Source organism: Coptis chinensis, chromosome 2, assembly GCF_015680905.1.
Source record: "Coptis chinensis isolate HL-2020 chromosome 2, ASM1568090v1, whole genome shotgun sequence".
NCBI classification, from domain to species: Eukaryota; Viridiplantae; Streptophyta; class Magnoliopsida; order Ranunculales; family Ranunculaceae; genus Coptis; species Coptis chinensis.
In genome coordinates, this window is record NC_141457.1 from 62263286 (window position 1) to 62324233 (window position 60948).

Below are 60948 nucleotides of genomic sequence, written 5' to 3' on the forward strand. Positions count from 1 at the left end.
TATGTTTGGAACAAACAATTACAGACTTGGACATACATGAGACAATAAGGCCGGAAGATTAGCTATTGGTAGAATGTATTTTGCCAGTCCGAATTCCGGTGAGCAATTTTACTTGCGCTTACTTCTAATGGTTGTAAAAGGACTTTAATCATTTGATGATCTGAAGAGGATTGGAAATGGTCCCCCACTTCCAACTTTCAAAGATGCCTGTGTTGCAGGCGAACTTCTGGAGGATGACAATGAATGGATGCAATGTCTACAGGAGGCTGCAGTTAGGGCAGGGAATTAGGTCGGGTTTGACCCGAATCCAACCCGACCCAAATTCGAATAGTTCGGGTTGATTTTTATATTCGTTTATGCATTCGCGTCGAGTTCGAATTTAGGTATGTCGGATTCGGGTTTGGGTTCGGATATAATCTTTGGGTTTTTTTTGAATTTTTAGTGTTATCCGATCGGTTCAGGTTCGGGTCGAATTCAGGTCAAAGATTTCGGTTTGATTCGGATTTGGGTTCGAGTTTGGATATTGTCAAACTATTCGGGTTCGGGTTTGGATTTGGATATAGCCATATCCGACCCATTACCTGCCCTAGCTGCAGTCATGCAAACTAGATATCATCTTCGCCGACTATTTTGTGTTTATTATCGCAGAGTGGAATCCTTTGCAACCCCATACACTATGGAATGATTTATTGCAAACTATATGTGATGACCTTTCACATAAGCTTCGCACAATGTTCAACATTCAAGAACCTACCCCTGTTGAAGTGCAAGATTACGATTTATTTCTCTTAAATGAGATTCTTATAGAGTCAGGTAAATCACTAGCTAATTTCCCTCCGACGTCGATGCCCCAACAGGGTACTCCTTAATGCAGAGCAAGACTTTTCATATATAGCAGTGATAGATTCGATTTCCCGAAATGAAGGGAAGCTATTCTTTTTGAATGGAGTAGCAGGAACAGGCAAAACTTTTGTCTACAACACAATCGCTGCTACGTGTCGTGCTGAGGGGCATATTGTTATTATGGTAGTTTCATTACTATTGGCAGGCGATCGTACTGCTCACTTAACTTTTCGCATCCCAATAGATATTCTTGATATCTCTGTTTGTTTAATAAGAATTCAATGCATGCCAAATTATTCAGGGAAGCTAAACTTATTATTTGGGACGAAGTCCTAATGCAAAACAAGTTTTGTGTGGAAGCAGTTGATCCGACACTCCAGGATACTCGCGACAATAATAAACCTTTCGGTGGAATAACAGTGGTGCTTGGTAGTGATTTCCATTAATGCCTTCCAGTTATACCCAAAGGGGTTCGGGAACAGATTGTGCGTGCTTCCATGCAGTCTTCCTTCCTCTTGAATCACATTCCTATTCTAACTCTTGCCCAAAACATGCGATTGGAAAATGGAAACTCTGCAAATATTACGTTTGCAAATTTCTTAATGGAGGTACCAAACTTTGCATTTTCCCTTCTACTGTTGTCCTTCATTATAATATTCATTTGCATCCTTCTTTGCACTATTTTTATTCGTACTAATATCATTACTATTTTCTCCTTGCCACGCTTAGATAGGAAGTGACCCAAGCGAGACAGTTGAACTACCATCAACAATTCGACGGTGTGCAAATCTTCTGGATCTTATTTCTACTACATATCCTCAGCTGAATCAAGCTACCACTGTTACACCCGAATATTTAACTGAGCGCACAATTTTATCAGCACACAATGATGATGTCAATGACATTAATGCATCAACTTTAAATATATATATTCCCAGGGGAAAATACTATCTTTCTAGTTGTAGACAAGATGGCAAACGAGGATGCAACCAATCGAGCAAATATTAATCAATACCCAAATGAGTACCTAAACTCACTTGATCCAGCCGGCCTGCCACCGTTTCCTCTCAACCTAAACGTTGGCTGCCCTATAATGTTGTTGCAAAATATTGCTCCCGGCCCAAAGATGGATTATGCAATGGAACCCGCTTGATGGTGGTCCAATGTCAGCCACATGTTCTTTTTGCAAGATTTTTAACTGGTGAAAAGGTAGGTAATCATGCAATTATTCCAAGGATATCTTTGTCGACGTCGTCTTCTGATTTTCCTTTTCATATGACGAGAAGACAATTTTTTGTACTTGTTGCTTATTCAATGACTATAAATAAGTCACAAGGACAATGAGTGAAGTATGTGGGAATTGACCTTCGCACTGAAGTTTTCAGTCATGGTCAGTTATATGTAGCTCTATCAAGGTGCACTTCTTCAGATAGAATCAGTATTCTCCTCCCTCCAAAATCGGGAAATCATACCCCAAATTTTGTATACCCATAAGTCTTAATATAATTCATAAGTTTTTACTTTGAGTAGTTTTTCATTGACTTCATAGTCATCAAATTTATACATGCAATGTGTATTGGCTCTGACTTGGTTAATGTGCTTCATTCTATTTATGTAGGTTTTGCGAGTTGGAGTGTATTACCATTTTGTCCGTTTTTGCAGTGGAGACTTAGTTACGCACCTTGGTCAGTGAATTTTTCACTAATTTGTTTTTTTAACCTTACATCAGCTGAATTATTTGCTCTATACAAATCTATTTTCAGTTCCTACTTACTGGTGATGTTTGTTTATGCTCTTTCAAACTTAAAGATCTATGCTGAACGAAAAAACTTCAATTCTCATATATATGATTATCAGGTATGTTCCTTCCCTTTTCTTAGTATGGCATTGTAAAATATTCATATGGTTGCAGTACATGATTACAGAACTCCAACTTTCTTAACTTCAGAACTTCTGCTTCGCTTCGGTATATCTCCCTTATATGTCCCTTAATAGTTTCTACAACATGAGTGCCTGCTGGATAGTGGTGTCTTATAGATAGAATTTCGCTTTTTTGGTGTTGCTTTTTGCTCAACCTAAAAGATGGCATATCTCTCAAATGAAGAAGTTATTACCTTTACATTTGATCTATGTTGCACCGACGCGGATGCGGACACAGACGCGGCGACTCGGTTATATCTCAAAAATGTAGGACGCGGACGCAGCAAAGGACGCAGAAATTAATTAATATTTATAATTTTATTTTATATAAATTGAACATTAAAAACTAAATTAAATGTATCAACATTTATAAATTCAAAACTATTAAAGATAAATAGCCACAAAATTAAGTTTAATATTTCCTAATCAAATTTTAAAAACATGTCATAAGTCTTAATAAAACAAAAAATGAAAAAATTGAGTTTTTTAATATTATTTTGATTTATTTTTTATTTTTTTGGGTCAAAATCTGCGTCGTGACCATGTTGACCCGCGTCTTGACTGCGTCTTGACCCGCATCCAGTTTAGTTGACCGCGTCTTGACCGTGTTGACCGCGTCCGACGCGCATCCATACCGTGTCCGTGTCCGCGTCCGACGCATGTCCGATGCGGACACAACCCATGGGTTAGTGCGTCCGTGCTTTAGAGCATTTTATAGTACTACATATTGGGATCGAGAGGGGTTGATTTCTCTTACGCAGAGTTTTGATTTTCTTCCATGCTTTAATCTTATCAGGTTTATGTTAGGTTCAACAATAGTGAAATGTCTAAAAAGTCTGTTTTTGTAAGGCTTGGTCTTCATGGTGCTCAGAGGTTATTTCTGCATGTGAAGTTCAAGTATTAGTAAGTTTTATCAAATAATAAAGTTCTTATTATATAGGAAAATGTCGTTTCAAGTGTATAGTAACTTTTTTGCTTCAGTTTCAGTTTGTTAAATATCTATATTTATGAAAGGTGCTTAGACTTGATGCCATTAGAATTGTACTTGAATTTATTGTGAAAGTATTCTCAATTCAATTTTTCCTAATGATGGATAAGCAAATAGGTGAATGGGGGAAATGGGTCGACTGATGTTTCACATAATTTTGTTTCCTTCTTTGATATATGTTTGTGCTCTCACTGATCACTAATTAATTAATTCTATGCTAATTTGTGTTTTCTTTTGACACTTTTTTCTATTGAAAGAAGACACTGCCGATTTGGCATTCTAGGTAGCGCCGAAGGCGTGTCAAGTTCATCAGTGTCGTACGACACAAGCATACCCTAGTCTTTAAAAAACTGCAAATACAAGAATGTTGGAGAATGTAAATTAGAGCAAAGTGTAATTGAAAAGTAAGTGACATTTTTGACGAGTAAGAAGTGTTACAAAGTGATGTGATTTAGGGTTCATTATTATTATTTAGGACTAGTTTTTGGACCCGGGCATATGCCCGGGATCTTTTAGATTTTTAACGTTATGAAAATGTCTTCAACCATTTCTATTACAAAAAATACTTTGATATAAAAGTTGTTATATTACTACTTCATATCATTTCTCTATTACGCTGAGCAGCAGCGTTACTCTTCGACCGGTGGTTGAAAACTAATAATGTAGCCCCAAAACATGGGTCAATTTCATTAAAAGTACGTAAATCATCAGACTTATAGTAACACCTCTGAGTTGGCTTGATAAAAAATTCGCTGCCTAAGAACTAAAAAGCAGTTTGCTATCATCATTCCAATTTGTCTTTCTTCAATGTTGATCTACTGTCAAAATTGAAAATTCTCATAAGCTTCACGCTCCTTGTATTGAACGTAACTAATTTAATATATATCAAATCACTGTTTCACATCTTTTTCACATGGTAACTAAGGCCAGTCTGTTCAGTATAAGAAGAATGAATACTTGATAACAAAGATAGGCAAACCTAGTTTAGGTGATCCAACACAATCTAGGGCGACACAAGCATGTATGTTAATAACCGAAATATGAATGGTGCTTAAGGATGTTCGGTTGTAACTTTTTTTTCATTTTTTGGTTAGACTGTACACAAAATAAAATAAAATAAAAAATCTCAAACAATTCATTTACCAATAAGGTCAATACAATACAAAATATTTAAACACAAATCTCAATTATTGCAAAAGAAATTCAAGGAAATTTTTACAGAGAAATAATACCCATTAACTAAAAAAAAATGTCATCTTCAGAATTTGATATTACAATAGGCCAAAAAAAAAGAGTATAAAGAATTCAAAAGGCAAAGAAAAAGGATTGCAATTTGCAAATAATACAAAATTTTATTAAGGAAGAACCGCTCATTTGAAAATTTTGATGCATTTAGAGAAATCCAACAAAATAACTTGTGCATCTCTCAAAAAGATTCTAAGGAGAGAAATAAATGGAAGAAAATAGGTAAGATAGGGTGTGGGAGAGAAGAGAGAGTGAGTAGGAAGTTTCCATGGAGTTTAAGCACAAGTCAAATGATGGTGGGATGTTTGAAACTAGAAAGAGACGAGCAGATTACAATGCAAATAAAGTCTTTTTCAATTTTTTCTCTCTCCTGTATTTATCTATTGTATATCGTTATCTCTCCTAAACCAAGAGATACTACTGTACAGTTTTGTTCACTTTTGTGGTTTGGCAATTTAGCCGGTTCACAGCTTACTCATTAGTTGTGGCCCCTATTCATAAAATTGACCGGACCAAACACCAACACATGCTATCAAGGGCCTTATTGTTTCTATAGTCCATGCTGCCAAACAGGACCCATAGATACTTTTAAGGGTTAATATTCTACACACACTTACAACTATTGAAAAGATCATTAATATGTAAATAACACACTAATAAAAAAAGCAGGACTCCTCCATTACATGGTAAATCAGTATCACATATTTATCACACTATGTTGCAATAAGGGGATTAGATTTTTTCGGTAACTTCTTTGATAGCATCATTGCCCTTCTAAATGTACCATGTGTATAACTTGCCCAATCACACTGAAATTGGTAGTTGTCTTTATAATAGCTTTTGGGAGATTCAACATAAGTGTCATGACTGATGATGTCTAGCGTTAGTGCTAGTAACTGCCCACGTCTTCTCATACACATAAGATTGCCTCTAATTGCACCACAACATACACTTGATGCTATCCTGCCCTTGGAAAATACTACTATACATAATACAACATATAATTAGCAAATCATAACAAAACATATTTAGAAAATATGTCTTTTAACGCTGAATCCAGTAAGCAGTAAAACCATCTGTCTTAGACAAAAGAAATAAAATCTCCAAACAACTTCAATACTACACCCTATGAGCACTAACATCATCTCTCTTAGTTAAATAGATGATATAGCTGAAAAAACAATGACCAAACAACTCCTCAAGGGGAAGCAGCCATCACGAGTTACTATTGATTTCCAAAACCTATCATCATATCAGAGAGCTTAAAGAAAACACTTGCATATATACTGGAGTTGCAAAAAAAAAGTGTACATTCAAAGCATGGTATGTAAAAGCTCATGGTTGATGTGTATAGTCCAGTCAGGTTTTCAAGAACATTATAGAGTGAGTCCTTAACACGACATTTTAATTAAACAAAAGATGAAGTAGTGTAAGTTTAAAAAGCAAAACAGAATCGGCTCTACGGAGTGTACGTTTGACATTTCCAACTAATTTAGGCAACAATGCAAACAATATGTCTCTCTCCAATAACTAACCAAGTTAAAAGTATTAATTTTTAAATGTAAAGTATTGGTATCTCCTATATTTGGCAAAAATATTCGGTTAATGGTTCACTTCTAATCATGGTTCGCTTCTAATCACTCTAAAAATATTCGGGCGCTAAAAATATTATGTCGAGTTGATTATGAACACCTTGCCAACAATCTACTTGATCGATCTGGTCATGTCATTTGGACAAAATCACTTACTTGAATTGGAGAAAAATCACTTGCCGTCTGACGTATATGGAGTTTCCTAGAACGAACCTTCCACGCCGTGTATAAGTTTTCTCGAAATGATTCAACGAACCTTCCACACAATGATCACAAATGGGTAGCGCTCAACTCTGTGTTGTGTTGCATCAATCTTTGGTATTGTGAGAGAGAATGTAGAGGACTTCAGTCAGTGATGCAAACCGATATACTAACCACTACACAATTCATACGCCTATGTGACAAAGTATACAACCACCAACACCAAGAAATCATAAATAACTTTTTTATTAGCAGGAATTGTTGTTTTTCCAACGTTGTAAACAATAAGTTCGTTACAAAAACCATACAATCAAACCAATCACAAACAAACTCATTCAATATTGACAATATATTTATAAAAAAAGAAAAAGAAAAAAGAAACAATAAATAATTGATTAGATACAATAGTAGTGGATAACGTCAATATTAATTGTAGAAAAACAAATTTCGGTGTAACAAATCAAATCGGACGTAATAGAGGTGTAGAAAGTTTACTCACAAAATTTGGTGCCTAATGTCCACAATGTAATCCGGATAATGACACTTCAATACTATATTGTCATGTGAGCATGTTCAGTACACATCTTAAAAATATGGAATGTGAACCATCTCTTTAACATCAATAACGGATAGCAAGTTTGCTCAAACTACTTTGCCTTATCAACCAAACAAAGATTGCAGATAATCGAGTCCATACAACAACCTGGTACATACCAATATATGGACCAAGTTTATAAAGCAAACCTTATAACAGGGGCATGTCTAGAACTTACATTGAGTGGGGAAGACAACTAAGAACATTCTTTATGGAAAATGGGACTAAAACTGCAAAAAATCTTGGCTACTGTCATCTCTTAGTTCAACCCTGCATGAGGTTATTCAATTGAAGTTTATTTATCACCAAGTAATTCAAATCAACACATATGTTGATTGGAATTATAAGGCAAGAGTAGAGAAGATATTTTAATAACTGGAATACATTACTTCTCAAGACACATTAGATGCATGGTTTCCAATTGGTGCAATCAAACAATATGTAGCACATGAAAAAAAAATATAAAATTTAATTTACCGATAATAACTTAGTACAATCTAGTAAACATTTCCAAGTTAGTGTGAACCTATTTATGCTGACCTCTGACAAAGTACATACACTTAAGTTGAATTTCTATCATGAAGCTATTATCTTTAGAAACACAAGGTGAAAATTATGACATTACCAACATCATGCTTAACTCTGAATTTGCAAGCTACTCCTTTAAATAAAATTAATTTTTTTTTATTCTTTATTATATTATCAATTTTGGTTTAATGGTCTTTCTTAAGCAAACAAATGGGTCTCCAAGCCCCAAATTGTCACCAACACCGCTTATATGCCTATTTCTAGATTTATAAATCAAATATTAATAAAACAATTGGATTCCATCAATATATTAACACAAAGAACAAAATATTATTAAAGAAATTACCGGAGAGAATTGAATGACTCGAGTGAGATTCGGGGAAGAAATATTTTGCAACGGAGAGTGATTCCAATCTTCAATCTCATCACTTATTTAGATGGATCTTCCCAGACCATATCGTTCACATATTACAATATAATAAATAAGTGATTAATGTGAATTTTTGTGTTGTGACAAAGTATACAACCACTAGCACCAAGAAATCATAAATAGCTTTTCTATTAATTAGCAGGAATCGTTGGCTATCCAACGTTGTAAATTGTAAGTTATAGAAACCATATAATCAAACCAATCACAAAACAAACTCAACATATTACGGTAGACTTCCTAGAAATATCAATTGTGGTTAGTATTTTCAATGGGTTATAAAAGCAACTGCAATCAGGTAGACAGAGAGAAGGTTAAGAATTGAATCAGAAACTTACTTAAGCAATAGAGATCAAGAGACTTACTTCTCCACGTGGGATGCAATTTTGCCTTTCTAGGGGTTGCAGACGAGTTTCTTTTCCGTGGGAAGAGTTTCTTTTTCAACGAGAACAATGGGAGAAGTGTGCTTGCGTGGAACTCCAAAGGGCTTGAGAAGTGGCGAAGGGTTAAGAAACATACATCCATGTGGCTTCACTCTCTCATGTGAGAGTACCACAGCCAGGATAGAGATTGTCCACGTCGGATGTACTCTGCTTTAATATAGAGAGAGCTGATACTTTCTCTTTGGGATATTTATAATTATGCATTTAGGTATTATTGTTAGTTTCTTTTTCCATTGGTTTCTAAATTGTTAGTCTCTGAAAGATATAAATACTCGTGTAGGCCTTTGGCCAAGTTAGTTTTTGAGATCAAATTGAATTGGTTTTATTGAGAATTCGTAGAATTCGTTTAATTGCAATTGCAATTGCATCACAAAGTGATTCAAATTTTCTAGCTGTATACATATATTTATTTACTTGACAAAATAACAAACATTATCCAGTAAAGTTGATAAAATATTTTTACTTATTTGAAAGAATGATGGATCAATTGGTGATAAATATTTTTTAAGATAATAAATATATAAAATAAAATAAACTACAAAAGTTTGATTGATAAATATAAATATATTTAAAGTTGCGAAGAAAGATGTATGGTCTATTGGTCTTCATTTGGGATAGGGCAAACCTATAAGAAATACAATATTTATTTGATGTAGAAATTATTCAAAAAATATATAACTGAGATACATTTTTAAAACTTGTAAGATAAATTTTCAATTCAATTATAAATTCTTTGTTGAGAAACATCATTTAATCTCTCCTTCGAGTAAAAAAAAAATCTCAAACAACATTTGTTCAAGTACGAGATATTAGCGAAAAATGAAGTAGGACCTTACATGATTATTTCTCGGTCAACACTACCTAGTCTTACGATTTAACCATAAAGGGCATGAACAATACAACTATCCATTGTTGTTGTTTTTATTTACCTTATGGTCATTCTGAAAGTTGGTTATGTATGCATCTCGAGCATTGGGGAATCATATCCAGAATGCATCTTTACCTGCTTTGGGAAAGACACTCAAAAGATCACTCAAAGTAATGAAGTTTTCATTCATTTTATTATTTATTTATTTATGATGATTATGAAATAATCACCCAATCTCAGAGTATGTTATATGTTATAATAGTTTCTATCACCAACTTTGATTTCAGTTTGTTTTATTTCGTTTTGTTTCATTTCATCTTAATTTCATTTAGTTTGCATATTAATTTTATTTACTATTAGTATTGACATTTCACTTGCTCATAATTCCTACTTAAGGTATTTGAATCAGAATGGATTCCCTGCGTACGTCAACTACGCCAAGAGGTGCAATTTCCATCCCATCCAATCAACAAGGCACTGGTAAGTTTTGTTTTAAAAAGTTTTATATTGGTTTGGGTAATAATCATATCATTCACTAATTCAAACTTTGAGAAAGTAATCTATTTGTCCGACCAACAACATTATCCAAACATATTATAAAGCTGTCACAATTAGACTTCAAAATTCTAATCACAATACAAGAGAAATGAACAATCTTGCAGATGTCTCCGTCTTCTATATATAAAACGAATATTTTGATTTATTGTATACATTTTAGTTATATATATATATATATATATTCATTTATAAACTTATTTCTACATTTTCTGTGACTAGTTATGCCAGCCGCAGGCAATAATTAAAATCCAGCAGAAGGAGGAAATAATAAAATACCAATGCTACTTTATTTCTTAAATTATCTAATTTCTCTTTCAAACTTACGTAACTTTTTTTGTTCGCAAACTTTTGATGTCTCACTCTCCTTGAATAGAAATTTGATTTGGGGACTGGACTAAGTTTGGGATTGATTGGAAATAAAAACAATATGATGAACATAAATTGTTTTTGCCGAGAGTTTCATATAATTATTTTATTGAACATCTCGCAAAAGTTGTTTAATATTATATTATAAGAAAATTTAAAAGTCGCAAATAATTATATGTTTATAAAAGTTCAGGATATGCTTGGATATATATCAGAATATATTGTTAATTTGTTATGGGAGGGGTTCTAGGGACATATCTTATAAAAACATGTAAACAAACTCAAAATCGTTAGGACATTTATAAGTTTTAGATTAGGTTTATATATATATATATATATATATATATATATGATCTCCTAACTATTCTAAACATTGTCACAAATAATAATAAAAAATAAAAAATTTATAAACTTGTCAAATATAGTATAAAAAATGGTGAAAATTAACGGTCCACAATTAGCCAAATTTTGTAATTTGTTGACTATATTTGGCAAGTTTAGAAATTTTTGATTTTTTGGATAATTTGTGACAATGTTTAGAATAGTTAGGAGATCATATCTATAAAAAAATTAGCCAAATCTAAAACTTATAAATGCCCTAACGGTTTTGAGTTTGTTTACGTGTTTTTATAAAATATGTCCCTAAAACCCTCCCATTTGTTATTTATCCAAAATATCATCAATATTTATAGAAAAATATTATCGGTGAAAACAAAGGCCCATAATTTGCTTTGCATATCTTTTAGCCTACCACCTAAAGTAGATTTATAAGATGAATTGAGGGTTGATTTTTGGTGAAGATAGTTTTCTCATAATAGAGAATTTTCTTACAAAAAATCAGTTCAAACAAAAATGTTTAACATTATCAAAAGTTGTTTTGAAATTTGAAAATTTTGGACCGTTAGATAATTTTATAACATTGTAAGTAAATTTTGATGCGCCTAGACATCTTCTAATATGTTGATTTTTTTTCTAAGGATAATCTATATTGTGGGGAGAACATCTCCACTAAAAGTTTTTTTGGAGTTGATATAAGTGATATAAGTGAAGATCATATATCTCGGTCGGGATATATCATCAACAAACTCCAATTTCGTATTCAACTTTCAACATCGCGTCTTCGCCATATAAACTCCAATTCTGTGTTCCACTTTCAAGTTTCAACATTGTCAACTGTGGGCCTGTACTAGAGTATAAAAGACGGGTCAAAAAACCAAACCCGGCCCAATTAAAAACCATTGCTTTTAACGTTTCCACACATCTCATTTTCTCTTATTTCTAGCTCCTTCCTCATTACCGTGTTTTACTTTATTTGTCTGCAATGGACGCGATTGATTCAGTTTTCGATCCCTTAAGAGAATTCGCAAAGGACAGTGTTCGTCTCGTCAAGAGATGTCACAAGCCAGATCGGAAAGGTAAAATAAATTTGTTAGTTTTTTAACTGTGATCTGTTATTATATATGTTTGTTTTTATTAATTGTTTGGATTTTCTTATGATGCAGAGTTTCAAAAGGTTGCGTTTAGGACTGCGATTGGATTTGTCGTGATGGGGTTTGTTGGGTTTTTTGTTAAACTCATTTTCATTCCGATTAATAATATTATTGTCGGATCTGGTTAGGTAATAATAATAATAATAATAATATATTGTTTTACGATTATTTGATGTTTCGGTTATTTGTTTTGTTTGGTTAACAATTGATCTATTGGTATATTAGCTTTTTAGAGATTGACCATCTATCAATTGGAAAAGCAAAAAAATCAGCTATCAATGGAAGTATGATCGATACTTGAAACAAACTCTATAATATTGATTGCATAATGTTGTTTTCACCAGGAAATCTCCTTTTACTGTATAAATCTTCATGAGATAGGAAGCATATACATTAAGGCATGGGAAACCATAGAGGACTTTTATGAATTTATTTTACATTATTGACCGATTCTTCATTTTCTTCCTCTCCTACTCTCCCCAAAATCCCACAAACTCTATCTTACTCTTTCTCTCCTATCGCTACCACCACCACCATCATCTTCTCCTCCTCCTCCTCCTCCTCCTTACTTTACTCGAATCTAACGTCGGTCTACACTGTATTGCGGTTTTCTTGTTATTATTAATAATTTTATTAACATTATCATTTATTATTTGGGGGATGGGTTCAGGGTTTGTGTGAATGCTAGCCTATGATATTCTGAGTTTAAGGGGTGATGTAATTGTCGTACAAGACGTTGTTTGAAGTTTTGAGCTAACATGAAGTTGGTAGTAGGATTCTCATTTTTTAAGTTTTTTTTTTTGAAAGACATTCTCATTTCGTTTGTGTTTGGATTTATTAGTTTTTGTACTAGACTTCTTAATCTGGTTGATGGATATAATTCTTGTTCCTACTCGACTCGTTCCCTTGAAGCAAGATACAAAGCTCAACTTGTTCTTTCCAGTTTTCAGCAGTGAATTATTGTTTCTAATTCATTACTGATTTGGAACAGTAGAGTAAATGCCAAAGCATTCGTTTAGTTGTTTATTTTGTTACAAAAGCTTCCTTTACTGGTTTCTGGGACTTATTTAATCTCCCATTGACTCGTTCCCTGGAAGCGATACTCATGTTTTGTTTTTCAGTTGTGTCTCTTCTTTGCAGTTTTTACCCTTTGAAGAAGACTAGAACAAATACATTTTTTTTTTAAGTATAACAAATTAATAATTCTTTTTATTGATGAATTAGTGTCGATGATGACTCCATAGACCTGTAATGAATGCGGACATGACCGCAAAATATAACATCTAAGGGGCTGAGACTTTGTTAATTAATTTTGTTTCTTTTTATTGATTATTAATTTGTTTTAAGAGAAAACATTGTTGGCTTTATTTTTCTTGAATCTTTATACAAGATTGGCTGATTGAGGAGTTGATCTTAATTGGCAATGTGTGAAAGGGAAGCCAGATTAATGTTCCCCTTGCTATCCACTGCAGTATTTTCCGTGTTGTATTTGGACGTTGGGGAATAACAATTTGTTTGTTTAATTGCATTTTTTACCAATAAAAAAAAAAAAAAAAAAGTCTTCTGATTCTTGTTGAATATTGGTTAAGCAACTGGAAATTTACTATCTTGTTATGTCTTCCTGTGTCTTTAGATGGTTCTAGGTTTGATACCATAACCAGGAGGAGGCTAGGCAAGAACAACAAAAATAAGTGTCCTTTTGGTAATAAAACACTTCATGGACCAGCCTAAGTTAGGGTTTCTCCGCAGTCCTCTTTAGCTCATGATTTTCTTGAATGACGTCTCGTCGTGATTGAGGCAAAGATATAAGTTCGCAGCTTGAAAAGCACTTTTGTACAATGCGTAGACCGATCTGGCTGGTAAAATAATCTATTTGCATTTTTTTTTTCTAAATGAGTTCTGTAGTATGAAGGCAACAGTAACTAGTTCTAATAAAGAGATGATAGGTTAGTTGGATTATAATTTTGAAGTGGGTTGCTAGAAGCCTAGCACGTGAATAGTATGGAATGGAAATACAAGATAACTTTTATACATACACAATAGTGCCATTAAAGGGAAGAGGGATGCAAAGAATGTAGGTGTGTGCAGTCTTTTAACTGTATGAATGAAAATGCAAGTAATGTTTTTCTTGTTGATTTTTTCTTTTATTTTTCTTGTCTGATATAAATAAATTAATCCTAGCGGATTCAGCTGCTGCCAAATTCTTAAAAACAACTGCATTTTTCAGTAAGGTACTTTTTTCAAGCCACAAAATGCACCTGAAGACCATGCAGCAACATGCTTTGCTCATCAGTTATTTGCCTTGCTGGATCCTCTATTAGTTATTGTTTTGATGTTCAGTGTCAGTGTGGAAGTTGTTGTCTGGGGATCTTTATCCGTTAGTTTGTTTGACATTTGATTCACCATATATATTTTCATGCAAATTGCAGGCTTGATAGCGTTGTCACGTGTGGACTTAGAGATGCACAAGACTACAAGGCATTTGTTATGTCAACGAAAGTTCTAGTCACTCTTCTTTTCTGTCTGGGTGTGAACAATTTTGAGCAGTCTTTAGACTATAATGTGAACTCGTTTGTTGTCTGAATCATAATGTTTGATGATGGATAGCTAGCTTTTTTTCGCTAATCTGACTTTGCATTTACTATATAGCCTTAATCTCACAGTCGTTTCTTTATTTAAGTTTGAATTGTATGGGAGAGGATGGGCAGATGGGCATGTTTTTTCAGTGCTAATCTGTTGTTCTCTACGAAGTCGATAAGTAATCGATTTCTTGTGAGCTATTTGTTTGAGAAATAATCTGAATTCTCATCATTTTGCAGTGTGGGCTGTGCTTGTTTACCTGTAAACGTTCCATGTAATTTTGATGTGAACAAGGGATAGGTTAGTGATGCTGTATATAGGTGTTTCTACCTTTAATTCCTTCCAAAGAAGATGCAAAATTGCAAATACTGGTAGAATTTTGCGGTTTTAAAATGTCAACAAAATTTCCACTGAATTTGCATGCTTTATGGTGGAAACATCTACCAACTACTGAAACAGATTGATTTAAATCAAAACAAGCTGCAAAATTACATGGGTAAACATGTCCAGCCGTCCGCAAGTGAGCTGTAATTTGATTCTTAGGATAAATGAACAGGGAAATTTGATTATTAGGATAAGTAAAAAGCAAAAGTGATTGGTATCTAAGGCTTATCACTTTGACTTTATCCTATATGGCATTTCTATTCTCCAAAATCCCAAGTAATCCACAGAAATGAACCCGCACCAGCTAGAGGAGTGCGAATTTGTTGCACACGGGCAGCTTATACTTTCTAGTGGAGGGCCTGTGCAACAAATTCACATTCCTACCAGCTGACTCTTTTATGATATTTAGACAGTAGATTTGCAGAAATGCGATTTCATACAATGTCAGCAAACAAACTGACCGCTTGTCTGAGCATAATCAAGTCAGCGTTTTGTTTGCCGCATGTTAGCAGCAAATAGACTGACGCTTCTCCTCAGTTTTGTTTACCCCATTGGTTCTGTTCTACGTTGACAGTGGGAGCATTATGGCAAGATAAAAAGGGCGCGTAAAGTTAGAGTGTGCTAATAAGGCGGCACATAGATTAATTAGTTAACACTGAGGGGCACTAAATACCAAATTCAGCTCTTTTTCCCAAACTGACAGGCAATGCAGGTCATAGCTCGATGGACATACTGAAATGAAATGGTTTGGCTATACGTACTAAATTTTTAATCGATCGTACATTTCTCTGAGAGATATTCACATTCTTGCATTCTGAGACATTATCAAAAGTATCCGCTACATTTTCGTTGGGGGCAATAAAATTGCTCTTCCAAGCCATTCCTCCCATCTACTCACGACAGAAGGGACTGCTTGAAATGGCAGCAGCAATTCAGTGATAAACAAAGATTAAGGTGAGGCAACAGTAGTTGTGGTTAATTACCGTGCACAAATCAAGACGCCAGAATTATTTCTATAGCATAGTAGCATACTAAGGTCAAACTGATAATATTGAAAATTTTCTCTCCAACTAATTACATTCCTCTTCAATTTATATAGACTCGACATTCAAGGTATGTTTTATATAAGCTTTGAAAGATGTGTTGCTGCATTCTGGAGATAAAAAACCACAACCATATTAAATTCCAAGGCAACCACAGTCTAACCCTGCCATATCAGCAATATGTCACTTGTTTGAATACTTCATTCTTTGGTCATTATTGCTGTCAAAATTTGAAAATAAACAGAAAATGGTTAAAGACCTCTGCAAACTTTTAAAACAATAGAAAACTGTTACATTGTACACTACTGAGCCATCCAATGTCAAAAACTTGACGCCATTGAGGTTCTGAGTCCATTCCTAAGTAGACTTTGGAAGAATCTCTTCAGAAGGTACCTCAAGTGTTGCTCCTGCGTGCTCTTGACTGGGTTTCACAGCTGCAGCACAGAACTATGGTGGTTAGTGCAACCAAACTATGAAGACAAATTAAATATCAATAATTACATGCATTTGACTGGTATAAACTATAAAGATTATTACAACACAACAGCGCCAATAGTGTAAAAGTGTGTGTTTGTTATCTATTAGGGTGGTAAATCACCAGAAGACACATATCTTTACACGTCAGACAGAAAAATACATGCAGAGACTTATAATAAGGGTAAAATCCCTATACTTCATTGTTGGGCTTCCTTAAACTTCACCCTCTGTGTGGAATGCAACTTTCTTCTTGTCAATAATGAAAATATTTGCTAATAGAGTTGATGCGAGACAGGTTTCAGTAGGATATGCAACTCAAGGACATGCTCTTTTCAGCTTTTATATCATGTGATTGCTTACCATAATTAAGTAGATGCTTCATTCACTGAACAGCGTTTTTATGGGTTTCCACCCACAAGTCCACAACGATCTTTTCAAGCTTTAGTTTTCCTCTATTCAATGCGAAATCCTTACTAAATCTTCCAAAAACTCACATCATTCCCCTCGACAAGACTGTAACTATGTAAAGGCCTAGTGGCCTACTGGTCAAGCCTTGGAGGTTGGGCCCCAAGGTCTTGGGTTCAATGCCCTCCTTCACCGCCAAAAAGGGTCATCCACTTCAAAACCCTCATCTCCAGTGACTCACTCTTCTGGGTCTTATTATTCCATTTACAATAAGGAAGTGTGTCTTTAGCTATAGCCATCGCAGACACAATCAGGCACATCTTCAGTAGCTTAACTGTCTCTTTATGGATAAACTCAAACCGCCATAGAATTTCATCCCTCTCTATTTTTATTTTTTTTTATTGGCAAGCCTGTTTTAAATGAGATCAGTAACTCTTTGATGCTGGCGGGGTTCGAGCCCCAGACCTCTGGTATCATCACCCAAAGGTTTTACCGACTTTGCTAATCGGCACCTGCTTCATCCCTCTCTATGGCTCTATGTGCTGTTCATTTTCTCCCTCTTAAACCAACACTTTTTAGTTTTTACCTATTTTACCCTAACATCACAAGAATTTGATCAGAGCATTCAACCAAATTTAGAAAGTTGAACTCAACCCTCATGTATGTTTTGGATTTTAATAACTGATAAAATCATCAACTTCAACTGAAAATAATAAGGTACAGAATTTATTGAGTTGAAGACACCTACTTAACCAAGACAATGCTAACAAATAACAATACTCCTCGTGATTAAAAAAAAATAAACACCTGAAAAAGTAAAAAAAATGACTCCTCAAATACTCTTATTACTCCAGATGAAGCAAACAACAATCCTTCCACATATTGATAAAAGAAACATTTCAAAAATGTTTTTGATTCAGTGATATGCAAACTACCACAGAATACCAAATTATTCTTGTTTCCTCCAAGCCAAATGGTAGATATTGTTTCTTGGGATTGATAAATTGATATGGAATCCCCCTCCATCTAGATGACATAATTAAGGCATTTTGATGGTTAATAGGACCTGCTAAGGGCGTGGCATTACCGCATACGACACACTACACAAAAAATCAACTATGGAAAGATGCGACTTGTGGGTAGATCAAAGGAAGATAGAGTAACCTGATAAATAGGTCGCATTTTCTTATCCAAAATCTTGATTCTTGCACTGGTGCAAGAGAGGTAAAGGTAAGGACTGTTACCATGCTGACAAAAGAAAAAGTTAACATAAAATGGACTCTCCATTCCTACCAATAGCAGGCGCCCTCTTAAACTTACATCCCACCCCCCATCAGTCCATGTAGGCGCTCTTAGCAAAAGGCTTCGACTTTTTGTTCATTGTTCAGGAGTCAGGACTATGAAATTTGGTGTGCTTCATTTCACGGACAGCTCTCAAGGATGGGAAGATCCACTAAGGTTCTCCAACAGACTACCAGCAAGTATCTTCTCATATATCCACTAAGGTTTAGCATGTTATTCCTGACCACTTTGAATGCCAAAATATCGTTAAATCTTCCAAAAACTTGCACATACACTGCCAAACAAAATAACTATAATGATTACTAAGGTGCTATGCCAAAAGCATGCCTATCTAGGCTAACCCCTAGCGCTTAGAGCTCACCTGCCTAAGGCTGCATACACTTACCAACCGGCGTCAGTGCCTGTAACAGCATAGGTAAATTTTTTACGAACAACACCAAACTAAAATCTATCATCACTTTAAATTCTAATTCCTCCCCAAAATCCGTCAGCCTCAACCAAAATCTCTACATATTAAGTATTGAATTCTCTGATCCCACCATTGTTTCATTCTATCCTCACCTTACTGTCGTCAACTAGGTCATTCTCTACCTAGATCCTCACATTTCTCACAAAGCAGTAATCTAATTACTATGACAAATCACTATTTGAAGCTTATAAATAAGTAAAACTTAGAAAAGGGATGCATTCCAGAATGGGGAATAGCTGCTTCTAATCTGATTTTGAATGGTTTCAACTGGGGCTTCATCTAGTGATTCTAACAAAGTTGCTTAAAAACTAAACTTTTTACTCAGTGATATGCAAACTTCACTAAAAAACCAACTATTACTTGTTTCCTGCAAGCCAAATGCAGATACCCTTGCATGTGAATGGTATGGAAGTCCCCCTCCCTTTAAATGATTAAATTAACACATTTTGATGGTTAATAAGACTGCCTAAGGGTGTATCATCACCTAACCTAGGGCAGATTCACGGAAGAAAAAAGGAGTTCCAAACATGAGACAAAAAAATTGACAAATTACAAGATGGTCATACACATCCTAGACTGAGACTCATAAATGGTAAGGATGCAAATGAGGCATGCCACAAAGAAAACTAACTACTTAGAGATGCAACTTGTAGGTAAGAGAGAAAGAGGAAGAATAAAATAGAGAAATTTAATAAAGATCACGTGACCTAGTGGAGAGGCCAACTTTTCCTTACCCACAATCGAGATTCTTGCACTGGTGCAAGAGAGGTCAAGGTAAAGGACTGTCATGCTGTCACCATGATCACAAAGGAAGAAGTAATATAAATGGAGTATCCATTATTACCTAAAGCAGAGCTAAGGGTTCCACTTCCCAATCATTAAACCTCCATCCCACCCCCACCAGCCCATGCGGGCACCCTGCAGAAGCGTAAGTCTGACATTTTTTGTCCACTGTTCATAAATATGAATTTGGCTGTGTTTCATTCACAGACAGCATGCAAGGATGCGAAGAAGCACTAAGTATTCTCACCAGACCACCCATAACTATCTACTCAAACTTTAGCATGTTCTCCATAACCACTTCAAATTCAAAATCCTTACTAAATCTTCCAAAAACTTGCACCATGCTCCCCAAACAAACATAACTATAAAGATCACTAAGTTTCTTTTCAAAAAGCACGCATAGGCTCTAGACTCACCTCTAGGCTCTAGCGCCTCGAGGCTAACTGCCTAAGGCATCCAGCCCTAAACTACCTAGGTACTAATCATCCAAACCAACATTTATCATGTATTAACGTTCTAACTCATTTCCATAACCTCTCAACCTCAATCAAAAGCTCCACACTTGAACAACTATTCAATTTTTCACTAACCCCACGGCACTCAAGTAGGTCATACTTAAGAAGCTCCACACAGTTACCATATAGAAATAATCCAATCAATATGACAAACCACTACATGAAGCTGCTTATAATCTGATTTTCAAAGTATTCTGTTGGGTCAGCATTTGAGGTCATACTAATTCTACCCCATTTTCAATAACCCAAAAAATTTAGCCACACCCAAATAAACCCTCATTCTAAGCTAAATAACAAACAACTATTCAAAAACAAATAAAAATGCAAACTTTGAATCTAATATATATAAACAAAAACAAAAAATTACCATAACCACCAGAAGAATTGAGTTTAGCTTGAACAATCATATTAGTAATGAAATGAGAAGCTTCACGTGCATCTTCAAGTAGTTTCTCTATCTCCTTATCACATGTAACGTTTCGATTCTCCTCAAATTTACTCCTCACTTCCACAGCCGATTCTTTAAGCATTAATGTATCGCCCCGAAATGAATTACGTGTCGCTCGTAACAGTGTCCGATATGCTCTCACTGCTCCTCCCATTTCTCTTCTCTTCCTCTTTTCCTCTTCTGTTTTTCTTGTTTACTAATTTATTAAACCGTGGGCCTTAGCCCAATCAAGTGTCTAGCCCATATGTAAATCCAACCCAATATAACTCAAGCCCGGCCCATATTCACTGTTATGAATGTGGTTTCATGCATCAACAAATGCAAATGAATTATTGTTTCAATAGTTTTTTTCGCTAAAGAAGCATATCTTGTTATCAGGAACAAGTTTGAGCAACAAAATCACAAAACAAGAAATATTAGATAAGCACTCCGGTGGCACATCAAATCACCTGTTTACAAAGTTGCAACTAGCACTTCTAGCTTCACAATATTCAAACACAGTAATACATTCACCCAAAAGTTTCTTATAACTTAGAATAACATTAACCAGATTCTTAAGGCCGTCAGGGAGGAGCCACTTCATTTATTCAAGTATCCAATCTCTATTAGTAAAATACACCATAATTAATCTGGCCTTTTAAATTAGACCAGCCTTTTTTCTACCACCTAATACCCCTGATTAAATACAAAAAAATATTATTCAATGTCTTAAAAAAGGACTATTTCGTCATTTAATTTTTGATTTCTATTTATACCCTTCAATTACAACATACAGACAAAGGAGTTTTATGTAAATTCAGGACAAAAACCCAAATCCACGCCTATATTGACATGTACGCGGTGTTACCTTGCCATTAATACCCACTTAAATACCATTAATATCCACTTAACTACCATTAATACTGAGTTCTTTCAACTTCCCCTCCTTTCTTCATGAACTCTTTCCAGTACTGGTTTTTGCTTTATGCTTCCAATTCCGGTTATTGTAACTAGATCTGGCAGTGAAGGTTATCAAATTTTCATTGAGTTCTGAAATTTTATGATTCTATATTGTATAGCTGACATATTTATGTTCCCTGCTTTTGCTCATCCTCACCAAAACAAGATACATCGGGCTTAATATCTTCTTGAAATCGGTAATTGTTTGTTAAGAAGCGGGATGTTTCTCCATATGAATGTCAAGGAAATTTGTAGTAAAGGTGGATGGATATTTCATGAAAACAAAATTTTAACCGATGGTTGGTAATCCTTTGCCATGTTTATTTTTCAAGGAGAAGAAGTTGGAATGGGGCAAAGGTTTGGCTCAAAAGCGGGAAGAAGTCGAAGCCGAGAGCACCTAATTAGAACTTGAGAGGGAGAGACCATTTGCCAGGACCAAGTAAGCTTACACCATCTTAATCATGGTCAATTTGCAGTCCTTCACCTTATCTTATGTAGGTAGCTTACACGCATAAATCAGTTGGGAGAAATTAATGATATTTTTAGTATATGCTTATCAGCTTATGGTTTTTGAGTTAACATGCACCTCATCGTCATTTTTTAGTAGGCTTTAGAGCGTTACTTAAATATACACAGTAAATTGCTGGGATGGTTCCTTAAGTCTGTACCTATCACGGGCATAAATACTATCCTAATTGTATGTAGACATTGACCACATAAATGATCTTTATTGCAGAGATGATCCGGAACTTGACAAAATGTTGAAGGAAAGGGTTAGATGGGGAGATCCAATGGCTCACTTGGTAAAGGTAATAAAATAAGTTTTTCTTTTAAGTAATAACAAGTTAGCAACACACGGTAGTTTAAAAAAAAACTGTGTCATCCATGTATACAAGATACTGGCATATTGAAAGGTTATATACCTGAAGTTTTGGTATTTCACCATGTAGGATACTGTTAGACAGCTTTGTAAAGTTCACTTTGGTTTTTTTCTATTGATGATTTAACATGGTTACCAATGTTCATGTTCTTTTTATCTTTTTGCAGAGGAAGCATTCTGACCTGATTTTGGAAGATTTGGGCGACAATGAAAAGATTAAAGAATCTGGATTTATTATTCCTCAAAAGGTTCCTAATCATAGCTGGATAGTAAGAAGAATAGATGCTGCACCAAACCGTCATGGCATAAAACCTGGGAGGCATTGGGATGGGGTTGATCGTAGCAATGGTGTGTTCCCATCTACCTTCAGTTTAGAGTCTGCTTTATTTTAGTGATGAGTATATACACTTTCCTGTTAATCATTGTTGTGGTACATATAAAGGAGTGGGAGCTTGATTATGTTTGCATATTCTTTCTCTTACAAGTAAGAATATGATCGTCATATCTGAAGTTGCTGTCTTTTTCATGTGATATATTTTCTTCTTTCTAGGGAAAGATTTGTCATGGTAATGTGCACATAAAGTTGCCATGGTTATGATCTGTGAACTGTAAATCAGAAGAATCATTAAATAATCCCGATAGATCTTTTTAAAGGGGTTCAAAAGATTCCAGTTGTCTATTATCTGCTTTAGGTTGTAGTTTGAAATCTTTGAATCATAAGTATTTTCTGGTGATAATGTCTTTGAGTTTTTGTCTATAGGTCACTACCCCTATTCATTTAAGTAATTTCAAGAAATGAATACATGTGGACATGTGTTGTTGTGCGTATGTATTGTTGTGCAAAGATATCTAAGTATCTCTAATCCTTCTCTTAAAATTGTACTTTTATTTTGGTCCATCGACAAATGACCGGAAGAGAAAGCAATACCAAAAAGCCGTACCCCCACTAAGTTTGAGTTTAAGGGGATACTTAGGACCTTAACCTATAGTTGTCGGGTGTGATATTATTCCGGAGAAAAAATATCGACCGCCGAAAGGAAGACTAAAATAGTGTTTTGAAAATAAATAAAAGACAAGGATATAAATTCTCAGTAGCCTTAATATAATGAATCATACCTTTTGCGTTTCCTTTCGACTTTTTTAGTAAAATCACATCTTAAAGCCCGCTGAATTCAAGATTACGATGAGTATGATGCAATTCTATGAAATATGGCTCTCAGATGGAGTTTTTACATTTAGAGTTGCAATAATGAAGTAATATGTTCTTCTGTCTTGGTGCAGGATATGAAAAGGAATACTTCAAAAGAACAAACGAAAAACAAGCTACTGAAAGAGAAGCGTATCTTTGGTCGGTCTCCGATATGTAATTGAAGGATACCGTATCAAATTTTGCTTCCATTGTATGAAACAGTTGATTGACATATTTGTAATCACCGCCACCGCCTTTGGTAAATTTCTCTGAAACTCCGTAGAAGCTACAGGTGTATACAAGTTGTTTCCTATAAGTTACATTAATGTGTATTGTCTTCTCTCAAGATTGTTGACTCTTATATATTTTTGTGCATAAGATAACCACCGACACTAAGTTCACCGGGCTTAGGGGAAAGGATGGGAAAGCACCCGATCCATACGTGTAGATAAAGAATACAACTAAGGCGATCCTAGCTCTCCTATGAAGAAGCCCCTACTGAATTCAAGTAGCAGCACAATATTTGGCGATAGACATCATTCAATGGGTAAGATCGTTTGTGTACTTTCACTATTGGCTATATTTGTGCTGTAATTGAGTCATGAGTTCTAACTAATATATAGCAGTTATCCAATATATGTGTTGTGTGGGTACTTCAAAATGGAAGTCGTACCCGTGTCGGACACTCCATATTTTAACTGGAAATGCCATGTCTCTGGAGTGTCTTTGCTGTGTCTCAGCCATACCCGTGCAACATAGTCCAATATCAAATATTCATTTCACCGATTATTTTTAAAAGGCTGCTCATCGGCTTATTGTGCAAGCTGGAGATATTAGATGCAAGTTCAAAACGTAGATGAAATTGGGAGTAGGATGTAACCCGTGGCAGACTACTGGCAGCTACTTTTGGTCACTGTTTTGACATTATACGCTGGCTAAACAGTAGATAAAAATGCAATAGGTAAGTGTCTTTAACTTTGATAATTAATTTTTTGAACCACTTACACTGTACGAAAGTTCATTATTAAAGAGTTGCGTGTTTTGTGATTCAAATAGCTGTACAGATGGGTGATAATAAAGTCTTCAGAGAGTCATCCTGTAAAAGGAGTTTGACGCCGATATTTCTCGCTATAGTTAGTGTATTTTATTTGTAAGGTTAGATAAGAGTTTGACCACCATAGGTTGTATTTTTTTTTATGGTAATAGGTTGTATTCCATCTAAAAGTTCCATTGCTAAGTTCTAATAGAATTTGTGTAACATGTCATAATGATTATAATACTTTTGAGTAAACAATTAGCGTGCTATCGAGTTTCAATCGACAAAGTATCCCAATTGACGTCTGATTACAAACTATGCTATATTTCAGCTCAATTCATATTCAAATTTGAATTGCCCACATGGGTGTATCAAATTTGGCAAGCATGGCGTATTGGCTTATGTTGTTTTTGTTCTTTGTCGGTCTGAGAGTCTAAGCTTCAATTTAGGTTGTTATTGATGTATTACATTTTGATTTGGCTAAGCATGGAAATAACTTAAAGGATCCTAATTATGCTACTACGGCTTGAGTCGTCTATATGTGGCATTGCCGTTATGACCTGCATGTGTTTTTCCTATCGATCCGTTAAGTGGTACTTTCTCATGATTTCAATTTACTTTTATGACTTCATCCAACTGAAATTTGTGCTGCACTATCGTGCTGATTTTTCAAGTACTTGCATGGGAAACTTTACGAGATACTTCTACGCTTTTGACTTCAACTGCCAGATGGTTGCCATTTCCAGGAAACACCATCTATAATGCACGCAAAATGACGCTAATAAATTTCTAAGATAGTTTGAGAGTTGAACTTGGCCCTGATGTTGAAGTTACAGTAGTGACTCATGGATTTATGTTAGTCCAAAATGGCCAAAGGAGGCACCTGTTTAGGGAAGATAGTAATCAATCAAAAAGTAAGTAATGAAATGTTTGATGTTTGTGTTGGTTATTTATGTATGACCATCATTTTTACATTTTTGATCTAGCTGGAGTATTATGGAAATACATGTTTTAAAGTGGTTACATCATTTCTAAACACAAGGTTTCCAGTAATATTCTTGCAACGATACCTTTACCCTGTTACATGTTCGATTGAATTGTGGTTTACAATCAAACACACCTTAAAATGATTGATCCATTGGCTCAAATTTCTATTTTCTTGGTGTATTATATTGGTGCAGTAATGCAGCTCAAACAAGGGCAAACACTTAAGATTATGCATAAGGAAGTACGATAACTCCTAGAAGCCAAGGGGTTCATTTTCTTTCAAGCTTTTATTCAATTGCAACAATGGATGGGAAGACTGCTGCTCCCCCCCTTTTTCATTTTTTTTTTCTTTTTTTACCTTGTGATGCAACATAAGCGCGTTACAGAACTTCCTCAACAATGGATGATTTATACTGACATTTGGTATTACAGAAATAGAGACCATACACATAAATGCTTTGTCTCATGAATGTTACAGTACTTATGCTTTGGTGTCACTCCATGAGACATTACATCCAAGTAGTTGTCACCCAATTGATTAATTTAATGCTCATGCATCATCAACATCAACTTAGTAGTTGACTCATTGACTTGATCAAATTGTTTCTTTCGAAATCTTGAGTTGATTTTTCAAATCATGTAATGTTTAAGAAACAAAAATAAATCAGTACGATGCAAATATTGTCTGCTAAAATAAAGTGACCAGGAAACTGAAATCATCCATTAGTCCATGCTACTTTTGATATGATTTTCCAGTTCCTAAAAAATATTGGTATGATCCTTTTTTCGCTTAAAGCTGATTAGCAATTTTACAGGACTCAAAAGAAGATCCAGTGACCCCATTTCCGTCGAAAATAATTACATCATCACCCACTGAATGCAGGTTGGTCGATATCATTTATCGTGTAATTAATAAATTATGTCTTTTAATTGATAAATTTTCTCAATTTTGAAATCTACAGGGATACTCGGGCAAGTTTAGAAAGAGTTGCTACAAAGCGGGTAACACTTAAATTAGAAATGTGCATTCTTCTTCAAAATACTGCTGTTATAATTTAGGCTTTATCAGTCTGAAGCCTTTTATCCAATTGGACTTTAACCATCTTTGTCTCCTATGCTTAGGTCCGCAGCTCTGAGAATCTGCTAGGTGGCTACAACTCCTCCCCAACTTTTGCTGTTCATTGAGACGAATGTTTTTAAAGAGCTCGAAGTTCCTTGATTGATGGAAAATGATAAAAAATGTTAAAAAAGGCCTAAGCGTATACAAAGGAGCTTGAAGATGTAAGTAACCTATGGACTTTACACTGGTTATAATATGTTACTAACGGTCTAATGACATCAAGTATTGAACAAATAAGGTTGGGAGAAACTTCCAAACTCATAGTTTACTTTTCTTTTCTTTCCATTTTCCCTTTCTTCTTTAATTGCAAGTAAACTTGCAGTCATTGAGGAGAAGGATCCTATGAATGTATTTCCTTTTTGTGTATGCTATCGTTCTCACTTTTCATTTTTCCTTATTTGCATCGACGATACTTAAAATCAGAAGGACCACATGTAAGAAACTTCTGGGAACAAGTTCTAGGAACAATTGTATTCAATATCACAAATGTGTCACATAATTTTGCAGAGGCAACTGGTTGTATATGTTTAGCTTTGTATTAGCTTCTGAGTTTGCTGCTACTTGCTACAGGTTTAGAACTCTTTATCCCAGTCTAATATACATTTTCCTATTTTGAATGTACAATCACCAGGGTACAACGGTAAGCAACAAAAATGCATTTGCCAAGGATGCTAGAGTAGATTTGCACACGGATGGCTGAGGATCCTGATGTGTGTTGGTATTCAATCCTTAATCCATTTTTCTAGATATAGATTTGTCTTTAGCTTAATTCACCCATTAAGTATTTCATGGTATTGAGATGGAAGAGTGGGAATGCTAACTTTTATTTATGAATGCATAGGAATTAGAATTTCATTCTGACCTTAGGATATTCATCTAATCCAAACCATTGCAATTGATTTGTTAAAAGGTTTCAATGGTATTCTTTAAGGTGATGTAGTACTGATAACATACCCAGAAAAAGCAGAATGAACTCAAATTACTATAAATTTATGAGAGGGCGGATTCAAATCTTTGTTGTTTAAATCTCTATAAATCGAGGGTCAAGGCTTAAGACACCGGATAGACACCTCGACCATTTAGAATTAAAAACGCCAGCTATTAAAATGCCCTGCTTAACTAGCCACCAATTTAACCACTCTAAACTCTTCGCTTTCAATCTCCCACTTTCTGCCCCTCCATCTACCCCCACTCAAGTGGATTTCGGTTTTGCCAAGGAAGTTTGAACAATTTCTGTATTTTGAGTGTGGTTGTTTCACTCATCTCCTTACTTTGCTCATTGACATTGTCGTGATGAACTTCACACTCTCAACAAGTACTAACTCGGTAACTTTGGTTGTCTCTCTTTGAAACTCTCAATGCTGTTTGTCGACCCACCCTGTGGTTATCTGAGGTATGCCTTATAATGCATATTTCTCATAAAAAAATATGTAGTAAAATGGATTACAAAGCAATAGGCAGGCTTGGTTAATTGTTTGTGCAGGATTATATTCCATAAAAGCGTGTATACTTTATTTTTTTTTGTTCATGTAATTTGAAACTCATTTCAAGTCTACAATGGTGTATTTGGATATCACAAGTTGTTTCAATAGCTAATGATTAGATTGTCTCATCCCTTGGTCATTCACGAAGGGATGCAAATGCATGATTTAGTAGAGGCATGTATATATCTGATTTTTTTAGAGTTTCATTGCCCTTACATTTTCAATTATTTTTGTTGAACGGAAAACAGTTCTACTTGAGTCGATATGAAGTAAAGAATATTATTTTTGATAGGTACGTAATTTACTGAGTTATTAGTTGCTTTTGGAGTCTAAATTCAGTGTTTCAGACCTATATGTAGTTGGAAATATAAAGCCCAAAAAATACTTCATGTAGTGTAGTTGTAACTATAACCAACGATGGTGGTCTATGACACGGCTGAAATCAACTGAAATCGACATGACCGTCACAAAATGAAGACAAGTAGGTGATGGTGCAATACTAATCTCACCAGTTTACGGCAAGTCGCTACAGTGTTCTATCTTAATGACACTATTAGGAACAAATTTTAGATTCCCGGCCGTGGAAGAACAATATTTCATTTCCAGTGAAGGAGTACCAAGGTACTGTGATTCTTGACGTGTTTGTGAACTTAGAATTTCAGTTTAAGTAGGTAACTTATGCATTTCTTTTATATTGTTTGCATGGATAACTTTCTTTTTGGCTTATTATCTTAGACAATCTATTGGTTTGTATTCCCTTTCTATATGTCTACAAGGTATTGACATTTGATATACATCCTTTAATTATAACATACTAAAGTACTAAAAGCTACGAATGGGCGATCTTCGTGTACAACTCATTTAAGGAAAATGGTCAAATCTTTGTGTGCAATTAGCTTTAACAAAGGTATTTTAGTTGGATGATTTTTTAACCTATTGTGCTCACACAATATTCACTCAAAACTTACTTGCATAAATGAAGGATTTGCCTTTCAATACTACTCTTGCTTGGTTGAATATCCTAATATCGTTCTTTGCCATGTTCATCTTAACAATTACAAAGTTTTTATGTTATCTTTTCTCGAATTGTTGAGGTACTCCGTCTGTTGCATTTTTAGTTTTGTTTTTTGTTGTAGGTGGATGTTCTATTAATATTGCAAAACATCCCGATTCATAGCTCTCTTCTTTTTGTATGTGATTTTACTTGCAGCCATACTTATATTCAGTGAAGAAGAAGCTGCTATTGATAACTTGCTTAGCACTTCAAGACAATTGATAAGAATGTAGCAGTCAGCATGGACATGGAGCTTATATATAGAGATGAAAAGAGCGTGAACGAAATGGTTTATGATCATGCAACAACAAGCTTTCTTTAGGAACACCTCGGAAGAGAATACAATGGAAGTGCCAGGTTAGGATGCTAACCAACACATCACGGTGTCATGGTTATTTATCTCTTTGTAATTAACTCTTAAACCTGGTATGTGGTTGCCTGATGTTTGCAATCATTCTTTCATTTCAACTTCATGCTACCAAGAGGAAAAATAGATAATTCGAGGCCGATATGAAAGGTACAAAATAGGGTTCAGACTGTGAAACAACTACTAAAGTGTCTATGTTATGTACGCCAATAATTTACACGATATCTGCCCCAGACTTATCCAATTTTTTATGCCAAGAGTAGGTTTTAATTGCTTTATCTCTTCATTCCTTTTATTTGATCTCATTATTTTGCGTGTGTGCATATTTATGTATTTGAAGCCTTGAATATAAATTGCGTTTTCCTAAGACATATTTCTCTTTTGCTTTTGCGTGTAATCTGAGAAGGGCATCCTTGGGGCGGTACTTAGAAGCATTCAAAGTTATTAAAGATACACGAAAAGTGGCATCTAATACACCATCAACTGAGAAGAAAGAGGAGCTTGAGATACTTGAAACTCAAATAGCATCTATTGCCACTGATGCAACTGATGTGCATCCAGAGGCAGAGGCCAATGTTCAGAGGAATCCCAAATGTATTAGTGCCTGGAACTACTATTACTGAGTTAAGTTGAAGAGTGACTTGAAAAATCATTCTCTAAGTTTTTTAATATAATGATGCGTTCAGATCCAGAGTGTGTGGCACCAATAGTCATTTCAGGGCATCGGTTTACAATCGATCGACCGGAAGATCGTAGCCGCAAGTCAAGATTATCTGAAGCCTATAAACTATCAGGCCTCTAAATACGTATGCTACCTCCTTAGTTTGGGATCTGGGGCCTATATGTTTAAATGATTTGTAGGTAATGAGTTCCTAAATGGGTTAATCTCTGAAGATTTTAATTGTTTATTTTCAGATTTCTCGGAAAGCCTCAAATCGTAATCTGATCTTCTTGAGTAGAATACTGCAGGTACTTTTTCAGATTAAGCGCGTGGATTAGATTTAATAAACTTTTTCAGATTAAGCATCTCTAAACTTTGTACACGTTCTGATGTTATTCTGCATTATTTTGTTCATCTTTTCTATTTGTTCTTGGTTCATGTGACCAAGTGCTATATGCACTACTACAGAAAGACACATATACCACGGTATGTATGAATTTATATACCACTGTTTTTGTAATAACAGTGGTTAATATTTGTATACCACGGTAGAAATTGATCCGATTTTTGAGATCTTAGTTTATACCACTAATTTACAAAAATCGTGGCATATTGATAGTTTATACCACGGCACATTCATTTTCCACTAATCAGTTAAGGAGTATCCCAATCGCTTTTACGCTAACGAGGGTTTATATTTCGGCAAATTATAATTACGTGGGGATAGAAGTTATATCAAACCAAAAAAAAAAAAAAAAAAAAAAGTTCCACTTGCTCTAAACCGTCGGTGCTCAAGCTGCAATTCTCTTCCTGCGATTTACTTCTGTAGCTTTCGTTAACTCTAGGGCATAATTCTCAAACCCGAACTTCACAAGATCGTGCTGCTTTTTTTTTTTTTTTTTTTTTTTTTTAAATTCTTCATTCTCATTTGGTAAGAATTTCTCGATTAGACTTCGAAATTGAAAGTGTGTTTCCTTTAATTACGTATGTAAAATCTATTAGTTAGAATTTATAATTTCCACTTTAAAATTTCCAATTATTTAAGCTCGCTTTTGTCGTCAATTTAATCGTTTCTTCAAACTTTTCCAGTAATGGATATTTGACAATGGTGTTTTATTTGATTTTGGGAAGTTTGGTTTTCTTATTTCAGAGAAGTGTGAAATGGATATTTGACAATGCTTCATATCCACTCTACAATGAATCGGATTGCCCGTACATTTTTGTTCAGTTAGCATGCTGGAAGCATGGGAGGACAAATTTAGAGTACTGGAATTGGAGATGGGAACCTCATGACTACAATCTCAAGAGGTATTAGTTACATTTGTTTAGCGGTCTTATGCTAAATACCAGAAAATTGCTTTCTCGCTTCTAGCTTGTGTTCTTTGGCCGCATGTAATATTGCCTACCTGGATACCTAATAGGTGCTATAAAATGAGATTGAAGTTCAGTATTTCTTGTGTCATTTAGGTGGAATGCAACTGAGATGTTAGGAGAAATTGAGAGGCAAGAGTCGGATGTTTGTGGGGGATTCACTTAACAGAGGTCAGTGGATATCAATGGTCTGTTTGTCACAGCCAGTAATTCCGACTGACTAGATATCCATGTCGCCTAATTACCCACTAACCATTTTCAAGGAAGAGGTAAGCCAAACTTTTCTTTTTAAGTTTTGTGGGTAAATTTCATGTAGCCGAGCACGATACTAACAATTAGTAGTCTTACTTGGCATTAAAAACTTTTACTTAATTAAATTCAAGAGGGTTTTTTTTTTAGAGGGTTGGATATTTGGCAATTTAGGTTCTCTCTGTGTTGTTTCTTTGTGATGATTCACTGTAGTTGGTTGGTTATTCTCTAAATAGCCGCTTGTCTTGCTCTTAATGCTTTCGATGGAATGAATGTATGGGTTGGTCAGGTGGTCTTGAAGTAGGAAACAATGACCAAGTAGCACCCTCTAGGTTCGTGGACTTGGAGGTTCTTGGATACGCATATCTCTACGCCGTCTTGGAAGTATCAAGAAGAACTACGCCCGAAGAAGTGGTCGGTGATACCGATCTAATCTGGTCACCGGAAGAGAACCATTCTTCTTCCCTAAGCTTCGTGAAGCTTTCTAGTCTCTCTCATTAACCATTTACCACCGGACGGGCTTGGTTTAACTATAAGTACAACACAAATGCCTCTTCTTTGGAATTCAATTCGGGCTTCAAGCTCCCCGTATTTGGAATAGAATGGTGGCAAAGTGAGACAGTGTGAATTGGTTTCACTTATCTTTGGAATGGATCCAGCCCTCTGTCTCTCTTTGCATGGTGTCCCTCTGTCCCTCCCTTTCGAGAGGAGTTCACGCCGCCATACTGAACAAATAGGGACCTGGGGAGGATAACCGTCAAGCCGAACCGGAGGCGTGCCTCAAATGAAATGAAACGAGGGACACCGGCGGCAGGACCTTCTCCCCACAAGTACGAAGTTTCCTTCCTTTCTCAAATTCCACTAGCGTGATTTCAAAGCAGTCTTTCACTTTTGAGTGATAGAATGAACTCTCCTTTCAAGCATTAGCTCTCCAAAAAGAAAGAAACTAAAGTCGGTCGATAATAGATATCATTGAGCTCCTCAATTGTCTCACTAAGTAAATTGAATCTTGAATAGTCAGTCGGCTAATCTTGTTTCTCCGGGTCATTCCCCGCCGCTGGCTTTTATTGATCTCTTGCCACTGCTAGAACGACTGGGCTCTTCTAATGTTTTGGTTTCTTCTTAGAAAGGGTCAATTTGCGGTTAAAGTCTGACTTGGTTATAGCATTTCTTGCTCCCGTCTTTCCTGTCCATCCAAAAGTGAAAAAACCTCCTGCTCCCCGACTTAGCTCCTCCTCCTTCGATGCCGGTAGATCAACAGATTCTTCAACCGACATCGATCAAATCTTGGATTTTGTTCATTTTTTTACCCCCATTTTAATCGGCGGTGCTACTGAAACCACCGGCTGATCATGAGCCCTTTAATATAATAAAGGGTTTTTCAACAAACAGGGAAAGAATAGGCCAACTCGTTTCAGTTATTTTTTTATAAAATGCTTACATCGATAGAGTGTTTTACAACAACTCACACTAATGTGGAACAAACTAATGGTTTTCTTATCCATTTTTGTTATGTCCCCTCTTTGATGTAGCATTTTAAGTTGTCTTTCTTTTCTTTTCTTTTTTCGCTTTCTTTTAGTTTTCCTTTAGCTTATGGTTTGCCTTTGTAAGCATTGAAATTAGCACTTTTTCTGTTTTAGGGTAATAGAACCCAGGCAAAAGGGAGTGAGCAATGCAAGCACAATTCTTGAGTAGGCTAAACACATGGAGAGAGCCTCATAAATTCTATTAGTGAGAATTTGAGAACATTGGGCTGCAGTGCCTCACTTTAGGGCAAAGATCGACTGCTTTCCAAATGTGTTTTGACAAGGCTAGAGTCACATTTAGCTTCAATGACCTTTACAAAATAGTCGATTGCCCTACGCCTATTTTCTAATGAATCTTGTTTTGTTAAGCGTTTGGATATCGAGTCACGAAGTTATGCTCTACGAAAGTGGGCTATTCAAACCTAATTTTGTACTCAATATCTTTTTACTTCAATTGATGGTGAATTATGTTGTACACGTAGATGTCACATTGATTATGCAATATATTTTCATTTTCTTTGTGTTTCCTCTTTGTTGGCATTATAACCTTTATAGGGCACATAAGGAAGAGTATTGAAATACTAAGGGTTTGATGCTTGTAAACTATTTGTGTTAAATTTGAGAGGGTCAGACACTTTGAATGACCCTCATTCTTTTCTTCCTTGTTGGTTTGGGAAAATATTTTCTAGTTGTTCTAGTCTGAAACTTGGATTGCACTCTCTATAGGTAGCGTGTCTTGTTCCTGACTCCCTAATTTGCTTAACTGAATTAATGTGTTGTTGCTTGAGAATTGTTGTTGTATAGATGTCTTCATCCGATTGCATTGCATTGTTCAATAGAGATTGTAAGTGATAGAGATGGAACAAGAGTTTCGTTGCTTATTAAAAGTGCTAAAATTGAATCTATTATTTGTTGTTTCTCGTTATATTCTTTTGTTTCAGTTAAAAGGCCAATCAAGGGATCCTCAATCAGGTTTGTTTCATTTTATATTTCTACAATCTTTTGTATACTTAGTTAATTTCTATCCGAGAACATAAATTTTCAGTAGCACTCAAATCTAAAACACCTATGACAGATCTTTGAAGGTAATTGGTGAAGAGTGTTAATTGTGTTGAAGATAATTAGTAAAGAGTGTTAATTGTGAGCCACATACAGCCTTGGAGAGCCTTCTACATTATCCGATCCTCCGATCTAATATTGGGTGCTAATAATGTAGCTCATTTTGATGTAGAAGCAGAGTCACAAGGGGTGTCGTTTTCTTCTTGTGGTAGCAACTTCGCTTAGTCTAGTCAAAGAAGAGGTACATTTGGGGAAGAAGATGATGAGGTGAGTAGCTTATATGACACATTAGACTTTGTTGGTGACCCTCGGGATCAAACACTCAATATATAAGGGCAACGCGACTCGAAAGCAATCTATGTTAGAGAATTTAGGGGAAGCTCAATTTATTTTTCGGTGACATCGATAATCACGAAACCAAATGGATTCAATGCAAGGATTCAGTTTTTCCCCGATTCCGAGGAAATAGATGAAAATCCCTTGATGAGGAATGACGTTGAAGACCGGAATGATAAAACAAATAGGGAACATCGGGTCACAATTGTCTTCAATTAAGCTCATCGAGGAGTGTTCCCGGATGATATTGAACCTCTACTTGAAGACTTAATGAAGAAATCCAGCCCGATGAAAATCCCTAGAAATCGAAAATGTGCGTAAGAAGAGGTTGAGTGGATGATAGAATCTTTACCCAATTTTCGGTCTCACATAGACAATTTGGAGATGTCCGATGTAATTCATCCACGAGAGCCGTCTCTAGATTTACATTCTGAAAGTTTGAGGCGGAGTTTCGAGGAAAGATGTTTCGTGCTCTTCATTATCTAATTTAGACACCGAGTGTAAGCTTGCGGCTAACATCGTGAGAGCCGAGGACACACGGATTTGGGAGGAAATAAAAACATGTCAAACAAAGCAGTTTAGTTGGTAAGAGGGCTTTGGTTCTCACTTCTTTATACTCCTTTAATCACTAAAAGAACTGAAAAGATAAGAATGGGAATCTTATTTATTTTGTCCGCTTTGTTCGAGATATCTCTATGCAAACGCTTTGCTTTATGAAGGTATGGGAGCCGATGCGACTTCTCAAGTATTTGATGCCGGGAAAGTAGATTTGGAAAATTTTACTTCTCTGATCCCCAACTCATGAAGAATAATGATATTATTGTTAGAATTGGGGGCGCTATTTCCCATGGGATGTTTCTTTGCATCTATTATATCAAAGATGCTCTCACTAGGCCATGACCAAAGCATTGTGCGGAAGGAATGATAGATGTGGACCAAATTGAGAAGATCGGAAGGGCAACTAACAAGAACCAATGTCCCATCCGGTGGAAGCCGGAGTCTCGGCCTTTCAACTTCGTAAGATCAAGATCTCGTGAGTCCTATTCTACCACCTCCGGCGGCACCACTAACTCGATTGTATGAATGCTTCAGTTAGAACTAGTGATGCTACAGGCAAAAAAGTGTGCGATAGTGAAATTTGCTAAAAAGAAGGTGAAATCACTTGTTCCAACATCCGAAAGCAACCGGCAACCTTGAATCAAGGAAGGTCGGAATGTTATAACCTTCACATTTTCAACTCGCTATGTTGGGCAAGCGGCGGGTTTGTAGTTACTTGTTTTATTATCATCATGGTCTCTATCGCATCTTAGCTTGGACTTTTCAGTTCTTTTGTAGACTTGACTTATTAATGATTACTCAAAATAAAATATATGTTTATGTTTATTTATTTATTTCTTTTTCGTGGATGCTAGAATTTATTTATGGAAATGGGACACTCGTGATAGTTGTTTCGATGTTGATGGGACAATTACCAGGTGATTTTTTTTTAATCCTTTTTCCATTTTAGGTAAAGTCTGCTGATTTATATGTTTCAGCTTCCACTAATGATTCAGAGTGAAATTATGTTACGTGGTTTTATTTATTTGCATCTATTGTAGTGATTTTTAGTAGGCTACTGAGCATACATATTTGAAAATGGGTGTGTCTGATAATATTGGCCATTTGATTTATGCTATGAGGAAATTGTATTTTCAAGACTATATTGTCATGTAGATGGTGCGAAAGAAAATGTTCATATACACTTGAATTGTGCGCTCTAGGATTCGGAAAAAGGATTAATTTCTTGAAATTTGCATTTTGGCATCGTCTTGCCCAAGGTGATGTAAATAGCTCCAATCCATCAAAAGATTTGTTTGAGGCAGTAGAGAGGCTCTTTAATGCACTTTTTATAACATACATGGCATTTTTTGTGGATGGGTTGGCCTAGCTTGTTTATGCATGTACCTAAGTTCTGGTTCTTTGTATGTCATCTAAGCACCATCCTTGGAGCATGTGACTGTTTCATGTAGGTTTGGAGTTTATCCTCATGCCAACATTGATACCATATATGTGAATTAAATGTTTTGCATTTATCTTATTGTGAAGTGCGGTCCTCACATTGCAAAGGGTTGATGGGAAATGAGTTCCGCTGAAGTGGGACAAGATCAAGGTAAACAAATCCTACACATTATTGTCTTTTTCTTTGAAAAGTATATGTTTACATATGTTGTGAGTCTATATGTTAAGGCCCATATCAACCAGGTGGCACAGAGTGTGGGTATTATACAATGAAGTTTATGAGGGAAATAGTAGAAGTTTGTTCAACTGGATCATTTGAAAATAAGGTATTCGAAAGTTTCGACAAACACTTTATTTGGCTCAACGACTTCGCCTTATTCTTATATAGTAACTCCACATGTTGTGCTTTGACTCATCCAGATAACAAATTTAGAACTGAAGGAGACATACACGCAAAGATGAACTTGACGGTGTTCGACTTCGATATTATTCAGTTCATCCAGAAAATGGGGTGTTTTAGCTCGGTTTAATGAATGAGGATGAGTTTTAGCTATGTTCGGACCCCTCCAATTTAATTTATGAGTCTTACCTTTTAATTTATGAAAAGGAATTTGAAGTTTGTTTTCTTAGTGCACTCAAAAAATTAATGGAAGTTTTTTTTTATTATTATTATCTTTTTTTGCAATGTTTGATAGTTTATTGTACATTTTGGAATTTGTTGGGAAGATGAAAATGTTGTATGTAGGCAGGCTGTGTAAATTTTGTTATGTAGGTTCGGTTTTTAAGTGGAAGACTGTTACTAGCATTATTATTAAAATATATACCACAGTTTGGCATAAACCGTAGTGTTTAGTATAACTATATACCACGGTATTATAACACATACACTAATATAAACCACGGTTTCAATAGCTTATATGCCACGGTTCTGTTGACAACCGTGGTATATAATGGGCATACAAACCATGATTCTTTGAAAAACCGTGGTATCCGTTAAACATATATACCACAGTTTTGCTATTATTATATACCACACCACCTATTGTCACGGTTGTATAACAGTGGTAAATATATTTATACCACACTTAAAAACAGTGGTATAAGTGTCATTCTGTAGTAGTGATGGCATTTTTTTTAGAGGTGATATGGGAATTGAGTTATAACAAAAAAAAAGGGAAGTTGCAATAAGGTGACCAACGAAGAAGATGATTTTGCGTAGACTATGTCTGACAGATTATATCCGCTTTGTTGCGCAGTCATGCATGGAGGTCCATTGCGAAGAAAGCACATACACTACCTTCATGGACTCAATCGACTTCCTTGGTTAATGATCTCTCGCGATGAAACCACACAAAACCGGAATGTTCTTAAGTCTCTCGAAGGTACAATCTATAATCTTAAGCTGCCAAAGTTAGCAAGTCGGAGTATCTGCTGTAGATCAGCCCAAGGCTATTTGAGATGGCACATCACAATGGTAACTTCCTGTTTGATCTTTTTTCTCGACGCCGATCGGTCTTCCACCACAATTAAGAAAATTAACTCGTACATAAGAACTCTACAAAGAGTTGATTTGGAGGAAAATAAAAAGGCCCATTAGACGCGATTCAACAAGCAAATACCATGAGGTTAGTACATAAGAACTCAAGACATACGAAGAATCTTTCCTGAAATCAATTTTTCGGCGATAATATGGAGGTATCTCAGAATCATCTCAAAACTATATATCCCCTTTGTTGCCTTGATCCCCATCAATGTCTTCTTCGGTGAGTATTGTGGGAGATTTTACATAGGATGAAATTGAATCTTGCATTACGGATTATCCGGGGACAATTACCGCGAGGAGAAGTCTTGCAAGTGCATGGATTCGATCCAATCATGTTTCGACCTTCACCATCCGATCTTCGGCCTCAACAAGTAATCGACCTTCATCATCCGACCTTCACCATCTGATCCAATCATGATTCGATCCAATCATGTTTCGACCTTCACCTTCACTTTCGGGTTATATGAGGCTCGGATCCTTATCCGGCTATTGCTTCAATTCTTTGTAAGTTTTTAGCACTTGCGTTTTATGCGTTCGATTTATGTTGTTGCAGAGAATTTGATTGTGTTTTTTTTTAATGTAGGAGCAAGATGTGAAAGTTTCTGAACTAGAGTATGAGAATAGAAAGATGAAGGTTGAACTAGAGGAGTTTAGGATTGAAGCTACTCATTTGAAGAATCAACAAGCGACTATACGGAGACTTGAAGACCGCAATCGCCAACTAGAACAACAGGTTAGCATAGTTTATATGTCCTATTCATGTTTTCATGAAAAATTATAATACAACTTGGTTTATTTATTATAGTCTTGCAAAAGATGAGTTTCCCACATGCTTCCTTGAAGTAAAATTTGTTTTGGCAACCCCCTATTTTGTTACCATTACAGACTCGGGTGGATGTTGCTTTAGGTTCCTTCGATATCCGTCATTCCCAAGTGACGTGCTGAATTTGGGTTGGCACCCTGGCCATTTGACATAAAACTCTCATAGGGGCAAGTGGGGACAATAGTGACGAGGGAGCTGGCTTTTGCAATGTGGTATCATAGCCCCAAGGACGGGTTCATCTAAAGGTGTGGGACTTTGATATTCTGAGGTTATGCTTGGGAAGTGCCTGGGTTAAGGAGGTGAGAGTTGAAGCTAGGTTTGTAGTTCTACGCCTTTAGGTTCACTCCTAGACATGGGGTTCTGATGGAGATCATTTTGCAAATCCTTAGAACCTAGGTGTTTTGTGGCAAATAGACTTTGTTGAAGTGTGATTGATCGAACCAAGCAACGAGGTCTTTTGATTTTCGCACACCTCTTATGGGGGTTAATTATGGAGACCGTAGCAGATAGTAGAAGGGCGTTGTCGCATGTACTGCTCCTTTATATAGGTTGCTACCAGATCATGGTCCAACTTCTCATGCTTTGGCATCCGTCGGTCCGAAATTTATAGATTACAATAGTAATTGTTATTATGCTAATGATTATTGTTGTTTTTCTGATTTTTTTTTTTTGAGATGAATTTAGATGGAGGAAAAAAGTGAAAGAAATTGTAGAAATCAAGCAACGGGCTTGGCGTAAGAGAATCGAAAAACACCGGACGCCCTTAAAGAAAGGTATACACATTGTTGTTAAAGAAAATTTGACTCATGTTCTTGACTTTTGTTACTTTGTTTTGGTAAACATGGCTATGTGAAGCTCTCTCTCTCTCTCTCTCTCTCTCTCTCTTTCATTTTTTCAGTTGTTTTTGTATGCTCATGGAATGTGTAACATGTTTTGTGTTCTTATGGAGGCAGGAGGAGACAATTGGGATCGATTCACGGCAAGCTAAAGATAGTGTTTCAAATATCACGTAAGCGCATGAATTTGCCCGTGAGCCGCTTATTTGACTTTCGTGCTCAATCGGGTATGTATATTGCCATTGTTTTAAGAATAGGTTTTGGCATTTTATTTATGTCACATGCAATGCTGATGTCTACTCTCTAAGCATTTTATATTTTTTATTCTCTCAGAGAAGCTTGCTTAATTATTTAAAAAGGTACTTATGAAAATGCGGTTATGTAACACATTCTCATTTGTCTCTTTCGGATGAGGATCTGGCCATGAAGAAAGCAATCAGAAGTTAATCTTCTTATGGATGAAGTTGAACGGGCTCAGTCACGACTACTTAGTCTTGAAAGGGAGAAGGTGAAAATTATGATAAATGGTATCATTTCAAATGTCCGTGATCATGAACCTTTAGTTTAGACATATATGTGCATCTTCCATCCGTTTTCTGCTATTCTTCAAGACTGTAGATTGTTCATTGTAAACAGTCTATTGCATCTATTGATAATCGTCTCTTCATTTCACTTGAAGAAAAGGAATCCACATGATGTCCTTTTTGGGATCAACATTAATGGAAAAAAAGAAACACCTTATTAAATTATTACATGATCTTGTGAAAACACCTTATTTTGCTTTGGACTTCCCTGCAGGGACTTTTGCGCTCTCAATTAGAGACGACAAATGAAGAAAATGGAAACAAAAGGTGAGGTTTCATAAGTCAAATTCTACATATGAATTCAATCATCCTTACATTTTAGTTTGGTAGACCCCGGTGGTGATAAATTGCATTGAATGTAAGATTAACATTGACGGTAGCTAATAAAAGGCGGTTTTGAGTGTTATCATGCTTTTCTTCTTCAGTATAATGTTCCTCAGCTTGATGTTACTCTTTTTGCATCGATAATATGGATTTAACTACTATCCCGAGAATTCATTGAGTCGCGAAAAGAGAAAATAATCTCCGACTTGAATATGGAACTTCACAATATGGAAACCACTTTGTCAAATGAACGGGAGGAACACATGAATGAGATGAAGAAGTTGAATGCATTAATCAGTCAAAAGGTATTTATTTTATTTCAATGAGACATGATTCAACAAAGAATTTAGCAATTTGAATGAGGAAAGGACGAAGTCGAATTACTTATGTTAATTCACATGCGGTTTTGGATGCTATTTATTTGTTAATTTGCGGAAACTTCTATTCAAGAGATCAAGAAAGAGCTTCAAGCAAGGCCAACTGAAAAACTAGCCCAAGACATTGGTTAAATATGAAAATTTAGTCTGTTATAAAGTACTAAACTGCTATGGTTAAATTCTTTGTTGAGGCGCACTTATACAAGCCCAATAACTTAAGGTCGATTATATAAGTGACTGTGAGGCGCAAAAGGACACAAGCTATGAAAATTTCGCAGAAAACACTATGGTTAAATATGGAGCATCTTAACTCTCTTCTTAATAACTATGTTAACATTCTCTTCAATAAGTTTTGTGTATTGTTCATGTGCAGAGCACGTGCATTTTGCTAGTTTATGTAACTGCGGTACCATGATGTTGTTAAAGCCGACCAACACTGCTGCACAAATTCCATTAAGTATGCACACAGCTCCACCACGACCATGGTCCTGCACTTAGTACTTTTAGCAAAGCCGCCCTTCTTGATCTCTATAAATAGCTCCCCGCACACGCAAAAGGTGATTAGGGGACATAGCTCCATACAGTTATTTTTTATAAAGCCAGTTGATGGGGGTGACCAAGGTAAGTGGATTGGCTGCTTCAAACTCTTTCTCTAAATTAAAGGCATACCTGCGTATAGAATTTAGAGTAATAGGGAACAATGGTTGTTTCTAAGCTTCTATATAGACTTGAGAATGTACAAGAAATGAATTTTATCGGAGTTTTTGAGGTGAGAATGGCTAGATGAGATCCATTTGATCTTGTGGTTAATGGAGCAGAGACTACCACCAGTTTTCTTAAAATCAATCCAAATAGGCTTGATGATATTGCAAGATATGAGAGATGTTGCAGGTGCCGACTAATGGAGAACATGTAACAAATGATGCTAGCCACGTCAGCTCAAGGCAGTTACAACAGAATCATAATTAGTTAGGAATAACAGAATATCAGAATCAGAATCAGTTAGGTGTAACAGAATGTCTAGTCATCAGTTTATGTAGTGATTGTAAAAGTAGTATAAATACAAGAACTGATGTAATAATCATAAGTTTTTCAATTCAATCTTTAGTTTTCAGAATATTACTCATTTTCTTCTTTATGGTATCAGAGCATTTGCTCAACAGCTTAGATCGATCCTCAAAACTCTAGTCAAATTTTATTTTATTTTATTTTTTGTTTGTTTGTTTGTTAATCAATTCAATCAAATCATCAATCAAATTCATTGAATTATCAATCAAATTCATTATTTTCGGGTAAATTCTCAAGAAATTCATCAATTTCGGGTAAATTCTCAAGAAATATTTCATCAGAATGATGAGAACGAATCAAGTCTCTGCAAACAACCAGATTCAAGGTCAGAATATCAACAACAACAATCATATTCAAGGTGATGCTTTAAATCAAATTCAAGGTGATGCTTCAAATCAAATTCAAGGTGATGCTTTTAATCATGGGGTTGCTTCAAATCATGGTTTTTCATCAAATCCATTCAACACAGTGAGTTCTTCACCTATGATTCAGAATATATCCAACTTTGTTGCTATCAAACTTACTAGAGAAAATTATATGCAATGGTGTTCTGTGTTTATGCCTATTTTACGTACTTTTAATCTTCTTGGAATTGTCAATGGAAATGAACCATGTCCAAGTGAGTTTTTGAATGATCGAAATGGTAATGTTACATCACAAATGAATCCTGCTTATGCTGATTGGGTTAAAAGAGACCAGATTCTACTTATTTGGATCAATGCAACACTATCTCCAGAGTTGTTGTCTTACGTAGTTGGAATGCCAACTTCACGTGCACTATGGATCAATTTAGAGAAAAAATTTGCTGCCTTATCAAAGGCTCATGTTAATCAGTTGAAAGGAAGATTACAAGATATGAAGAAAGGAGGTTTATCCATTGCAATGTATCTGCAAAACATTAAGCAGATTGTTGATTCCTTAGTAGCAGCTGGATCACCTCTTCCTGATGATGATCTAGTGTTTCATATATTGAAAGGGTAGCCAAGTGAATATAAGCCTCTTACTACATCTATAAGAGTTCGCCAGCAAGAGGTTAATTTTGACGAGTTACATGGTTTATTGCTTAGTGAAGAACTGTCTATTGAGGATATGCATTCTAACACTCAATCCTCAGTGTCTCATGCCTTCTCCTCAACAACTCAGAATTAGAGTTTCAATACTTACAACAGGGGAGGTTACAATAACAACAGAGGTTCTTTTTAGTATAACAGAGGCAACTATAAAGGAAATCCAAGTAATTTCAGAGGGAACAATAATTTTCGAGGTTATAATACTCAAGGAAACAGAGGCAATTACAACAATAAGGGAAATAGAGGCAGTTATAACAATCAAGGAAACAAAGGCAGTTATAACAATCAGGGCAACATGCCTATTTGTCAAGTGTGTGGAAAGATAGGTCATTTAGCAATTGATTGTCACCATAAGATGAGTCATGCATATGCTGGAAAAATACCACCAGCTAAATTAGCTATGATCGCTAGTTTTGAAGAAACAGCTGGAAACTTGCATGCTGGATCTTCTTATGATTCAGGACCAGGATTTTATGATTCAGGATTAGGCTTTTCAGGGAATTATGATGCATGACTTTCAAACTATAATGACTATAATGACTATGGAGGTAATAGTTTCAATCCATATGAAGATAACAATGTTGGTTATGAAGGAAGTCATACTACTGTCAACTATGCATCATTTCAAGGAACTAATCAGAACACCAACTATGCTGCTCATCATCCCAGTTCCTCTTCTCCAAATTGGATTGTTGATACTGGAGCATCTCATCATATCACTTCAGATCTTTATAATATTCAATTAGCATCCGATTATAAAGGCAAGGAAAAAGTCATGGTGGGAAATGGCCAAGGTTTGCACATTTTACACACTGGATCCTCTTTACTTACTCCTACCCATACAAATGCATGTTTTAAAATGCATAACATTCTTCATGTTCCTCAAATGACTCATAATTTACTTTCAGTTCATAAATTTGTCAAAGACAACAATTGTTCTCTTACGTTTGATTCTTCTGGCTTTACTGTGAAGGACATTGCCACTCAGAGGACAATGTTCCGAGGAGGCAAAACTGAAAATGGCCTTTATCCTTTCACCTTCAACACATTTGCTTTACAATCTACTTCACCTTCAACCTTAATTTTTGAGCACTAAAGCCACCTTCTCTACATGGCATCAAAGGCTTGGACATCCATCATCTGCTGTTCTTCATCAAGTTCTTAATCAAAATAAGTTGATGATACAACATTATGAGAAATCAAGTTCTTTTTGTAATGATTGTCAATTAGGGAAAAGTCATAAAATTCCTTTTCAGTCTGCTGTTTGTAAAACAAGTTGTTGTTTACAAATGCTTCATATCGACTTGTGGGGACCTTCTCCTATCATTTCAGTCAATGGTTTCAGATATTTTGCTACTATTGTTGATGATCATACTAGATTCTGTTGGATTTATCCTCTTATTTATAAATTTGAGTTCTATGATATTTTTGTTTCATTCAAATTGTTTGTCGAAAAACAACTTAACTCTCCTATCAAATGTGTTAGAACTGACTGTGGTGGTGAGTTCACTAGTCACAAATTCTTATCTTTTCTTACACAATATGGCATTCAACATCAGTTTTCATGTGCATACACCCCTGAACAAAATGGCACAGTAGAAAGAAAACATTGACATTTATTGGAAATAACACGAACTCTATTAGCTCAATCCAATCTTCCTCACTCATATTTTGGTTTAATGTAGTTCAAACTTCTGCATATCTTATTAATAGACTACCTTCACCATCCCTCAAGAATCTATGTCCCTGGCAAAAACTTTTCAATCATGTTCCTGATTATTCCTTTCTTAAATCCTTTGGATGTAGTTGTTTTCCTTGGATGAGACCATATACTGAGAACAAGTTTACAATGAGAAATAAACACTGTGCTTTTATAGGTTATAGTTCTCAGCATAAGGGCTATAAGTGTTTAGATCTCATCAGTAAAAAGATTTTTGTGTCCAGACATGTCATATTCAATGAAGCTAATTTTCCATTTAAATCCCATAATTTATCCTCTACTAGTTCTAATTTAACTAGTTCTACTTGTTCTGATTTCTTCTTTAAATCTCCTCATACTCATTCTATTCCAACTAAAACGTCAACTCTTTCATCCTTTTCAAATTCCCAAACTTCCAATTCAAACACTTCCACCACTTCTCCCCCTATTAACTCTCCAATCGATGACTTAAATTATCATGCCATGAGAACAAGGTCTAAATCTGGTCTAACCATCAAACATCCTCTGAAACTTGCACTGTCTACTACACTTCAAAAACTACCAGTCACTCCAACCACTTATAATCAAGCAGTCAAGGATCCTAATTGGAGAGCAACAATGGATGCAGAATTTGATGTTTTACAAAGAACTAAGACTTGGATCTTAGTACCACCTCATCCTACTCAAAATGTCATTGATCACAAGTGGGTCATTAGGCTTAAGCAGAAGCCAAATGGTAGTATTGACAAGTTTAAAGCAAGAATGGTTGCTAAGGGTTTTCATCAGCAATCAGGCATTGATTATACTGAAACCTACAGTCCTATAGCTAAGCCAACCACTATAAGAATGCTCATATTTGTAGCAGTGCAGAGAGATTGGGATATAAGGCAATTGGATGTTACAAATGCCTTCTTGCATGGTCATTTACAAGAGGAGGTTTACATGTCACAACCAAAAGGTTTTATTGATGAAGAAAAACCTCATTATGTCTGCAAGCTTCAAAAGTCAATTTATGGTTTGAAACAAGTACCTCGTGCTTAGTACCAAGAGTTACTTCAAGCACTTCTCTCTCATGGCTTTACCACCACTAATGCAGATCTATCTCTATTTGTAAGATTTCTCAACTCAACTACAACTTACATCTTAGTGTATGTTGATGATATTCTGGTTACAAGCAGCTCAAAGTCATATTGTGAATCTTTGATTAAACAACTTAGTGTTACATTCTCTATGAAAGATCTAGGTTCATTATATTTTTTTCTAGGAATGGAAGCAAAAAGATATTCAAGAGGTCTGTTTTTATCTCAAACAAAGTATACTTATGACTTGTTAGAAAGAGCCAAAATGACAGAGGCTAAACCTTGTTCAACACCTTGCTCTACTTCACTCAAATTGGATCCATACAGTGGAGAGTATCTTGAAGATCCAACTGAGTATAGATCAATTGTGGGTGCTCTGCAATATTTAACTTGGATTAGGCCAGATATTTCTTTCTCTGTGAATCAAGTCTGCCAATATATGCACAAGCCTACTACTAATCATTTCACTGCAGTTAAAAGAATATTGAGATACTTGAAAGGTTCAGTTGACAAAGGACTTCATTTCACAAGAGGATCTTCACTCCTGACAGCTTTTTCTGATGCAGACTGGGCTGGCTGACCAACCATATAGAAGATCTACAACTGGTTTTTGTATATATTACAGTTCTAATTTGATCTCTTGGTGTGCAAAGAAGCAGACAACTGTGTCACATTCAAGTACAGAATCAGAGTATAGAAGTTTGGCCTATACTGCTGCAGAAATCTACTGGACATGTATCCTCTTAAATGATCTCAAAATTCCATTATTGAAACCTACATTACTCTGGTGTGATAATATTTCTGCTATCTCTTTATCAAATAATCCAATTTTCCATGCTAGAACCAAGCATGTAGAAGTGGATTATCACTATGTCAGAGAATTAGTCACTAACAAACTTCTGGACATCAAATATGTGTGTACACAGGATCAGACTGCAGATGTGTTCACAAAAGGTTTGGCTACCACAAGATTTCAGGAGTTGATTACCAAGCTTTCAGTGAGAACATTTCCCTTCAACTTGAAGGAGGGTAATGGAGAACATGTAACAAATGATGCTAGCCACGTCAGCTCAAGGCAGTTACAACAGAATCAGAGTTAGTTAGCAATAACAGAATGTCGATATCAGAATCAGTTAGGTGTAACAGAATGTCTAGTCACCAATTTATATAGTGATTGCATGTAAAAGTAGTATAAATACAAGAACTGATGTAATAATCATAAGTTTTTCAATTCAATCTTTAGTTTTCAGAATATTACTCATTTTCTTCTTTACCGACTAGCAAAGTCGGTAAAATCTTTGGGTGATGATACCAGAGGTCTGGGGCTCGATTCCGCTAGTATCAAAGAGTTATTGATCTCATTTAAAATAGACTTGCCAATAAAAAAAAAAAGATATGAGAGATGTTCAATAAACTCAGGCTCAAGACCACACAAGGCACAAAGAGGGGTAGATCAAGATAATGTTTCTAGCATACAGGATTCCTCGAATAGGCAGTCCATTATGTGCTATTCACCAAGAAAGGAATCTCAGATGCCATCTTTCAAGTACTTAGCTCTAAGAAGCTGAAAAAGAAGAAAGTTGTTATTGGTCAAGAGTCCCCAAGCTACCTTAGATAAATAGGCAATATTGATGTCAGTAAAATTCGTCAGACCCAGACCACAATCAACAATAGAATTATAGTCACAAGCTCAATTACGAGTGTATAAAAATTGTATAATAAATTTGGTGAAAAGGCAACCCTTCAAGGCTTCAACACAGACCTTCACCCTCACAAATCTGAAGGCAGGGGCAGTGGCGGGATGACCCGTATTAACATTTAAGATAAGGAAGTCGCTTCAAATCAGCTACATAATTTAACTTGAATTCCACAGTCATTATATATTTTGAAACATTTAGAACGTTGTAACCATAGTGAATTTGGTGCAGAAGTATTTACAAAGATATCTTTGGCGTTTACACATATTAATAGAGACGCCTGCAGAGGGCGAGACCATTAATAGGATATTTATGTATATTGTGGAAAGATTCTTAGGAGATTTATGTATATTGTGGAAATATTCTAAGCATAAGTTTAGGAGTTGGTTTGGGAGTTTTCCTAAATTAGCTAGGTCTTTGTATCTATATATTGAGGTGAATAGCAAAAAGTAAGGGAAGCTGTTTTCTCCCAATATTCTCTGAAGTTTAACATGGTATCAGAGCCATTTTCAATCCTATGAGGGTGGGTTTTCAAACCTGTAATCTAAGACGTGTTCTTGGAATTTGTTTTTCCTTTTTTTGTTGTGTGCCGCTATCATGTTTGGTGCTGATAAATCTCCAACGCTTGTCTCTCGATATGAACCTTTTACTCCTTATTATCTTCATCCATCGGAAGGTACGGGGTCTGTGATTAGTCCTATTTCATTGCAAGGGAATAATTATGATGAGTGGGTACGTTCCCTTCGTAATAATTTGCGTGCTAAAAATAAATTAGGGTTTGTCGATGGAACTATTCCTACACCGGATGCTAATTCTCCGGATTATGGTCAATAGGGAATCATTAATTCTATGCTTGTGGCTTGGATTTTTAACACTCTTGATGCTTCAATTAGGAAAACTGTTCCTTTTCCTGATCAAGTTAAAGTATTGTGGGATGATCTACGTGATAGATACTCTCTTCATAATGGTCCTCGTATTCAGGAACTCAAAAATCTAATTGCTGATTGCAAACAACGGGGTATATCTATTGCTGAGTATTATGGTGAATCGCATACTTTGTGGGAAGAATTGGCGAGTGCCATGAAGTTACCTTCTCGTACGTGTTCTGCTGCTGGTGAGTACCATATTCTTCTAGAAAACGAAAAATTGCATCAGTTTCTAATGGGTCTTGATTCTAAAAAATATCATGAAGTTGCTTCTGGTCTATTGATGCTTGATCCTTTGCCTTCGCTCTCCTATGCGCATGGTAAGGTGCTCTCTGCAGAGAGACACCAATCTGTCACTGCTGCTCAAGATTCTCGCAATGATGTGGTAGGGTTTGCGATTGATGGTGTGGCGCAAAGTAGGGCGCATGGTAGTGTTGATGTTCGTCTATGCTCTCATTGTGGCCACAAAGGTCATGAGAAAGATAAGTGTTTTTAGTTGATTGGGTGGCCCGAGTGGGCTGGTAATGGTGGTTGTAGTGGTGGTAGGTCGAGTGGTCGAGGAAATAATGGCCGTGGAGGAGGCCGTGGGCAAGGTGGTTTTGCTGCTGCTATGGACAACACTCGTTAGACTTTGTCGTATGGTGCTAGTGGGGTAGATCGTGCAAGTGTGCCTACCCTATCTGATGTCCAACTACAACAATTGGTAGCTGCTTTAACTTATTCTAAAGTCTCGACTTCGACTCCACAGTTGCATGGTAAGAAAAATCTAGACCACTGGATTATTGATTCCGGTGTAACAAACCATATGTCCGGTAATCTCGATTTATTTTTTGATGTACACGATATGTCTTCGGAACCTGTTCGTCTTCCTAATGGTAAACATACTGCTCCAACTAAAGAAGGTCGTATTAAATTAAGTGAACACCTCATTCTAGAAAATGTGTTATATGTTCTTGCTCTAAATTGTAATTTGCTGTCTGTGTTTCAATTTTTAGAAAAACAGAAATTTATACTCTGAAGTTTAACAACCATCTCCAATAGAAATGTGTGATAATTCAATATGCGGATCAGATGTCAAGTAGTTGTTAAGCTTCTTTGTAGGTTCTATCGATGCCTTGAGAAATTCTGGAATCTCATCACCTTCTTTGAGTGCAACTGATCCACTCCACAAAGTGTTATCATACCCAATGACTCCTCCCACCTTAACCAATTTCAATAATTTTTCGTGATAGTTCAAATAATTTATCTTGTCCGCGTCTACAAAGGCAAAATCGAAGTTTGTTTCATTCTCACCCTTCCACAAAAGAATATTAAAACTTTGTCAAACAAACAACCGATCACAAATATTAGGTAACAAATCGCTAGTGTAGGGAGACTTTTGCCTCTGTGCGCAGTCATATTAAATACAGACAATAAGAAACACTATAAATAAATAAATAAATAAAAATATATATATAAAAAAATGACGATCACATAACCATTAGCTTACATTTATCAACATTTGGTCTAGAGCAGTTATGGCATCAGATTGGATAAAGTTGATCTTGTGTTCTACACCAGCATTTTTGATAGAAGGCAACCCAATTTCATAAGCTTCTCTGTTCATGTCTATTGCTATTATCTGCCAACAAAAAAGGGTAGTTAGAATAAACAAAATTGGCTCTATTGTTTTGCTCCACAATAAAATGAAGCAGATAAATACTACTCATACGGAGATTTCACATGTTGATCACAATCTTCCGAGTAAGTGTGAAAGTTGAAATTTTGGTTCTTTAAATCATTTGCCAGGCGACGATGTTGCTCATTTTAATATATTACCCCCTCTTACAGACCATCTTTGTAGATTCACTTTGAGTATTAGATTTGCTATGCGTTTGTTTAGTCCAAAACTGCTTAAAGCTCATGATCCTGGATAGTTTTTAATTTCATCTTAGTAAATTTTGGTTCTTTAAATCATTTGCCAGGCGACGATGTTGCTCATTTTAATATATTACCCCCTCTTACAGACCATCTTTGTAGATTCACTTTGAGTATTAGATTTGCTATGCGTTTGTTTAGTCCAAAACTGCTTAAAGCTCATGATCCTGGATAGTTTTTAATTTCATCTTAGTAAGTGTACATCCCTGAAATGTAGACCTTTTTCTGGCCTACACATAATATTATGATTTTCACGTACTTCGGTGTTTGGAAAGTTGCACACTTGCTCTTTACCTGCTGAAGACATGCCTTTCAATGTTTCATACATATGAACATTTGATGTGATTTGATTGGTGGAAGCATCAATCAATTTACGCACACCATTAACATAACCCAAATCTCCAAACGGTAAACACATAATGATAACCCTTTTATTTATTAACTCATAATCCAAAATAACCTAAGTGACTTACAAGGAGGCTCCCAACCTATATATAATAATATTACCTCCTTAAACCCGAGAAATCCTAAAACACTCTGGCTGAGCTTTTATTATATGGGCCCATTGCATTGAGCCAAATTTCATGCAAAATTTGATGAAAATTTTGGTTTTTGTGGGTACCAATATTTCCCTTAGAAACAAAATTTCTACTATTGATCCCTATAATCTAAGTGGTATTCTTAAGGCGAATCAAAGACCATGAATACTGAGTAGTTGAGAATGCTTCCAGTGAAACACGTTAGCCTCCTTTTTACTCTAATGGAAACATGTCACCCTCCGTAGAAAAAAAGACAAATCCATGCCCTTTTCAATTGTTTGTAAAAAAAAACCCAAAAAAAACCCAAAAAAAAAAAAGTCCAAACAACTTTGGTCCTAACAATAGTGAGTTTATTAGGGTTTGGTCCAGAAAAGCTTGAATATTAGGATTTAGTCCTAGTTCTGGTTGTTGACTGTTAGTCAACTAAGTTGACTGTGGTCAATCTGCTTATATTTTTGAAATGACAATAATACCCCTCGCGTGCAACATCACGTGAATATATAAGTTAGACTTTGATACAAGAAAAAATGTCATCTTCTAGGACTTGGTCCCTATTGTTATTTGACAAATTAGAGTTTAGTCCTACTTGTCAACCATTAAAAAAACCAGTCTTAACAACGGAGGATCCATTTTCCTTCTTATTTGCCCCGGCCCCTAACTCAGTTTCAAATGTTGGAAAAGGAACAACTATAACCTATGCTCGTTCCTCTTCTATGGATTCTAGGTAAACAAACCTTTCTCTCACCAAGATCGATTGAGGGGAGATCTAAAGCCCTTTCCCTTTAACAGCTGAGGCAAGACCAGCCCATTTCTTTAACGTCTTCGAACCCTAGAAATGCCATAAGTCTATCTCCTTCGAACCCTGAGACCTATCTAACCCTACTTCATCGGAGACTGAACTACCTGAGCTTGAGACGAAAGCCCATTGCAAACACCTATCAATAGAACCACAAGCAAACCTTCATTGACTCTGAACGAGATTCCAATAAATCCCCTCACTCTAGCGGATAGAGGAGGGGTATTATTGCCATTTCAATTTCAGTTGTCACTAATGGAGTTGTGGATTGTGATTGAGCTTAGCTTAGCTGACCTTACTCGAAGGTACGATTTCGATCCTCGAACTGCGTTTGGTGTGTGTCGAGTGTTGAAATCGACATTTCTGATTGGTAAAGTGTTCAATAAGAGCCTGAATGGACGCTAAAGTCCACTTCAGGAGTGAACTACCCGATTTTGTTCCAAGGCCTGGGAATTGGGCTGGCATAACCTCCCTCGACGGCTGGGGCTCCCTGTCGTTCTCCTCGATTCGATGATTCTGGTCTTTGATTTGATTCCGTGTGTTGTTCGCTTCTAGATTGGCTTGCGGCAAGACTTGTTCGATGCGGAAGGTGAACTTGTTCGATCCTGTAGCGTAGTAAGAACAGAGCCCTTTTTGTGCCACCACAGTCGAGAAAAACCACTATTTCATCTGGTCCTGGTAAACATGGAGAGAGCTTTGCTTTCTTCATAGTAGTCAAGTCATCTTAGCACCTCTGGTTGTTCAGGCCCCTGTTTCGGCCCATTCTTTAATGGTTGGTAAGTAGGACTAAACTCTAATTTGTCAAATAACAGTAGGGACCAAGTTCTAGAAGATGACCTTATTTCTTGTATTAAAGTCTAACTTATATATTCACGTGATTTTGCACGCGAGGGGTATTATTGTCATTTCAAAAATACAAGCAGATTGACCACAGTCAACAACCAAAACTAGGACTAAACCTTAATATTCAAGTTTTTCTGGACCAAACCCTAATAAACAAACTATTGTTAGGACCAAAAGTCTAAAAAACCCAAAGAAAAACCTCTCCCTTTCTCTTATCTCCATTCTTGAACAAAAGAAAACCTGAAAAGTGAGAGCTCTCCAAAGTAGTAACTCAGGAAACCCTTGATTTCAAATTAAAGTTCTGTCAGTCGTGGTGCTTCCCACCGTGATTTGAAGCAAGAGAATTAACTATTAGATGAGAATGAGAATCTTAAAATTTCAGATTTTGGATTGTCGGCTTTACCGGAACAGCTTCGTTTATCAGATTGAAGTTCATTTGCCATCAGCTTCTTCACTAATGGGAAGAGATTTATCTATTCTTTGAGAATGAGTGGTTGGTTTTCTGTCATCGGGCAAGTTTTAGCCCTGTCGTCGGTGGTGACGATGGTGTTCTTGGGTTATAAATGTGAGGCCAAAGCTATCTTCAACTTTGGTGACTCTAATTCTGATATTGGTGGATTCTGGGCTGTCTGCTTCTTATGGAATGACTTACTTTAAAAAACCGTCTGGTTGGGCTACGGATGGGAGACTCATTATCGATTTCTTAGGTAAGCAGTTCACATTTTTATGTTTTCCTGCTTCAACTTAACCAAAGCAGTTCGTTGCTGCTTCCACGACTTTTTGGCGCCTAGCTTGGGATAGAATTACGTAGTACGTTTCCTCAAGCAAGTGGAGCAACAATTATTATTCGGAAATTAGTTTACGCGTTACATGCATGTTTAAAATTCAAATGGATTAGCCATATATGAAATAACACCAAACAAATACTAATTAGCTAGAAATGATCACATAGAAGTTGTTTTTATTATTTTTTTTCATTTTTTCCTTCAGAGGAGCATACTGTATATCATGCATTCATAGAAGGACCCAGCCCGAGGACAGCATCTACCCTACATGCCATGAAAGGACAAAGATCTTTGTCCACACTTTAAATCATTGATGATAGGGATGGTGCAAGCATAACTAAAATACAAGGAACCAATTGCAAAGTAGGATAGATCTTTTGTCCAGTGACCCTGCAAAGTAGGATAGATCTATAGCCTAAATGCTTGCTGAAAATCATTCAATTCAGTATAACTTGGGGAATCACAGTGACAGTAGAATAAGCTAGGTCAATTCAATAAGATTAAATGGGTCCTTTAATTCATTTTTAACTGTTTAAAGTAAATTCTATTTTTAACTGTGCAACTGCTCAGGCTCTAGGATTGCCATTTCTAAGTCCATATCTACAATCAATTGGATCCAATTACAAGAATGGTGCAAATTACAACGGTGTTACTTCCAAACACCTCCCTATTTGTTACTGGTATTAGCCCTTTTTCTTTGGCCATTCAGCTTAATCAAATGAAGGCATTTAAAGCTAGAGTTCTTGAGCTTGGCCCATCAGGTATAACTTAGTAAAATTAGTGGTTCTCTTTCTTTACTAAATCATATTGCACTTCTGAATGATCTATAGTTGTTTTGATAACAAATGTATTAGAGCAACTTCCTTCATCGAACATTTTCGGCAAGTCGCTATATACTCTGTATATCGGCCAAAACGATTTTACATCCAATTTAGCAGCCATTGGAATATCAGGCGTGCAACAGTATCTCCCCCAGGTGGCTGCTCAAATTGTTGGGACTATACAGGTTAGTACCCTTAATACTCCGGCCCTCTGTGAGCAATACCATTCAATGCGGCAGTTGAGAATGACGATTAGGGACAAAGTACTTTCAAGCAAAGATACATGGTGAGTCGACTTTCTCCTTTCCACAGTAATTAAGTTTTTCTCTCCTGTTATTTTTTTGGAAAAAAATCATTTTGGAGAGATGGATACATGCATGGTATGTTAGAGGGATTAAATGAAAAACCATAACATTGTCATTTGATTGCTGAAGTACAATAAATGATTGCTAATTTAGCTGATTGTGTTTGTCGGATGAAATGTGTAGGTTCTTAGTCAGCTCTACGTGGACACGAGATTTAAACAGTATAAGGTTGCAACTAAACTTGGACTCTGGCAGGTGCGTGTCTATACGACTATTTTTTTTCATTCACATGCATATATGATAAAATGATATATTCATTTATGATAGTATAGCATGGATGCATGGCGTGTTTCATTATTCGCGCCTTCTCTCTTGAAGTTGTTAAAAAACAGCTGCAAGTTTGTGGTAGTTTCCTTCTATTAGTACACCAGTACCAAGTTATTTCCATATTGATTTTTTGGGTTTCTCTCTTCATTATATATCGATCCAAGAGCTGTTGATTGGTTACTCCTTTTTTTTTAATCACCGATTTCAGTTTGAGTCGAAAGGTCATAGGAAAAGTAGAAAAGTTTTACTATTGGTTTGAATAAGTCATTCTCATATTAAGAGATGTATTATGTGAATCCATTTTTTTATGGATTGTGTTATCTTGGGTTTACCGTATTATTGAGTTTTTTGGGGCTTCTTAACCTCACAAAAAAACATAGAAAAACAAAACCCTTTTGGAAGATTACTGAAAAACACTCAAAACTCGATCTCCATAGCAAAACCTCCCGAGTTCGCTCTCCATTCTTCCAGTATGAAACCCAAACAAGTACCATTCGTCAAACCTACCAAACCTTATAACTAAAAAAGAAAAAAGAAAGCAATCAATTTTGTTTTATGATGATGAATATCAATTAGAAGGAGAAACAATTGTGAACTTAATTGATCAAGAGTTCTTATCTAACAATGCCGTTACTTTATCGTTTAAAGCACATGTAGTCCTATGGTCCTATACATAAGCAGTTTTTACATTGTTGTATTGGTGTCATGTTGAAGTGCGTATATTGTTATTTGTTGTCAAGCTTAACTTCACTCAGACATTCTTAAGATGCCTTTTCAGTTAGACATTAATATATCACTATTATTGCTTAAAGGAATAAGAAAGTAGTATTATTCTATTGCCCTTATTATCATGTTTCTTTATTTGTGATATTAATATTTGACTAAACTCAATGATACTGCTTAGTCTGATGGATAACAACATCCACGGGTATCGTACTATGTCAATCTTTAGGTTGGCACCTTTGTGCAATGTGTAAGTTTGTTTGCACTTTGCAGTGGAGCGTTGCGTGGAGTCCCTCCCTTTCCTATAGCTCTAAAGTGAATCTAGTTTTAGGTAAATGTTAATTTTTCATACGCTTACAATGTCTGATTTCCAATATCGAGATTCTACTTTTGTGAGTAAACTTTCTACACCTCTATTATGTCCGATTTGATTTATTACACCGAAATTTGTTTTTCTATAATATTGACATTCTCCACTACTGTCTCATCATTCTATTGTATCGAATCAATTTTCTAAAATTGATTTATTGTTTATTTTTTCTTTTCTTTTTGTTATAAATCTATTGTCACTATTGAATGTAACATTACTATGTGAAGTGTTGAACAATTTCTGAACCGGGTTAGGAGTTTCTCTGCATCAATCCGCCAAAGTATGCTACTAAGAATAATTATTACATTATTTCTTACTCTTCTCTAGCTAATTTATTAGACTTTTGGTTTGCCTTGCAGACCTAGACAGATACAGGAATATGCTGAGGAGCTTACCCATCTGAGTAAAGGCACTATGATTGACATAAAATCCAACAACACTATTGTATTTTATGGTGGGAAGAATTATGTACAACCAAAGGTTATGTCACCTCCAGATACATTGTCGAAGAATAAGGTACCTTCTGCTTCCCATGGTTCCCCATATGCTGTACGATATTTTCTGGTTCTTCACTTCACTTTCATAATACAATGATATTAATGATTAAATAAGAAAAGTGTGATGATTATATTTGTCCATCTAACAAACTGTAAAGATCTGTTTTTTTCTAGGATATAGGGTTACATGTAATGCGATATGTGCATATGTATGAACAAAAACTTCACAATATGATTATGCCGTGATATGTTAGCTTAAACCTATATGATTTGTTTCCCATATTTATCTGTTCTAAAATGTTGCAGGCATTGGAAAAATCTAAATACGAGCAGTCACTTGAACAAACAAGTCAGTTCATTGAGAAATTAGAAAAAGAGCTAGAAGAGTATCGTAAGCACATTGAGTGGTACAAAAAGAACAAAGAGGCTGTATCAAATGATTCCCGTGTATCTCATGCTCTTTGACTCGATACGAGAGTCTACTGAAAAATGTGGTTTAACAAGGTCAAAAGGGATAATGCTATCCCAGGTGCTACAAGGCTACAACTGGTTGTTGGACCCGGCCTACGCTGAGCGACAACATCAGAGGAAACTTGAGTTTGTCAGAGGAATTTGTATTTACTCTTAACAGTTCAACGGTGAGCAGTGTAGGAGAATTGAACTGGACTATTTGTATTCCGTCCATGGAAAATTATGTTGGTATGCTCTATCTTCTTCCTCAGATAGGAGAACGATTAGGAGTGGGCTAAACCATTTCAGGAGTTGCGGATGTCTTCCACCATTCTTTCATCTTATTGCTAAACAACAGGCAAGCATTATGGTATCCCTTACTACTTGGAACCACATATCCAGTTGCAGAAAGCGCATGGAGCTACTCACAATCCTTTATTTGTTGTTTAATATCCATATGATTTTACCAATTTTTTTTTTTTTTTTCGTTTTATAAGGTATGATTTTACTGAGTCGATGGAAAGGTTTGTGTATCTTTCTTGATGTTGAGATGGGAAGGAATTGGTGAGCTTGAAGATACAGGGCGCTCTGCTATGAAGTAACTGTTGTCATCAATGCCAAGAGAATGCCATCAATGAAACAAATTCGTGGAGTGGAGAGGTGAATGCCAAGTGCCTGAAATTTATGGAATAGATTGAAGTGGCAACATGGAAGTCCAGTGGACATATATCTTGCCTGGGCTTTTGTTACAATTTATGGCAGTAATTGGGAAGTTCTACTAAATTCCCGCTTTTGAAATTATTTGAAAGTTTTGGTTCTGGCTAACCGTTTGTAGTAAAAGATGTCCATACATTCCTGTACCTTGATATCGCATTGCTGCTCATAACAACTTTTGCAGTTGCCAATCTCGGCTTTGTAGATGTATAGTATTTATATATGGGATTTACAGTTCACGTTGAATATAGATTTTTTTTTTAAAATTTTCTTATTGATTTTATTCATTATTTCTTTTTATGATACAAGTATTTGTAAATAAGTCTGTTGATTTGCCTTTTCTACTTTATTTTATTTACAGGATCATTATTCTTGCCCACATCCCAAAACTGAAGCAAAAAGTGTTTCACACTTCAAGCCGAGAATAAGGTGTAATCCTTAATGAAAATCCATGATGAATGGCTCATCTTTTCATTTGTAAGTGCTTTGAAACCTGTTACATGCATCCATCTTCCTTACGAGTGCCTGAAGCCTCAAGGATGGAAACAGGTAGTGGTAAAATTGTATTTATGATTTTATCTGACTAATGGAATAATCGACGGGGTAGATATAAGTTGCATTGTAAGATTATTGCTGAATTATTATCTCTGACATTTTTGGTATCATATCTACTTCTTGAGTTAAGACTATGTGGTGCAGGCGAATTTTGAGATAGATACTAGATAGTGTCAAAATTTAAGATCAAGGTCTTAAAAAGATGTTGGTGACTCTGGGTATGGGCACCTGGAGATATTGAGATTTTTATTTTAGTTTACATTTAGGAGTTCTTATTCATCATTTATTTGTTTCCGTTTTTATTAATCTTTGGTAACAAGTGAGAATGATGTTGAAATCTATTAGCACTCGCTATTAATATAATCGTGTTTACAGTGTTCTCTAATTGTAAAAATTCTTTTCAATATTATTCCGTTGCCCAACAATCTGTCTAAGACATGCTTGAGAATATGGTCTTCCAATATTACAAAGGTACAACCATGCTACACTTCCCGAAAGTACTTTTGTTACTCCACATGAATGATATAGATCAATAATCGACAGTTTTCCTGCCTGATTTATGGATTAGGGGTACCACTCAAATGAATGCTAACTGGATTAGGAAAAGCAAAATAAAATATCGTCTTAAATTAACTCAAATACTGGATACAGTTGGCAATTATCAGTTCATGGCGAAGATCCGATTTACAAAGAATATTATTAGGAATATTATGAGGATGTGGATGATGGCTACTAAGTTCTAATATTGGTATTTGGGTCATGTGATTTATCTCTAAAAGTACAGAGAAGTGAACAATATATGGATTATTTTGCAGTGAGAACAATGATTGAAATACAATGTAAACATGTTTCGTATTCAACTAGCTTAATCATAAGATCATCCACTATTAATGTAGTAAGCCCGGCAATAGCCGGGCCAATTAGCTAGTATCAAAGGGTAACTCAACTCTTTCGATGCCTGACTAATTTAAATCGTAACTTACCTACTTGTAAAAGGGTATATCGTTCCTGCTACTCGTTTTTATATTTTAACACGGAAGATTTGCAGCCACCAACCTTGCCGTCTTCAGGCAATGCAAGAGCAGTGGCTAGGAGTGAATAACCAGTAAAGACTCCAATTTCAATGGTCCTCTTTAAGGAGTGAATAACCTTGCCTTAGAGAGCATGGATAATTCTGTATGGGTAAGTGACTATTAAATTTGAAGAAGATGATGGGAAATCTCAATGAATACTGCAACTTATACGTTTAGCCAAGGAAAATAACTGCTTAAAAGTGTGTAAGAATTTTCGAATTAAATGAAAATGCACACATATGTCAAATGATAGATGCACTTTAGTGTCCTCTATTTTATAGAGGCTCTATACCATCCTTTTCAGAAAATTGTAATCAGGGATGCTAAATGTGATACCATACTACATTTTTTTTTGTCCTTCTGCATACCATGTCTGTATATGATCCTCAACTCTACTCTATCCCAGTATAAGGCTTGTTCTCACCGCACCAATGTTCTTCTCGGAAGTCAACTGGATGTGATTCTCTTTGCTCTTTATGATATGCAGACTTGATATTCTTAGCTTTTGAATTTAATGCTTACTTAATTATGTGATTGCATTTGACGAATAGGATGAGCTGCATTTCCATATACTTGAATAATACCCTATAACAACATCAGTAAACTATAGGAATCGTAGATGAATATTTGCATAAATCTACCCTCAACGACTTCCATGGAAAGTTTTTTCCATAATAGTAATGGCAATGCCCTGCCTATGTAAACAAAAAAATTCATTAGGTTCTTGAAGGTGTTAAAATTTTCCCATATCCTCGCTGTACATGTTCCTGTTTTGTATTAACTTGGATAGTTTGTTTTCTAGGAAAACTGTTACCCTTTAACTTCATCTATATATATATATATACCTCCGCTCATGCCCATTGCTATGCAGTTATTCTAGTAAGAACTGGTTGCAGTCATGTTGCGGCTGAAGTTAGGCTGCGTGCGCATATAGTATATACACGCCACATATAAAAATGAAGTGTATTCATTTCTAACCATGGGGGTTATGTAAGCTTATCCTTACGTACAAACTCAAAATTTACCAAGCAGCACCCTTATAAACCGACGAGGCACATCTTCTTTCCAGGAGTAATTAGTTTTTGAAATTTTATTTTTGTAAAAAAAAATCAAGTAAGGGAATTTGAACACAAACAACGAATGCTTGCTTAGACTCATAAAGAGGCAAATGAGAATGTATTTAATAAGGTTCCTGATTTGTAATCATTGCTTGGTGTTATTGGTATGGATATTCGCCATTATTTCAATAAAATTTTAATGCAATATCGGCATGATGACCGATATATTCATGATAAATTCCAGGTACAAAGGAAAAAAGGACAAGGAGGGACACATGTAAAAAAGCTATTGGATGGACACATGTAGAGCAACTATAAAAGGAGTGGAGACAAAAGAGAGAAGAACAGATTCATATTGAGACACTTTACTTTTTCTATTTCTCGCATGTAAACGGAGAGAGAGAGAGAGAATGAACATTGTAA

The 60948-nt window shown here is 35.8% G+C and overlaps 6 protein-coding genes, 4 long non-coding RNA genes, 2 other non-coding genes and 1 pseudogene across 19 annotated transcripts in view; 11 read left to right on the forward strand and 2 right to left on the reverse strand.

Moving 5' to 3' along the window:
- LOC147517022 (uncharacterized) overlaps window positions 1–289 on the forward strand; it is a 796-nt gene extending 507 nt beyond the window's left edge. The window contains exon 2 of the mRNA XM_086593449.1: window positions 167–289. Coding sequence (XP_086449575.1) covers window positions 167–289 — 123 coding nt within the window. The remainder of the gene's footprint in view (window positions 1–166) is intronic.
- An 11539-nt stretch (window positions 290–11828) lies between these two features.
- LOC147517023 (protein transport protein Sec61 subunit gamma) lies at window positions 11829–14689 on the forward strand. The gene is made up of 3 exons (XM_086589455.1): window positions 11829–11989; window positions 12077–12192; window positions 14494–14689. Exons 1-2 carry the CDS (start codon window positions 11896–11898, stop codon window positions 12190–12192), a joined length of 210 nt encoding a protein of 69 aa, XP_086445581.1. The 5' UTR covers window positions 11829–11895; the 3' UTR covers window positions 14494–14689.
- On the forward strand, window positions 13287–13365 carry LOC147517024 (small nucleolar RNA SNORD25). Its single transcript, XR_015214711.1, has one exon. It is a non-coding gene; the product is annotated as a small nucleolar RNA SNORD25 (small nucleolar RNA).
- LOC147517025 (small nucleolar RNA snoR136) lies at window positions 13423–13576 on the forward strand. The gene has a single exon (XR_015214689.1). It is a non-coding gene; the product is annotated as a small nucleolar RNA snoR136 (small nucleolar RNA).
- A 1499-nt stretch (window positions 14690–16188) lies between the features above and the next one.
- Window positions 16189–20653, reverse strand: LOC147517026 (complex 1 family protein / LVR family protein). The gene is made up of 2 exons (XM_086589456.1): window positions 20390–20653; window positions 16189–16505 (listed from the first exon to the last, which is right to left on the reverse strand). The coding sequence occupies exons 1-2, from the start codon at window positions 20622–20624 to the stop codon at window positions 16429–16431; spliced, it is 312 nt and encodes a 103-aa protein (XP_086445582.1). The 5' UTR covers window positions 20625–20653; the 3' UTR covers window positions 16189–16428.
- A 1158-nt stretch (window positions 20654–21811) lies between these two features.
- LOC147517027 (pre-mRNA-splicing factor cwf26-like) lies at window positions 21812–23713 on the forward strand. Its single transcript, XM_086594642.1, has 4 exons — window positions 21812–21848; window positions 22146–22218; window positions 22457–22637; window positions 23571–23713. Exons 2-4 carry the CDS (start codon window positions 22168–22170, stop codon window positions 23654–23656), a joined length of 318 nt encoding a protein of 105 aa, XP_086450768.1. The 5' UTR covers window positions 21812–21848; window positions 22146–22167; the 3' UTR covers window positions 23657–23713.
- A 2564-nt stretch (window positions 23714–26277) lies between these two features.
- LOC147517028 (uncharacterized) lies at window positions 26278–27614 on the forward strand. Of its 2 annotated transcripts, XR_015213782.1 has the most exons (4): window positions 26278–26384; window positions 26464–26503; window positions 26624–26782; window positions 27253–27614. It is a non-coding gene; the product is annotated as an uncharacterized LOC147517028 (long non-coding RNA). The 2 variants fall into 2 exon arrangements; XR_015213781.1 differs by having other exon boundaries at window positions 26624–27614.
- Window positions 27615–29347: 1733 nt separating this feature from the next.
- LOC147517029 (uncharacterized) lies at window positions 29348–30259 on the forward strand. Its single transcript, XR_015213783.1, has 3 exons — window positions 29348–29516; window positions 29933–30120; window positions 30213–30259. It is a non-coding gene; the product is annotated as an uncharacterized LOC147517029 (long non-coding RNA).
- A 1086-nt stretch (window positions 30260–31345) lies between these two features.
- Window positions 31346–33518, forward strand: LOC147517030 (uncharacterized). Its single transcript, XR_015213784.1, has 3 exons — window positions 31346–31495; window positions 31655–31827; window positions 33448–33518. It is a non-coding gene; the product is annotated as an uncharacterized LOC147517030 (long non-coding RNA).
- Window positions 33519–36180: 2662 nt separating this feature from the next.
- LOC147517031 (uncharacterized) lies at window positions 36181–37197 on the forward strand. Its single transcript, XR_015213785.1, has 4 exons — window positions 36181–36203; window positions 36814–36877; window positions 36970–37052; window positions 37147–37197. It is a non-coding gene; the product is annotated as an uncharacterized LOC147517031 (long non-coding RNA).
- Window positions 37198–48423: 11226 nt separating this feature from the next.
- Window positions 48424–49248, forward strand: LOC147517032 (uncharacterized). The gene is made up of 2 exons (XM_086593451.1): window positions 48424–48558; window positions 48661–49248. The coding sequence occupies exons 1-2, from the start codon at window positions 48424–48426 to the stop codon at window positions 49246–49248; spliced, it is 723 nt and encodes a 240-aa protein (XP_086449577.1).
- A 525-nt stretch (window positions 49249–49773) lies between these two features.
- Window positions 49774–59522, reverse strand: LOC147517033 (flavonoid 3',5'-methyltransferase pseudogene; annotated as a pseudogene). Its single transcript, XR_015213060.1, has 3 exons — window positions 59451–59522; window positions 50242–50373; window positions 49774–50046 (listed from the first exon to the last, which is right to left on the reverse strand). The product of XR_015213060.1 is annotated as a flavonoid 3',5'-methyltransferase pseudogene (transcript).
- On the forward strand, window positions 53062–58766 carry LOC147517034 (uncharacterized). 6 transcript variants are annotated; one of them, XR_015211322.1, is made up of 8 exons: window positions 53062–53554; window positions 54203–54393; window positions 54487–54739; window positions 54942–55013; window positions 56538–56694; window positions 56982–57483; window positions 57623–57785; window positions 58201–58766. XR_015211322.1 is itself a non-coding variant. In XM_086589457.1 (6 exons), the coding sequence occupies exons 2-6, from the start codon at window positions 54261–54263 to the stop codon at window positions 57138–57140; spliced, it is 798 nt and encodes a 265-aa protein (XP_086445583.1). In that variant the 5' UTR covers window positions 53074–53554; window positions 54203–54260; the 3' UTR covers window positions 57141–58523. The 6 variants fall into 6 exon arrangements, 2 of the variants coding, with proteins under 2 accessions (XP_086445583.1, XP_086445584.1); XR_015211320.1 differs by having other exon boundaries at window positions 53074–53554; window positions 54463–54739; XR_015211321.1 differs by having other exon boundaries at window positions 57623–58523.
- Window positions 59523–60948: the final 1426 nt, after the last annotated feature.

What these genes read in the sequence shown, in the direction of transcription:
- LOC147517023 (XM_086589455.1), top strand. Translation starts at nt 11,896, where the DNA reads ATGGACGCGATTGATTCAGTTTTCGATCCCTTAAGAGAATTCGCAAAG. An exon ending in TCACAAGCCAGATCGGAAAG is followed by an intron (nt 11,990 to 12,076) that starts GTAAAATAAATT and finishes CTTATGATGCAG; the next exon opens with AGTTTCAAAAGGTTGCGTTT.
- LOC147517026 (XM_086589456.1), bottom strand. Translation starts at nt 20,624, where the DNA reads ATGGGAGGAGCAGTGAGAGCATATCGGACACTGTTACGAGCGACACGT. An exon ending in CAATTCTTCTGGTGGTTATG is followed by an intron (nt 16,506 to 20,389) that starts GTAATTTTTTGT and finishes TCTGTGCTGCAG; the next exon opens with CTGTGAAACCCAGTCAAGAG.
- LOC147517027 (XM_086594642.1), top strand. Translation starts at nt 22,168, where the DNA reads ATGTTGAAGGAAAGGGTTAGATGGGGAGATCCAATGGCTCACTTGGTA. An exon ending in CAATGGCTCACTTGGTAAAG is followed by an intron (nt 22,219 to 22,456) that starts GTAATAAAATAA and finishes ATCTTTTTGCAG; the next exon opens with AGGAAGCATTCTGACCTGAT. An exon ending in TGGGGTTGATCGTAGCAATG is followed by an intron (nt 22,638 to 23,570) that starts GTGTGTTCCCAT and finishes GTCTTGGTGCAG; the next exon opens with GATATGAAAAGGAATACTTC.
- LOC147517032 (XM_086593451.1), top strand. Translation starts at nt 48,424, where the DNA reads ATGTTTGGTGCTGATAAATCTCCAACGCTTGTCTCTCGATATGAACCT. An exon ending in GGAATAATTATGATGAGTGG is followed by an intron (nt 48,559 to 48,660) that starts GTACGTTCCCTT and finishes TATGGTCAATAG; the next exon opens with GGAATCATTAATTCTATGCT.
- LOC147517034 (XM_086589457.1), top strand. Translation starts at nt 54,261, where the DNA reads ATGGTGCAAATTACAACGGTGTTACTTCCAAACACCTCCCTATTTGTT. An exon ending in TCTTGAGCTTGGCCCATCAG is followed by an intron (nt 54,394 to 54,462) that starts GTATAACTTAGT and finishes AATGATCTATAG; the next exon opens with TTGTTTTGATAACAAATGTA. An exon ending in ATACATTGTCGAAGAATAAG is followed by an intron (nt 56,695 to 56,981) that starts GTACCTTCTGCT and finishes AAAATGTTGCAG; the next exon opens with GCATTGGAAAAATCTAAATA.